Source organism: Eucalyptus grandis, chromosome 8 (genome assembly GCF_016545825.1).
Source record: "Eucalyptus grandis isolate ANBG69807.140 chromosome 8, ASM1654582v1, whole genome shotgun sequence".
Lineage (NCBI taxonomy): Eukaryota > Viridiplantae > Streptophyta > Magnoliopsida > Myrtales > Myrtaceae > Eucalyptus > Eucalyptus grandis.
Genome location: NC_052619.1, coordinates 11896931 through 11965409, shown reverse-complemented (window position 1 = coordinate 11965409; position 68479 = coordinate 11896931). Strand labels below are relative to the sequence as shown.

At 39.8% G+C, this 68479-nt stretch overlaps 8 protein-coding genes, 1 long non-coding RNA gene and 2 other non-coding genes across 12 annotated transcripts in view; 6 read left to right on the top strand and 5 right to left on the bottom strand.

Moving 5' to 3' along the window:
- Positions 1-10750, top strand: part of LOC104456495 — an 11261-nt gene extending 511 nt beyond the window's left edge. Inside the window, exons 1-14 of the mRNA XM_010071301.3 lie at positions 1-51; positions 2121-2230; positions 2716-2778; positions 2863-3052; positions 3212-3319; positions 3402-3532; positions 3716-4280; positions 5158-5223; positions 5376-5452; positions 6300-6581; positions 7798-8134; positions 8270-8422; positions 8871-9407; positions 10301-10750. The exon at positions 1-51 is cut by the window's left edge and continues 511 nt beyond it. Coding sequence (XP_010069603.2) covers positions 1-51; positions 2121-2230; positions 2716-2778; positions 2863-3052; positions 3212-3319; positions 3402-3532; positions 3716-4280; positions 5158-5223; positions 5376-5452; positions 6300-6581; positions 7798-8134; positions 8270-8422; positions 8871-9407; positions 10301-10486 — 2856 coding nt within the window. The 3' untranslated portion in view covers positions 10487-10750. The remainder of the gene's footprint in view (positions 52-2120; positions 2231-2715; positions 2779-2862; positions 3053-3211; positions 3320-3401; positions 3533-3715; positions 4281-5157; positions 5224-5375; positions 5453-6299; positions 6582-7797; positions 8135-8269; positions 8423-8870; positions 9408-10300) is intronic.
- A 1171-nt stretch (positions 10751-11921) lies between these two features.
- Positions 11922-14495, bottom strand: LOC104456494 (ras-related protein RABA5b). The gene is made up of 2 exons (XM_010071300.3): positions 14029-14495; positions 11922-12452 (listed from the first exon to the last, which is right to left on the bottom strand). The coding sequence occupies exons 1-2, from the start codon at positions 14357-14359 to the stop codon at positions 12136-12138; spliced, it is 648 nt and encodes a 215-aa protein (XP_010069602.1). The 5' UTR covers positions 14360-14495; the 3' UTR covers positions 11922-12135.
- Positions 14496-15794: 1299 nt separating this feature from the next.
- On the bottom strand, positions 15795-19940 carry LOC104456493 (asparagine--tRNA ligase, cytoplasmic 2). The gene is made up of 8 exons (XM_010071299.3): positions 19374-19940; positions 18523-18759; positions 17713-18300; positions 17070-17255; positions 16908-16969; positions 16683-16812; positions 16489-16547; positions 15795-16246 (listed from the first exon to the last, which is right to left on the bottom strand). The coding sequence occupies exons 1-8, from the start codon at positions 19857-19859 to the stop codon at positions 16063-16065; spliced, it is 1932 nt and encodes a 643-aa protein (XP_010069601.2). The 5' UTR covers positions 19860-19940; the 3' UTR covers positions 15795-16062.
- On the top strand, positions 16185-17161 carry LOC120286813. The gene is made up of 2 exons (XR_005545518.1): positions 16185-16326; positions 16427-17161. It is a non-coding gene; the product is annotated as an uncharacterized LOC120286813 (long non-coding RNA).
- Positions 19941-26740: 6800 nt separating the features above from the next.
- LOC104456492 (AUGMIN subunit 3) lies at positions 26741-38477 on the top strand. The gene is made up of 18 exons (XM_010071298.3): positions 26741-27146; positions 27331-27367; positions 27481-27584; positions 27742-27937; positions 28144-28210; positions 28965-29068; positions 30175-30259; positions 30577-30631; positions 31111-31242; positions 32454-32523; positions 33250-33307; positions 33402-33457; positions 34721-34873; positions 35349-35460; positions 35571-35712; positions 36794-36869; positions 37104-37199; positions 38092-38477. The coding sequence occupies exons 1-18, from the start codon at positions 26971-26973 to the stop codon at positions 38221-38223; spliced, it is 1851 nt and encodes a 616-aa protein (XP_010069600.1). The 5' UTR covers positions 26741-26970; the 3' UTR covers positions 38224-38477.
- Positions 38478-39073: 596 nt separating this feature from the next.
- LOC120286652 lies at positions 39074-40460 on the bottom strand. The gene is made up of 2 exons (XM_039299006.1): positions 40280-40460; positions 39074-39875 (listed from the first exon to the last, which is right to left on the bottom strand). The coding sequence occupies exons 1-2, from the start codon at positions 40354-40356 to the stop codon at positions 39533-39535; spliced, it is 420 nt and encodes a 139-aa protein (XP_039154940.1). The 5' UTR covers positions 40357-40460; the 3' UTR covers positions 39074-39532.
- Positions 40461-42866: 2406 nt separating this feature from the next.
- On the bottom strand, positions 42867-45152 carry LOC104456490. The gene is made up of 4 exons (XM_010071296.3): positions 44992-45152; positions 44677-44895; positions 43342-43512; positions 42867-43209 (listed from the first exon to the last, which is right to left on the bottom strand). The coding sequence occupies exons 1-4, from the start codon at positions 44995-44997 to the stop codon at positions 43156-43158; spliced, it is 450 nt and encodes a 149-aa protein (XP_010069598.1). The 5' UTR covers positions 44998-45152; the 3' UTR covers positions 42867-43155.
- Positions 45153-55402: 10250 nt separating this feature from the next.
- On the top strand, positions 55403-56752 carry LOC104456488. Its single transcript, XR_001979972.2, has 2 exons — positions 55403-55765; positions 56490-56752. It is a non-coding gene; the product is annotated as an uncharacterized LOC104456488 (transcript).
- A 999-nt stretch (positions 56753-57751) lies between these two features.
- LOC104456487 (uncharacterized protein At5g48480) lies at positions 57752-59407 on the bottom strand. Its single transcript, XM_010071294.2, has 2 exons — positions 59033-59407; positions 57752-58278 (listed from the first exon to the last, which is right to left on the bottom strand). Exons 1-2 carry the CDS (start codon positions 59299-59301, stop codon positions 58062-58064), a joined length of 486 nt encoding a protein of 161 aa, XP_010069596.1. The 5' UTR covers positions 59302-59407; the 3' UTR covers positions 57752-58061.
- Positions 59408-61544: 2137 nt separating this feature from the next.
- On the top strand, positions 61545-61617 carry TRNAK-UUU. The gene has a single exon. It is a non-coding gene; the product is annotated as a tRNA-Lys (tRNA).
- A 603-nt stretch (positions 61618-62220) lies between these two features.
- LOC104456486 (protein PEP-RELATED DEVELOPMENT ARRESTED 1, chloroplastic) lies at positions 62221-67037 on the top strand. Of its 2 annotated transcripts, none has more exons than XM_018859903.2 (10): positions 62221-62630; positions 63562-63717; positions 64042-64110; positions 64188-64358; positions 64802-64945; positions 65102-65251; positions 65334-65399; positions 65665-65724; positions 66107-66162; positions 66596-67037. In XM_018859903.2, exons 1-9 carry the CDS (start codon positions 62253-62255, stop codon positions 66149-66151), a joined length of 1239 nt encoding a protein of 412 aa, XP_018715448.2. In that variant the 5' UTR covers positions 62221-62252; the 3' UTR covers positions 66152-66162; positions 66596-67037. The 2 variants fall into 2 exon arrangements, with proteins under 2 accessions (XP_018715448.2, XP_039154938.1); XM_039299004.1 differs by lacking the exon at positions 66596-67037 and adding an exon at positions 66287-66516.
- The last annotated feature ends 1442 nt before the right edge of the window (positions 67038-68479 follow it).

The window sequence follows — 68479 nt, the reverse complement described above, 5'->3', positions numbered from 1 at the left end:
GAGGTGCAGGAGATCCTCTGCTGCATGGTCCTCTCCGAGTGCGCCTACAAGGTACGGTACGCTCGTTTCCGCGTGGTTGCGATCGGTGCCGCGTGTGGCGCCGTGGCCTTAACTCGTCGGGAGTTGAGTTCGGCTGGCGTGTTCTGCTGCGATTATATTGCCATACCGTTGAAATTGAGGGGAGAGAGTTTGTTTGTGTTAGTGAATCTGGAGAAAATAGAGTGACATTCGCTTGACTTTGGTTTGGAGCTGGTGGCTGACTCCGGGCATGTTTGGAAAGTTATCTGGGGAAGTTGCGGTTAGTTTAGCGCAAGAGAAATGGCGCCATTGCTTGGGAATGAGGCATTCCCGATTTGGAAAGCTTTGTAAACCAAGGGCTGGTTGGAGCTCTTTATTAGTGTTTTGTTAGTGACTACAGTAGTTCAGGGTCTGAGGTAGAGTGTCTTGTTGCTTGGAAGTTGAGGTCCTTTTTTTTTTTTTTTTGTGGTGGTGTGGATGTTAGTGGGGATGTTATTGCGGATTGGATTTCCATTATGTGGAAGGTGGGATGGAACGTGCAAAACTGAGATTATATGTTCTCCCAGAATCTTTTAATAGCTATGCTGGATGGTCTATAATGTTAGCCATTCTAGGCATGATAGAGATTGCGCGTGCGGAGTGTATGAGGTGTCAAGTATTGCTAGGAGTCAGCATTTTGACTGGATTTTGTCTTCAATTTTTGTACAACTGTTTCAGCATTCTTGTTGTGCCACGAGGAGTAAGGGAAAGTGATCGTTATGTTTGGTTTCTTTGTGTGATTGTCATCATCCCAAGATAAGCTGTAGAATGCTTGGAATGATTTGGACTTTGGACTTCAATGGGGGATTATAAACTCGGCAACTAAGAAGCAACTTGGAACTTGCATGCACATCACCTGGAAGAATTAAATTAGGTTCTATTGTTCTTTTGGGGACTAGTCTAAAGCTTTTACTTTGATCAGATTGTCCCTGTAGCACTGTACCCCCCATTCTTAGAGTTGATGTCTTTGTATACTTCCGATCCATCCATGGTGACTTTTTACATATGGATCCATATAATGGAGAGAGTAGTCTTTGAAGGCTTAGTGGACAAACAAAGAATGGGGATATTGAGATGTAAACAGGGATGATCTATTCACAATGGAATAGTTGGGACGGTTTGGAGGGAACCATATGCTTGATCAGAGCCCATTTTTTGGTCTAATTGATGGGCTCTCGTCTGGCATGGTATCTGTCATGACGCAAAAGTGACAAGTTCTTCTTCCCCATATATTTGTAGTCAAGAGTAGGAAGTTGTTGGCTAGTTACTGTAATAATCTTTTAATAGCTGAAAGGGGCTTCTGGCCTGGTGTCATAAGAAGAAAGTACCTAAATTTCTTCCCAAAATATTTGTAGTCAGATGGTGTCTAGACAGTGTAATTATTTTATAGCGGGAAGGTGAACCTTGTTTACCTACAACACTGAAAGAGTGGATGGTGGATTGGGTTGATAGACTTTGTACTTGCTTTCTCAATAGTTGGATGGAGTATTAGGAGTGTGGTCTGAACCGAAGCTGGAGTTTTTGGTTATAGTTCTTGATGATTAGTGTGTAGTTGCAGCAGAATGTAGCAATATTAAAGTTATACATGAGAATTAGTTTTGTTAAGTGTTAAGAAATATATTTTGTATACAACATTGTTGGCCCCTTTCTTGTCATTTTTTGTTCTAACAAGAAACCGCTTGCATTTTGGGAAAAATGATCCTCTCATATGATACACTAGGGGTTTAAATCCGGAAACTCTCCCTAATTACTATTTTACAAGTTTTAATATTCTAGTGTTCCAACCTTGGGTCATTTGGTTGATGTCTTTCATCCATATCCTATTTAATTAATGTGGTGGACCTGATGCGAGAGAGTGTTATGTGCTTGTTATGTGATCGCTTAACCAGAAAGCCAGTTTCACATGACTTGAAAAGTCCATTAGTCTTGAAATAGAAAGTTGAAGCAAGAGCACTATAAGCAAATTCAAGAAAAGCCAGTTATACATAACAATATATGTATATCTATATATTTACTTTGTGTATCTGTATGGAGAGAAAGATGACATAATTTTCTTTTTGCAGAGGCCTTCTACAGAGCTTGTTCGAGCTGTAAACAAATTCAAGGCTGATTTTGGAGGACAGGTCGTTTCTCTGGAGCGTGTTCAACCTTCAGCAGATCATGTTCCTCACAGGTTTTTCTCTTTGAATATTGTATCAATACGGCCATTACCTAACTGCATGCATTGCATTTCTTCTTTCCTTCTGATATGATATGTGAAGTACACTTTCTCTTGATGTCTTATAGAAATGTTTAATATTCCGCGAGAGAATAACAGAGTCTAGATTTTAATGCGTTTTGTGCTTCCATGCAATCATTTTATCCAATCTGACAGTACACATACTGAAGATCACTGCATTGGTGCCCCTGTTAGATGACTTTACAGTGCTTCAGTAATCAAGTGTTGTTGCATATGTGGCTAGCCTACTGCTTCAGGGCTCAACTTTCATCCCCTCAAACTTGCAATCCTGTTCCTGTGAATGAAATTAATTTCAAGATTACTTTTTAATTGGTAAAACTGCTTGTCATTAAAATGGTGCATTTTTTTATGGCTGTTGTCTTTTTAAGCATTCTTGCCTATTAATCTGTCAAGTATCTCCACTCCTCTTCTTCTTGCAGGTACTTATTGGCTGAAGCAGGTGATACATTATTTGCTTCCTTTGCTGGCACAAAGCAGTACAAGTATGTACAATGAACAATATAAGCATGCATTAGCTCCTTATCTGGTTCTAACAGTGTTTTTTCCCTTGAATTGCCATGTTGAAGGGATGTCATGGCTGATGCAAATATCTTGCAAAGTGCTATTTTTCATGATGATGTGGACGATTCTGAAAGTATTGAAGTCACCGAAGCTGTCCAAGTTGATGGTTCGAAGAAAAGTGTGGAAGATTCATCAAATTCTGTTGGGATTAGGGTTAAGCAGCCAAAAGATGTGCCTAAACCAGCAGCTCATCGGGTAAGATGCACATTGAAGTTCTTAATACCTAATTTCTATAGCAGATCTCAGCTAGTCTGTTAATAATATCTATCTTATGCTTTGTTTTATTGCTTAAACTTTCTGCCCAATACCCATCCTGTTTTCACTTATGAGGGTCATAATTGTCTTATCGTATAGGGGTTTATGGCTCGTGCCAAAGGAATACCTGCTTTGGAGTTGTACCGTCTAGCTCAGAAGAAGAAGAAGAGGAAACTTGTTTTATGTGGACATTCACTTGGTGGAGCAGTAAGTACGGTCAGACTTTTAGTTAACTAGATGTGCTTTGCGAGACTAAGATCCAGTTTACTTCCCTCTCCTGTACATTTAGGTAGCAGCATTGGCTACGCTTGCCATTTTGAGGGTTATATCTGCTTGCTCTTCATCAAAGGAAACTGAAAAAGTTCCAGTCAAATGCATAACATTCTCACAGCCCCCCGTTGGAAATGCTGCTTTGAGAGAGTATGTTGCAGAGTTCTTCTGCCGTGATTTAAGTTGATATTGGGTTGTCGCTTTCCCTTCATCTTTCCACATTCTTGCTTTTGTTAATGACCAAGATTTTTTAATGTGCTCTGATTGATATATTGGTAGACACTGTAGTTCATAATGTTTCTTAGAGCCTTTTTTTTTTAATGTTCCTTTCAGCTATGTCAATACAAAAGGGTGGCAGAAGTACTTCAAGAGTTACTGTATACCGGAAGATTTGGTGCCCCGTATTTTATCTCCTGCTTATTTTCATCATTATAATACTCAATTGCCATTGACACCTACTGAAGGTGATGCTGAGGGTTCCCAGAATCTAATGATGAAACGAGAGGGACCGAAAGAGAAATTAAAGAAAGGAAATGACGGTGAACAGTTGGTTCTGGGATTGGGCCCTGTGCAAAAATCTTTCTGGAGACTTTCAAGACTTGTTCCCTTGGAAGGCATGAGAAGACAATTCAACAAGTTCAGTGTAAAGCAAGTTGATTCTTTAGAAACATCTACTAAGAATCCTGCAGTGCCTGAAGATGAAGTAATCGAAGCAGAGTCTCTTGAGATCCAAGAGGGTTCTGATGGTATTTCTTTAAAACCATTCTCTGACATAGATAAGGGGTCACCAGATACGACAATGCCCGGAAAGATGATGGAAAACAATGGCAAGAAAGGTGGGGATAGCAGGACTTGGCGCAGGGTGCCTTATTTACCTTCATATGTACCATTTGGGCAGGTGTGTTCTGGTGCTGAAGTTTTCATCTTTTGCTCTCTGAGATTTAGCTGGAAATCTGAGTGCAAGGGTCCCCGGGGGATTTTTTTAATAATAGTAGAGGTACTAAGAAAGTATACCATAAGTTATTAACTAAGTAATGTGGTAAAGTCTTATTAGGTATTTAAACAAGCCACCTGCTTTTGGCATATGCCTCACTTGTTTAAACACTCACTTAAAGTTTGAAGGCTTTTTAGTACTTCCAACATATATATTATCTGGGTAGATGATACACTCCCTTTAAGTTTGGACACCATTGAGTAATATTAACAACTTTTAGTGGACTTTTAGTACTTCTAGCATATGAGATATTTCGCTAGATGATTGAGTGTTCGTGTTGTCAGCTGTCAGGTTCAATTGATCCTTCTGTGGAAAGTAGTGGCATGAGTTTTAATTTAACAATGGAAAGGATTACATGTGAATCTGGATCAGTGTCTTTGGTCAATGGCAACTAGTTGGTTTAAGGTTTACATGTCAATCTACATCAGTTTCTTTGGTCAATGCCGACTGGTTGGATCCTGTTGGTTAGCTGCCGACATCAAGCATATGTCTGTATGTGGTCATAAGACATTCCTTTAAGCACCAGTAGTGTGTCAGTTTTTAGACCTGGTAGGAGCATTTACGTTGTGGTGGGGACGTCTTGATTGTTCAGTAAGCTTTTCTTGTTTTCTTGACGGAGTAATGGAGAGTGTTAAAAGTAACTTTATTTTTGTGGTTGCTCATCTGTTGGAGAAGCATAGTAGCATTCTTGTTGCTTTGCTTTTTATCTGTCTCATAGGCTTTGCTCATTTCAAGTTCTTTCTGATAATAAAATTATCTGGGAATTTCTGGCTTATAACAGTTGTATCTTCTTCGCGATATATCCGTGGAATCACTGTCAGGAGCGGAGTATTCGAAGCTGACATCGGTACGAGCTTTTATTGCCATGAAATCGCTTCTTATGTTTGGGCAATTAGTGTAGTTGTGATATTTAATGATTGTTCTTTTTTCTTCTCGAGTGTTATAGTGTCTTGTAGGATCTCTGATCTTTTTTGCTTCTTCTGGCAAAGGCATTTTCAGGTTAGATCTGTGATTGCAGAGCTAAGAGAACGGTTTCAATCTCATTCTATGAAGTCTTATCGATCTCGATTTCAGAGGTAATTTGCCAGAGAATCAGAACCTACCCTGCTCATCTTATCAGCCATTGACGTTCTAACAACTTTAGGATCTGTCAGTTTCTATCTTTCTTAAATTTATTATTGTTTTTCCCATTTTTGCAGCTTAAATGCATTTTTGTTTTCTTGCCATAATGTGGCATTATGTCTTTTCATGTTGTTCAACTAGGAGTTCTCTTCCTTACATTGAGCATCTATTCTTTTAAGGTCCTAGATACTTTATTACAATGGTTTAAGGCAAACATGACATTTGAAGTTCTTTTAATTTGGCAAATAAACACAACATATGAAGTTCACCTTATTTTCTTACATTCTTATCCTTTTTGGGTGGAATCTGCTTAACATTTGAACTCATTTAAATCAATTTTTAAAGCTTGGACCATATTTTGAGGCATTTTTGGAGGAGCTTAATACCTAGAAGATGCGTTCTTATTTTGCATATTAAGGACTTGACAAATGTATGCTAAAATGGTTACTGCAATATTCACATTCTCCTAAAATTCAGTGTATCATATTTTTCGATTTCCAGCAACGAAGTATATTTTCTCTTAACATTTTTGAAGAAAGATAGTTATTCACTGTTTTATTCAGGTATAACTCTTTTTGTATTTCCTTTTTGGGGAAATAGTTTTACTGGTCATCCAATTCTGCTATTGTTGTGAGCATATTTCTGGCACTAGTGCCTTTGGGTCTTTTTTGGCTTATCAACACGAATTGTTGGTGACTTAGGTTTGTATTCGGAAAAGGATGAGCAAATGGATCAAGGATTGATGGTTTTACTTTTGCTACCCTCATGTTGTCATTTTTTAAGTGGTCTGTTCCTTGGCAGGATCTATGACCTTTGCATGAGCGATAATGCCTTAGCTTTCCTAGGAAGAGAACAAATGCAGCAATTCCCTCATCTACAGCAATGGCTTGGTCTTGCTGCTGCTGACACTGTAGAGCTGGGGCACATCGTAGAGGCCCCCACCATTCGCTCGGCTACTTCAATTGTTCCTCTGGGTTGGAGTGGTAGTCTTGGAGAAAAGAACAGAGAACCATTTAAAATAGATATCACTGGCTTTGGTTTGCATCTGTGCACCTTCGTACATGCTCAAGTGAATGGTACCTGGTATGGCACATTTCACCTCATATTATATACACTGGACTTTCCATGTCGGACTTTTTTTTCTAGTTCTTTCTATTTTCTAATTTAAATTTATTGAAAGTAAAGACTACCGTGAAATGCAGTGATAGTTCTATCAGCCTCATGTAGAAACATAAGAAGCTCAATGGTGTTTTATCATGAAGTGAAACATGTACCCACTTATGCTGCATGGGATCATTTATAGTGAAGTGTAGGTTGATGTTCCCCTCTACTGGAGATTTGTAACATGCATTTGCCCGATTGCTTCTTTAAAATGCATCTGATGTGAAATGGTGCAGGGCAATTTCTGTTCCACGAGCATTTTAGCGGACCTTCTGGGATGATATGTATATATGGTCGTGGTGTTATTTATTCTAGCATGAGGTTTATATATTCGATCCATTAACTGTTGCATTTATTGGCTTTTGGTACCTGTTATGGATTGAGACTTGAGTGACAGAACATGTGAAGTAAAGACTGATGGCAAACTCACATTACCGATTGCCATTATTTACATTAGTGGTTCTGACAATTTTGTTAAGAATATTTCCTTGGATAGAAACATCTTTTTCCAAGCTGAGTTGTAGCTTCTCCTGGCCGCCTGTGGGATATATTTGGCCAAGTGTCAATTCACTAAATCAGTTGCTTATAGGTGGATGATGGGAATTACGCCTATGTTCAGGAGCTATTTTTCTTGCAACCTGTGTTCCAGTTTGTAAATAGTGGTTTCTTGGAAAATATTCAGACTGATTAATGGTTCTACAATTTTTGTAAAACCCCCTAGTGTAGTCAGCCTAAATATGCTTATGATGTATAACTTCCAGACATGTTAGTGGAAGCCTTCATTTTCTACTAGCGCAGATTTTCTACCGGGAGCCATGACAAGTGGCTTCTGATAGTTTGATGTACGAGGAGAAGATTGAGCATATATCCTGAGCACTATGATTACTTCAATTAGCAGAGGGGATGGGCTCTGAGTGTCTAATGCTTCTTCTTCTTCTTTTAGCAAAAGTTGCTTTTGTTTATAATAATGGTAGTGGACATCTTCCTCACGCAACATTGGTATTTTGTTTTTTATCCCCACTTTTGTTGCGCTCTGTCTCTATTTTTTTTGGTGTTAACATTTGTGTGTTCACTTTGTCATTCTCAATCATTTACCCTCTTTGACAATTGTTCGCTCGACTTAATAAATCTTCTACAGGTGCTCAACAACGGTGGAGAGTTTTCCATCTGCCCCATCATATTCTTCTGGTCATGATGAGCGTGAATTACAAAAGATGCGAGTCTTAGTGGGCGCTCCATTAAAACGACCCCCACAGCATCAGATTGTTGTAGACCCTTTGATGCCCCCATTTTCTTCGATCCGTTCAGAATCTGTTAAAATGAATGTCATGCAAAACTCAGATTCATCAAGGGAAGGGAGTTTCACGTGTCCAGCCGATCCAATTGATTTGTGTATATTCTGTACCAGCGACTTTACAACTGTCTCCAGGGAGGTTCATCTTAGAACTCGGAGAGTCCGACTGCTTGGCCTTGAGGTAGACTTGTTCTCAATAATTCTTAATATCATTGTGGTACTTGTGTCCGTGTCATTCTAATATGTGCAACTTATACCTTTACTCAGTTTCTTAAGCCAAGAATATCACTAAGTGTTGCATATACTTTCGGTGCAGGGTGCCGGTAAAACTTCTCTATTCAAGGCAATAATGGGACATGGCAGAACAATGACAATTGCCAATATCGAGACTCTGCTTCCAGAGCCTGACGTCCAAGAAGCCATTGCTGGTGGCATTTGTTACTCGGACTCTGTGGGAGTTAATCTTCAGGTAACTCTTTTGCTTTCCAGTTTTCCTTTCTTATCACAATTTTTAAGAGCCATTATAACTTTTCATAAAGTTCATGCTGTTGTGTAGACCCACAGATGCAATATAATCAATATTTGTGGATTGATAAGATTGTTTTGATACATTATTTCTATTTGCCATGAGTATCTTCTAATTACCTAACAATTTTGGCATTGAGCATGATTGCCTTCTTTGTTTCTTCTTAGCTTCATGAAACTTTTGCTGTTGACAGAAGCAACGTGTCCCCTCCCTCCTTTCCTCTCTCTGTCCCAAGCCAGCTTCAATGAGAATCTAGCTTCTTTCTGTTTAATTGAACTTGTTTCTTTTGTTAATTGTGTAGTTGAGTATTATTTTTTTTTGGGTAAAGAGTGTAGTTGAGTATTTTTGGCTCACATTCTCCTATATTTTTTATATTTTTTATTTGGTGCAGGAGCTGAAAATGGAGACCTCGCGATTTAGGGATGAATTATGGAAGGGAATCCGTGACCTTAGTCGGAAGACAGATTTAATCGTGCTTGTGCATAATCTCTCCCATCGAGTCCCTCAATCTAACAGTCCAAACGGAATGGAGAAGAGGCCAGCTCTCTTATTCTTGTTAGACGAGGCTAAAGCTCTTGGAATCCCTTGGGTTCTTGCCATAACGAACAAGTTCTCCGTCAGTGCACACCAGCAAAAAACAGCCATTGATACTGTTCTTCATGAGTATCAAGCAATGCCAAGCCACACTGAGGTTGTCAATTCCTGCCCATATGTCATGCCTGGTGCTGCAACCACTTCTCTGTCTTGGAGCGCAGCTACAGGAAGCTCTGATGGGCAAGTGAATACACAAAGGCGAATCTTTAATCCAATTAACCTTGTCAGGTTGCCTTTCCAGAGGAAGGACACTGTTTTTCCAGTTGAGGGAGTGAACTCTCTGTGTCATCTTATCCATAGAGTGCTTCGGAGCCATGAGGAAGCCTCTTTAGAGGTAAACTACCAAAAGATTATTCTCTTCATATTTTGAATTGTATGGTTTTCTGGGAGGAATAGTTGGAGAGTATGCTGACCTGGTTTCCTCGTGTGATTAATCAATTTTTTGTCAGTAAGCATAATTTGGAAATCGTCATGTTAAATTCCAGTTATCTTATCATAATGATGACTATAGATTAGACAAGGTCTGACATATAGGTTTTCTACTGGTTTTGCTTGGTGCAGGTCTTACCCTCACTTCTCTTGCTTAGTGATATACAATCTGTCATGAAAAATAGTTGCAAAGGACTCATTTCTCATATTACTTTGTTCAAAAGATTATGCTTTATCAGCTTATAAATGAAGTTGGTTTATTTTCAGTTTAGTGATCGAGTGTAAAGTATAAATGGAAATTACTCCAGGGTCAACCTTCCGGGTATTGTGCGGACATCTGATCATTTCAGAAGTTCAGTTAACCTCACGTTTATGAATCTGTTGTGGTTTTGCTGTCACAAATAGTACTTGCAAATGGGACACTAGGATTATATTACTTTGTTCTCTTTAGATATATTAGCACGTCGATGCGGTTTGTTTGGTTTCAGAATAGTGATCAAGTGCGAATCAAAGATGGAAATTATGTAGAAAGGGTCAAGCTTCCAGGAATTCTGTGGATGTTTCATCATTTTGGCAGTTCAATGAATACCACTTTCATGGATTGCTGTTCTCGTTTTAATTTCTTTCTAGTTAATTGACTTTTGCATCTGGGTCATGTCCCATGGTACCACTTATATGAAGAGTATATGGTTTTTAAAAAGCATGGCTGCCATCATACCATAGTCTCTTTTCTTCTGTATCACTTTCGAATCCTGGAGCTGCTTCTTACGACACTGTTTCATTTGAATTAAATCACAGGAGCTTGCAAAAGAAAGACTTGCCATAGAATTGGCTCGAGAGGGCGCCATGTCAATTGACATGGGCCGAGATGATCAAAGTAAGTCCTCTTTGTCAGCTGCGACTATTGGTGCTTCTCTTGGAGCTGGTCTCGGTCTTGCGCTGGCCGTGGTCATGGGTGCAACATCTGCCTTGAGGAAGCCATAGGATTGGTATGTCGCAGTGTATTTTCTTATGGTTAGCTGTTTATCTAGATGTGAGGTATAATTTACGTTAGGTGATGAGGTAGGCTAGAGGTACTAGCTGCAATTGGCGGGCCATTGATTCATTCTATTAATGTAAATTATTCACTGCCAAGAAATGTATTTCCTCTTGGTTCGTGCCCAAGTTTTCTAACTTTAACATGTGAAGCTCTCTTCAGCATCGCTCCATTTCTTGTGTTACATTAAGTAGGCAGCAGCATCTTCTCTAGATTTCTGCAGTTTTTATTCTCTAAGGACGTGTCCGGGTCGACTTGTAGGTTTCATCTTTGCTTAAGGGTCAATATCACGAAAAACTTCAAATTAATACACTTGTAAATAAATTTACCTAAAATTAATTTTTTGAGCAGAAAAAATCCTTGAACTAATACATTTGTGACAAATTAACCTTTTGTTGGTTTTCGTTATATTAGATTAATAACACGAAAAACACAAATCGGTATACCTATGACAAACTAATACACTCATCAACTTTTACATGTTATCCAATTTAGCAATTTGACGGTGAAATTTAATGGAAACTAATAAATGATAAATAGGTTAAAGGTGTATTAATTTGGAAATTTTTTGTGGTCGAAAAATTAGTTTTGAATGACACAAATGTACTGACTTGAGGTTTTTGTGGTATCAATCATTTATTTAAGGTGCGTATGATAACATTTATATTTTCAAAAATAATTTATATTTAATTTTTTATTTATTTCTGTTATATGGATAAATTTTTAAGCAAAAGAACGCGTTTAGTAATTATACAAAATTTGTATTCTTGGAATAAAAATGTATTTAGTCGTTGGCCTTGGCCATCGGTGGACAATCAACTAGCAAAAGAGGAGGATGAGAAAAAAAAGAAAGAAAAAAAGAAAGAGCAAAAAAAAAATACAAAATAGTTTGGGTTTGATTCTTGATTTGTTTCTAGAAATAAAGAGGCAATTTTTGTTACTTATTGATCATGTTCCAAAACTATTTTTGAAAACAAATTTGTTCTCGAGAACAAAAACGTACACAAATGGATTTTTGGTCTATTTTCGTTCTGCGGAACAAAAAAAAAACAAAGAATCAAGAAGATTACCAAATGCATCCTTAATCTAAAGCCTCAATCCCTCAAAATGCAAAAATTGGCATGGAGATTCACATAATTTGTTCTTCATAAATTTAAGAAGTAAAACTTTAATTTTTGGTTTTATTTAAAAAGGGAATGAAAACCTGAAGCGAAAATTTGGATTAGATTTGTTGAGATCTAATGGCACCAGAATTTGGAAATAAAATTGGTCGCGTGGATGGATGTAACGAACCGATAAAGGAAATGCCAATGGAAAACGTAAATCGCCTACCGAAAATGGATACCAAAGAGAGAGCGAGGAGATCCCATGCAACAATACATATGCTTGTTATCAATGACCGGGAAAATTCTCTCCTCAATAAAATTGAGTTTCGGTTTTTCAGACAAAAAGGAAGAAAACCGTAAAGTTCATTGGCCACGTATTAGGATACAAATTGATAAAATAAGACAGTGCAAGACACTTCCAAAAATTTGATGAAATAAAACAGTACAAGAGACTCCAAAAAATTGATGGAGCGTACATGAAGGATCGGACATCATCTAGCGCAGCACGAGTAGAAACTCCGACCTGACGAGTCCGCACCGTTTTTGGCGAGGGTCACTCGATTTACGGACAATTCCGCCTTGTATGAATCGGAGTTGAGGACCTTCCTGCTGATATTCTTGTATATCTCGCGGATAACAATCTCGAACGATATCTGAACATTCGTGGAATCGAGGGCGGAGGTCTCCATAAAGAATAGCCCTTCTGCTTCTGCAAGGGCTTTGCCCTCCTCGGTGCTCACCTCTCTGATATTGTTTAAATCACACTTGTTCCCAACAAGCATTCTTGCGACAGCGGTATCACAGTGAGCTGCATCATTGTTTAAAAAAATACAGTCAGCCTTTCTGACTAGAAAACAGGCACAAGAACATGCAGAAGGCGATCGCATTCTTCGCTGCATCATGTTTTGGGGCCACGAGCCCTCTAGAATTTAGGGTCAGAAGGGCAGGGTAGAGGCAATAAAATGCTTGGAGAAACTGGCTAGTCGGTTGCTGCTAATAGGTTTACTAGATCAGAGCATAATTCATCAGAGCAATATTAGGAAGGTAACTTGATCATAGGCAGTCACAATACCAAGGGAAGTAGATTGGATAACTTCTCAAATCACATGTAAGAATCAATATCATCTCAGTTAGCCTGTCTATATCATTCTCTTCAAAGTCATGATTTTTTAAGAATGCTGGGGTACCATAGGCAATATTTGTAGTTAGTTTAACACTAATCAATCACGATACACAAGTTTAGTGCTTCAAAAAAATAAAAAATGACGATACACAAGTTTCATTTTTTCAGATGCAAGTCAAATCAGAGACCAACAACTCTATGCGAGGCGCCTTTCCATGGATGGACGGTATTATTAACACGAGAAAGTTTTAAAAAGTCATGTTCTGAAAGGCTTCAACTGTTTCTAAACTTGGATGCGGAGACAAGACACAAACAGACAAGTAGAAACTTCTGTGAAACGAACTAGGGCATTTTCATGGAGAGATAACGATAATGGAAACACCAGAGTAGAGAAGCTCATGGGCAATCAGGGAAACATCATTCAACATATGCAGATAGGTTTCCACTATCAGTAGGAACTTTAGATCCATAACAACATTAAAATGGGCAGCCCATTAATAGCAAAGCAGTTAAACGATCCTTGAACATAAATGGTCAAATTAACCAAACCCGTCTTGCTTCCAATTGGGATGTGAATTGATATGCACGATGCAATTCAAAGCAACGATTCCAATTGGATGTGGATAGATTGTCGGTCAGATCCATCTTAGCGCACAACAAAACTACTAAATACCATTAACTATAGTGGTATAAAATTCCTTATAGAAAACTTCTCTGTGCTTCAATAAATTACACATGCTAAAATTACTCCCTACGACAAATCTAACCATCGAACATCTTATTCCTTTAGCCTACCCTGCATTCCATTCGCGCTTGACTCGGTGGCAAAGGGAACGAGGGAGTATCGGATTCATATCCCTAGCAGTGGCACTAATTAGTTGCTTCCGAGAATGCCCATCTATATATCCTTATCCATCTTTGCAGAAAAACATAGGTTGGTTTCGAGTCAGATTTTCTGCACTCTATAATGGAAGCAGACGACCAGACTGAAAATAGCATCACGCACACGGACCAAATGAAGAGCAGCGAGCGATCCCTGCATCCGCTTCGATTCAAGTCGCCTCTCAATTTCAACCGAAAGAGACAAAAGAAAAGACATCGACACACAGCTAAGCTTAACCAGACCCTAACCGATCGCCTTCAACCTTTCGCCCGCAGCAACCACGGCAATTCAACACAGCCTCCCAAGCAGCTCAAGCTCGCGAAGCAATCAAGCAAGCAAGCAAGCGTAATGCGCACGCGAGGGGAGAGTAGGGCTTACTATCGAGCTCGTCGAGCCACCGCTTGACGCTCTCGAAGGTGGTGCGGCGGGTGATGTCGTAGACGATGAGGGCGCCGACGGCGCCGCGGTAGTAGGCGGAGGTGACGGCGCGGAAGCGCTCCTGGCCGGCGGTGTCCCAGATCTGGGCCTTCACCTCCTTGCCGTCGATCTCCACGACCTGGGTCTGGAACTCGACCCCGATGGTGGCCTTGGTGTTGATGTCGAACTCGTCGAGCGCGAACCGGGAGAGGAGGTTGGACTTCCCGACGGCGGAGTCGCCGATCAGCACGATCTTGAAGAGGTACTCCTCCCCCCGCTCGTCGTCCTCCATCCGTGCCGGGTCGGGTCGGGTCGTGGCAATGCCGGAGCTGGTTCGGGTTAGGGTTTTTTGCGGTGGAGTAGGAGGAGGAGGAGACTGGTTTTTATACGGAGGGAGGCGAGGGAGTGTGAAATGGGAGGGAGGGAGAAGGACAGGAAGAGAGTTAAAACCTGACGTTGACAAGAAGCGCAGGGGAGACGGTGTGGCGGACACTGGGCGTGATTGGCGGGGTTTTTTGATTGAGGTGGGAATTTTATTCAAAAAAAATTTCTTAAAGTGAGGATTAATTTAATTAATTAATTAACTGGTTAATCTTTGTTTTTTATTTTTTTCCAGGAGAAGGGGTTTCGAATATTTGACTTTTATATTTTTGGGCGGTACCATGTTCGCGTCCTTTTGACTAAAAGAAGGCATTATATGGAGGGACCCGATTAATTATTGATATGACATCGGGTTTGATCAAATGATTGAAAAAAATTCATTTTTCATTGCTAATTTATGAACAGCCACTTTTCCATTTGGGATATATTTTCTAGAAATAGTAAAACTTAACATGAAAGTGTAATTAAATCCTAAAATTAACACCATCAATTTGATTAACAAAAAATGCTAATATGATATTTTTAGATTAATTATTAATTTCCACATGGAATATTTAGTTTAATTTGTATTTTTCACATGGAATTTTTATTATTTTCTATTCATTTTTTTTAAAATTAGATTTCAAAACTTGAAAGGAAAAGCTAAATTTTTTTTAAAAAACTTTAAAAAAAAAAAGTTAGAGTCGTTCCCTTGCCACCACCCATTGATGGAGTGGTCGGTGACCCTATCCCTTTTTTCTTTTACAATTTTTAAATAAATTTTAACTTTTCATTTTTAGTATAAAAATAATAAAAATGCCATGTGGAAAATTAAAATTAATTTTAAAATGTCACCTTAATATTTTTCATTAATCAAATTGATAATGTTAACTTAAAAATTTGATTTTACTAATTTGATAAATTTTAGAACTTAATTGCATTTTTTAAAATTTTTAAAACTCAATTATATTTTCTTGACAAATTTTAACACTTTATATTTCTTTATATTTCGAGATCCATTTTTATAATGTTCTGTCCGCAGACCCGTGAGCCGCGAAGAAGAAGAGCATCGTTTAAAGCATCCGGAAAGTCGTGCAAAGTTGTCTTGTCCCGATTCGGAAATTTCCCTTCTTTTTGTCGTGTGGTCTTCACTTTGGTCTCCAGCCATACAATCGTCAGTCAAAAGCCTTTGCCCTATTCTTCTATATCATCAGTGCAATCGCTTTCCGTATCGGAACGATCCCGTCCGTCGCTTTTTCTCCCATCTAATTTTCCAGCGCACATCCAGCTTTCTGACTCGAACCCAAGAACGGGCTCGACAATGGTAATGTCCATCGAGAATCATCTCCAGGTTTGAAAAGCAGGCGTCAAAGAAACGAATGCACACATACATCTCCTGTCATTTCCCCTTTAAATACTGTACATTTGTGATATCCCGAGTCTCCATTACTTCGAGTTATTCGTAAAAATAAAAAATAAAAAAATTGTTACAGCGAAACATGATCGTCTTGCAATCTGCAATGGTGCGGTTTCCGGCACGGCTATCCTTTTTCTTCTTCCCCTTTTTCCTTCTTTTTCTTTCCGGGTAATAACTGTGTAATGATCAATCCAAATTATTCGTTTTCGTATACATTTTCAGCAGTCGGCTTTGCCAAAACTTCTGGGGAAGGGGATAACATCCCTGACATCCGTGAGGCCGGTGGCAAACAGGACCATCAGGTCGAAACCGACGCTGAATCCCGAATGTTTGACGGTTCCGTGCCTCCGAAGATCCATGTACCACTCGTACTGCTCCTGAGGCACTCCCCTATCTTTCATCCTGAAAATTAAGATAACCCCCCAGCAGTATATCGTGTTATCAACAATTCTTATGTTGGTAAAGGAGCACAGTTCTGCGCAGTAAGAAAACACAATGAGCTATGATAATCTCATGCACTAGCCAGCTTAATCTTTTCCTGGAACTATCCATCTAATTCGATGTTTGATGTTCTCCATTCAGAGAGCATCGTATAGATTGCCTTAGTTTCTTGGCAAAAGAAGACAGCAGATTGGGTAGCTCACCTTTTGCTCAGTAAATCAATTCGTTCCTCACTTTGGCTACCCGTCAGAAGTCTTCCGACCTGCAAACCAGACGCGCAGAACGGATTTAGGACCAGGGCTACTAATTCTTGAATGAGAGCAACTGGGAATCTCTTCTTATATGAATTCGTGCTAACAAGGTTAAAGAAAAGAAGAAAGGAAAAGCAACACCTTACCTTCGGAAGGACCATATCGAAAGCAGCCACTGTCTCTCCATCATCATTTTGGCGTACGTAAAATGGCTTTACTTCTTTTGGATAATTGTAGACGATCACGGGGCTCTTATGAATCTCATCCGCCAAGTAGCTGTCATAACATAAACAGGAGCTACATTCACTGGAAAAGAAAGGTCCTTTCCAAGGTAATCGACAGGTCTATATTACCGCCACTATCTACAGTACCTGAGATGTTCTGCGGTTAGAGCACCACCCTCTTCAATTTTCATTTCCTTATTATCTGCGGCCTAGAAGCAAAACCAGAACATTAGTGAGACTCAGATTTGACAGCGCCCGCTCTACGTGTATTTGCATTTTGACAAATAAGATGATGAGGCGTAGACTAACCTTTTTCAAAGCCTCCACTGCTTCTCTGTAGGTGATCTTGACAGATGGTTTCGACAGTATTGATTGAAGGCGATCTATGCTTGCTTTGTCAATTCGTTTAGCAACAAATTGTAAGTCTTCAGCACAATTATCCATGATCCACTTGCAGGAGAATTTGAAGAAATTTTCGGCACACTTCATGACATCCTAAATAATCACAAGGCATAATGAGATCAAGTGGAGAACAAAGAATGGAGGAGGCCCTCTCACTACCTTCGCCTAATTATCCTCGGACATACGTTAAAGATCCTCAGAGAAGAGATTACACAAAACACAGTTTTAACTTAGTCAATAGGCGAACTCTTATTAAACATAGAACAAAATCCCAGATCTAATTGTCCGAGCCAATAAAAACAGATGTACATTCTGCAATATACTGATGAGAACTTCCAATAACGACAGTAACGGAGACTACACAGAGAAATCAAGATGTCAGAAAAAGCTGGCTGCAGCCTTAGTTTTTCCATGCATACAAATTTCTAGCGAGAAAATATAATGAGTAGCCCTTACAGTGCTTTATTCAACACGGTGGTGCTATTCACAAGACAGCTATGGTTTAATGTGGAGTGACTGGATATTTATGGCAGGAATTTATAAGTTTTACCTCTAACTCGGAAAATGCAATTTCAACCTCAACCATCCACATCTCTGCAGCTTCTTTATGTGATTCTGATCTATCTGCTTGAAATCTGGGTCCAAAAGAGTAAACCTGTCCCAAGGCACAGGCATAACTTTCCAGATGTAACCGACCAGAAGCTGTTAGGTAAGTCTTATTTGGAAAGAAATCTTCAAAGAATTTCATTTCTTCAGCATTCATAGGAGTTCCACGCTTTAATTTTTCTTGCGCTTCTAATTGTGATGCTAGCCCATCTGTTTTCTTTAAATCCTGAAGGGCAGCAACAAGTGCCTCCCTATTGCTGTCGGTTCTCTTGAGTTCTTCAACGAGCTTACTTTTCTCCCTTGCAGCAGCCTTTATGGCTTCAACACTTACACCATCGCTCCCCTTCACGACAGTTTGATCCCTCTTCGAATCTGTTAACCCAGGAAGTACAACTAGATGGAACTTTTGGCTAGATCCTTCATCATCTGTACTTGTGATGATTGGTACTTGCACATTGAGGAAACCATTATCGTGAAAGAATAAGTGGGTAGCAAAAGTGAGGGCATTTCGTATACGCATAACAGATGCCACCTGCATGAGCCGTAAACATTTCCATTAAGTTGTTAGCAAACTTCGGTCGAACAAGCTTTTTCTGTCAGGAAATAACCCGACAGTTGGTTGAGTATCTGAAATTAAACAGGATGATTCTCTTGTTTGCCCCTAAAGTATAGGTAAAATCTCCTCAAAAGAAGCACCAGCATTCTTCAACTGCTGCTCTAAACTACTAATATCAAATCGACAAAGGAAATTTACCGTAGTTGTACGAGGTCGAAACTGCAAGCTGTTTCTCAAAGAATCCAAAGGCAGTCGCTTCTTTGATAATATGTAACTGTCCTGATCTACCATCCCAATGTGAAGAATGTTCTCTGCTTTAAGCTCGACGGTGTGCTTGCCTTGTGTTTCTGGCTTCGTCAATGTGCCTTCGACCAACAAGCATGTCCCAGTAGGGAGGAGCAGACTTGGGGAAGCTAATGAGGAGTCTACCTCTACCTGAAACATTGTATAGCAAGGAAAGTCGCTGTCAGGGCATGTATAATTAGGATTTAGTAGTTGACTTGTACCTAAAAAATAACGAACTACTATTCATATGTAGGAGTTATAGCCAAAAGCTTCCATTTCTACCATTGATCCAATAGCCACCGCTGAACATGACAAATCAACAAAAACCATTTCAACACTGTGATGCTAACTTCAGGCCACTTCCTTAACCAGTACAACCATGTCAAATCTGTCACGACTCACTCACAAGGTCATACGCATTCACGCCTATCCTATCACGTCGAATCCATCTTATTCTGTCACAAGGGTCAGAGAAGGACACCTAAGAGATGAAAAGAAACCTCCTAATTCCTAGTCATCCAGCCTAGAGGCCTCCTGCTGCCTATTCAGGTATGTCTCTGAACCCAAGAATTCATCGAAAGTGACTCGCTGTCATTCATCGCATGGCGTCGGAGTTAGATTATCATAATTCTGGCAGATATGTGATAGATTGCCGTGCAGGGAGAGTGCTGGACAATATAAACCTTCATTTACTGTCTAATTAAACCTGTAATGAATTGAGAGCAATCTCGCGTAAGCTCTCAACTTAAAGAAAGCTCACGTACCAGCAAGGTCGCGACGCAAGAACCGTCGCTAATCTGCAAAAGGGCAATGGATGGTGGCGGCGGGGACGGCACTGGCCCTGGCTTAGCGCCGGCAGCTTCGATCCTCTGCCGTGTAGGATGACCGCCTCCACCGAAGACCTTCATGATCGACCTAAAGATCGGTATCCGAGTCTGGAACAACTCCACGCAGCTGACGTCCTTATGCTCCGCCCCGACAACCTTATCCTGGACCGGCGGCGCAGGCGCCGGGGCAGCCGGCGCTTCCTTCTTCTCCTCCCTGGAGGACTTCACCCAGCCTCCGACCACGAGCTTCTCCCCGACCAGCCCCAGCCCGCCGTCGCTCCGCTCCAGGACCGTCCGCAGCACCACTCGGCTGGAGTACTTGGACGGAGCCGCCGGAGCAACGACGGCAGCAGCAGCCGCAGCTGGAGCTGGAGAGGGGACCCGAGGGGGAGCCTCAGCCGGAGCTGCTTCGCGGGAGGCCATGTTGCAACGTCAAATGAGAAGAGAAAAGCGTCGAGTCGAGATGGCGAAGCGGCGCAGAGCGTGTAGAGCGGGGTTATACGTATGGCGGGAGGATGGGGTGGGGTGATATAGAAGGAAGGAGGCGCTTGGTGGGGGGGATGCTTTGCTTGGGGGAGGGAGCGTGGCATGGTAGGAGAGGATGGAGGGGAAGGAAAGGGATTGTTTCCGAGCTTCGACATCCGGGTGACGACGATGATCGCAGGGAGACGGAAAGATGGCGCGCGAGAGAGAGAGAGAAAGAGGGAGAGACGGTGGTTAAGGTATTCGTATTCTTGAAGGTGTTGGAGATTCGCTGCGTTTCCATTCGAGCGTGGCTTGCTAGGGAGGAAGTAAGTCCAGACGGTGTCCAGACGGTACGGGAAGTGGAGAGCGTGGGAGGGAGGGAAACGTGGGCCCAGTTTATTGGGCCGAAGTTTTCGTTACCGGTTCGAATAATGGAAAAAGAAAGAACCGTTTTCTCTAAGAAAATATTGCCCATGTTTTGTGTTCCGGTGTGGAGAATAATGAAAGAAGGTGAAAAAAAAATTATTTATTTGGGAAAATATAATACTATTTCTTCATTGATTCTCTGTACGAGTATGCTCATATTCATAGTAGAAAGGAAAATAAAAGAAAGAATAAAATATGATTACGTACTATTACATTTTCCTGTTCTATCTTCGAATATCCATAACTGAATCAACTAGAATCATAATCGAGAATAAAATCAACTCTTTCTCTGGCATTGGGGCTTAGTGAAAATAACTGTATGTTGTTCCATTGTCCTAATTCCTCGAGTTATGAAATGATAGTCAACTTCTATATGTTTTGTCCTTTCATAAAAGATGGAATTGGTTACCGATTTAAGTGCAGCATCATTGTCACAAGGTAGCTCGATTGCTCCATCAAGTTGTACTCTAAGATTCGAAAGTAGGTCTCGTATCCACACTATTTCGCAAACCGTCTTTGTCATAGCCCGTTATTTTGATTCGACTAATGATAGAAAAACAGTTGATTGCTTCTTAGTCTTCCACAAAACAAGAAATTTTGCTAATTTAACGCAAACACCTGTAACAGATTTATTGGGCAAGTTGCATAATCAATATCACAATAAGCCATTATCTTCATGTCACAATCATGCAACAATGGAACTCTAAGTCTTGAACATCCCTTCAAATATTTTACAGCATTCAATTTTGCATTTATATGGGACTACTTTGGACTATGCATAAACTAATTGAGTATCTAAACTGCAAAGCATATATCAAAATGGTCAGAGTGAGGTAGATCAACTTCCCAAAACTGATGGATCTTGAAGCAACTAGTCTTTGTTAGACAATGAAGTACCTCTATCATATTCAAATGTTGTGAGCTTGACATTTTATTCAATAAGAATACAGCTGGCTTGTATCCTAATAAACCCATTTCAAATAGAATCTCCAAGACGAATTTCTGTTAATTGAGACATATCCCTTTATTAGATTTAGCTATCTCAATCTCGAGAAAGTACTTGGGAGATCCCAAGTCTTTGATATGGAAATTTGAATGTAGGTATTCTTTAAACTTTGTAATGGCAAAGTTGTTATTTTCCATGATTAGTATGTCATTAACATATATCAACAAGTAAATTGATGAGGTACTTTTGGTCCAAGAGAATAAAGCATAGTCATGTTTGGAGTGCTGAAAACCCGCATTTGTAAGTGCAGTAGTAAATTTCATGTACTAGTGCTAAGAAGCCTGCTTGAGTCCATACAAGGACTTACGTAGATGACATACTCGAGACTCCCCCTGTCTATGTGAAGGCCAAAAGATTCGTTGAGATCACTATGAAGGAAAGCATTATGGACATCCATCCAATGTAATTCCCAATTTTGGAATGCAGCAATAGATAGGAAGGAATGGATGGTTATTTCTTTAGCTACGAGAGAAAAAGTATCATGATAATGGAAACCAACCTGCTGAGTAAATCCTTTAGCAACAAATCTAGCCTTATAATGCTCAACAAAACCATGAAAACACATTGAAGAGCACGTGGATCCAATCTATCCCTAGGCCCCATAGTTGTCGCATAGCATAGACAAACAAAATCTTTCAGGTGTCTTAACTCCGGTGATTTCCCAAAAAGCAACTCAAGTGGACACCTGTCAAGAATTCTAGTTGGCATGCGATTAATCAAATACGCCGTAGTGACCACACAATTTCTCAAAAAAATTCAAGAATTGATGCTTGGTATTTAGGAGCTCGAGCTACTTCTAAAAGATGATGATATGTACACTCTATAACTCCATTTTGTTAAGGAGTGTAGGTGCAAGAAGTTTCATAAAGTATTCCATGAGAAGCAAATAAAGAGTTACATTCTGTGGTGGAAAATTCGTGTCCGTTGTTTGTTCGAATTTTTTGAACAGATGTATTAAATTGATTTTTTAACCAAGGAAAGAAATTTTGCTAGATTGGAGAATGTTTGACTCTTGGATTGCATGAGGAGGACCCAAGTAGCTCGAGTATGATCATCAACAATAGTCAAGAAGAATAGGGACCCATCACGATGAGGGATATGATAGGGACCCCATATATCAACATGAATCAAAGAAAATGCACTCGCAACTTGAGATGTGCTTATAGGAAATGATGAATGAGATTGTTTTGCTAAAAGATAAATTGGGCAATTTGGATAGGGAAAGTGTGCATCATGACCCAAACCTTGACGAGAAATATAATTTTTATTGCTAGTAGTGGCATTACAAGAAATGTTTTTATTTAGCAATGAAAAATTATAGTCCTTTGGAAAGCTAATCCAAAAATAGTCCTTGTGTAACACTACCGAAGCCCATCATTTTGCCAATCAAATGGTCTTGAAATAAATAATTTTCGGAATTGAATTCAACGTGACAATGGTTGTCCTCACATATTTTTGATACATATATGAGATTGATTTGAAATTCAGGTATGTATAGGAGATTCTTGAGAGTAATGTTTCGGCTAAGGTGAACGGTACCAATCTTAGTAACAAAAGTAATAGTACCATTGGGAAGACAAAGAGACACAAAAGGATGTATTTTTGATTGTCATGAAAAAATAAAAATCATCACAAATTATGTGGTCACTGGCACCAAAGTTGATTATCCATGCATAAATTGAAGTATTATTGCTTTCGAAAAGGTATATGAGAATCCTACATTTTTGCCTGCAATCTTTAGCTTATTCAAGGTCTTTGTGACGTTCGATACTGGTCAAGGGTAATTGTCTAATTTGCCCGTCCAGTTCCTTGTGCCATGACTTGATAAGTAGAACAATTTCTCTCTCGTTTTTCTTTATTAGTTGGTTTGCTATGTAATTTCTAACAAGTATCTATAGTATGATAACCGAATTAATTATAATTAGAGTCAAGAATAAAATCAATTTCTTCTCCAACAAATAAGAAGGCATTACAAATTGCCCCCCCGTGTCCAAGTGGGCCCAGGTTGTTTGGGCCCAGGTTGTTTGGTAGCCAGGGAACATTTTGAACTTTGGTAAGTTTGGTCCGACAATAAAAAATGAATAGAAACACGTTTGGTAAATTTTATTCTTTTTTGTTTCTTTTAATTTTTAAATATTTTTTTTTTTTTTGAGACCCTACACGCTCGAGACCCTCGCCTCCGGGCGAGGCCGAGCTTGTGCCATCAGGCCGGCCCGAAAAAAAAAGAAAAAAAAAGAAGAAAAGAAGAAGAGAAGAAGAAGAGAGAGAAAGAAATGTTTCTTTTGGAGCAAGAAACAACAAATTGTTGTTTCGATCTTAAAACAAAAAAAAAAAAAGGCCCGTTCTTTTGAGCATGCACGCCCTTGGTAGCCACATTTTGAACTTCGGAGCGACATTTATTTTTCACACCCGAGACCCTCTCAACGATCACCGCACCGCATGATCAACGACCATCAATCGGCGAACCATCGTGCCCGGCTGGCAAAAGACGTATGTAATATTTTCTCATTTTTTTCTTATTTTAAGTTCGGATAATTTCGAACTCAAAGTCATCATTCGTCACTCTACTTAATATTGCAATTTAGACCATCTTTCTCCTTTTGCATTGAACCCCTTTTTAATATTTCAAAAAAGAAAACCGAAAAATCAATCCAAACTTAACCAACTCTTTGGGTCGGAGTGTGATTCGGTTCAAAACTAATGCACACCCAGCCAATTTGATTTTGTTTGGGTTTTTGAAAATCCGAACCATTGACACCTCGTTACTGATGCAATTCATCTATTGACGTAGAGTTGCTAATATTGTAATATCAATTTACGTGATATCTAGGACGAAAAAAATAATTGAGGAGGATAGAGAACGAGGTAAGAGTAGTTGCCCAACCGTTTAGGAGAGTTTGACTGCCTTTTTGTGAACATAAACAGAGGTTAATTGATGCTCTTATGTTTAGGAAAGAGTCGTTGGACTCACGCTTGCATGAGGGAGAAAGGAGTTGCCCCCATTAATGCCACGATCTAGGAAGCACCAACACATTTTTCGAGAGCATTCGTATCGTGTCGGATACTCCGACATGCGATTAACAAGTATTGAAAAATTCAACACATGATCAACTTTCTTGATGTGCTTCGCACGCTAGTTTGAAATTTCGACACACACGAGATTAATTTTAAAAATTTTCAATAAATGACGGGTTAAAATTTAAATATGCAAAAAAATAATAAAGGGGGAAAGAAATGATTAATTTTCTAATCGAAACAATGAATGATATTAATAAATGATGAATTAAGGTTTTTATTGTAAATTCATTATAGTCTTTTTTATTCTTTATTTGTTTGTGAATTTGAATTGAATTATTTTGATTGAAATAATCATAAAAATGATAATTTATAATGTAAATATAAAATATACATTTAATATACAAAGTATCCCAATGTGTTGAAATTTTTTTTTTTTTAAAATGATAATTTATAATCATAAATGGTGCTACTTAGGCTATGATTGCTATTTGGCTAGAGCAACATTCGCAACTCTAGGTGTCACAATGCTTGCTCAATTGTCATTTTCCCATTGTCCTCTTCGACTCTCCCTTATCGATGGCCTCGGAGGTAAATGATACTTTCCCCTTTCTCTAATGTAACACAATCATCTGATCCGAGTCACCCTAAGAAATCTTCAATTAAAGGTTTATTTAATAACATAAAAACAAATGCGTGATCTTATTTTTTTATTCTCTAGAACAAAAAAAAAATGTTTGATTATTTTTGTGTATGAATTTATTCCTGAGAATAAATTTGGAACAAGATTAAAAGCATAAAAAAAAGTTTCTTTGTTATCGAGAAAAATTCTAGAATCAAGTCAATTTTTTTTTTCTTTCCTTTTCTCTTCTTCCTCCTCTCAGCCGACATGAGGTTGGCCTCGCGCTGGCTTGGCTAGGCCGAGCCTCAAGGCGGCTAAGTGAGGCTAGGCCTCACCAGATCTAGGCAAAGTTAAGCCTCATTAGTGGTTGGGCAAGAGCCTCGCCCTAGCTTGGTGAGGCTCCAGCGAGCTCGCCAGATCTCGCCTAGTCAATTACTAGCCATCATTGTGATGAAGAAAAAGAGGAGAACAAAAAGAAAAAAAAAAGAGAAAAATATAATGAAAGTATTTAAAAATCAAAAGAAATTATAATTCACAAAAAAACTTTAAGAGTTATACTAAACGCATTTCTATTTCAAGAATAAAAAATTTGGACAATAAGCGAATGCCTTTAAATGTTCAGAAATTCGTTCGGTTGATAGAATGTAAAAAAATCATTTCCAAATAGAAATTATAGGAATAGTTTCCGCACTCTAAGGCATTGTTTGGTAACCGTCCAAACAATGCCTGATTCTGATTTTTTGTTCCCATAATTAGTTTGGGAACAAAATCGTTATACTAAACGCATTTTTATTTCAAGAATACAAATTTTGGACAATAAGCAAATGCCTTTAAATGTTCAGAAATTCGTTCGGTTGATAGAATGTAAAAGAATCATTTCCAAATAGAAATTATAGGAATAGTTTCCGCACTCTAAGGCATTTTTTGGTAACCGTCCAAACAGTGTTTGATTCTGATTTTTTGTTCCCAGAATCAGTTTGGGAATAGAATTGTGTTTGGTAAAATTTTTGTTCCTAAAACAATTTTGGACAAGAATTGAGAATAATAAAAAAAAAAAAAATGTGATTCTTGGTTTGGGAATCAAAGAAAGAATCAAAACAGTAAAAGTCTTCTTTTTCCCTTCCGCCATCTCATGATTTGTCCACCACTACCCGCCATTGTCTGCTGCCACCTGTTGCCATCCGCCACCACCTGCCACCGTCCGTCGCCAGTCGCCGTTCGCTAGTCCGGCGAGCTCATCGGAGGCAAGACTAGCCATCGGCAAAAAAGGAAAAAAGAAAAGAAAAGAAAAAAAGAAAAAAAGTATTTAAAAATTAAAAGAAATTGATTTGGAACTAATCAATAAAGACGACACTAAATACAATTCTATTCAAAAATAAAAAATTTTAGACAGTTATTGAGTTCTTTTACTCATAATTAGTTCCTGGGAGCAGAATAAAAAATAATAATTTATGGTCAGAATATGTTCTCGAGAATAGAATCGTTACCAAACACGCTATAAGTTCATGGCTTATGAGCCGGGTTTGTGAAAAAATGACTTGAGTTTGGCGACGGCCGCTTGAGCACCGCGAGGGCGTCGTCAGAAAATAACCGTCGGCGACCAAATTTAACCCAACGCATATGGCTCCAATTTTTTGAATTTTTTTCAGATTCAAAAAATTGCCAAAACGACGAGTTTGCCCAACTCCAGAAAGGGCTGGACCCGATTCCACTCGGGCAAACCCGGCTCGGAGAGGTACAGGGCACCGAACCAGCGCAAATTCGGTGCACCAACCGCCAAGCCGGCCACTCGCCCATCCATTTTCCAAATCGCAGGCCGGCGCCAAAGACGAGGAGGAAAAGGTTTCTCTCTCTCTCTCTATCCGTGTCTGGCCTGCGCATCGTCGTCCTCGAAGAAAAGCGCGCGATCGATATTCGAAAACTCCCGCAGAGGACTCCCCTCTGATGCTGCGGAGGAGGAGGAGAAGAGGAAGAGGAAGAGGAAGAGGAAGAGGAGGAGGATGAGCGGAGCGAGGCTGTGCGCATTGCTCGGGGAGCTGGGCTACGACGGCGCCGACTCCCTCGACCCGGACAGCTTCGAGTGGCCCTTCCAGTACGACGACGCCCGCCCCATCCTCGACTGGATCTGCACCAACCTCCGCCCTTCCAACGTCCTCTCCCTCTCCGATCTCTCCCAGTAATCACCTCTCTCTCTCTCTCTCTCTCTAGAATCTACCTGTCCGAGCCTGTGGAATTTCCAAATCGAGTGGGAAAACCGCTAGGGATCGTTCATTTTTGAGGATTTGATTTGATCCTCTTTCGTCTGTCGTTTCGATGCTTTTGTCTCGCAATTGTTCACTGTTCTGCGCTTGCTTCTTCAGGTACGAGCAATTCGTGGACGAAGGGAAGTTGCTGGAGGTAAGTTTCCCCCCGTGCATTTGCGTCCGGGTGCTGAATTTCTGTTGTTTTTAGTCGGGCTTAGGGGAGGGCGAGTGTCTTGGAATTCGGATGCTTATGATGTGATCTGACAGGGGGAGGATCTGGACTCCGCCTTCGATAGCATCTCAGCTTTCTCCGCGAGGAGAGACAACCAGGAGGCGGTTTTCGGTTCGGAGGAAGGGTTGAAAGATATAAGGTGCACATAGTTAGTTTGTGGCCCTCTCTTCTAGAGCTTTTGTCATTGGTCCTTTGCGTAGCAAGTTTATTGTACTGTTTGGTTGCTAATTATCCAGGCCGGTCTTTTGCTTTGACTCTTGTGCATATTTTGCATTGCTCTGATTGATTTTTGTTAGGGATGCGACGTTGGCATACAAAGCTGAAGCGCTGGAGTTGCAAAGACAGCTCAGATATGTGCAGTCTCAGTATGACATGCTCACTGTACAGGCTTCGTCCTTGATCCAAGGGAGACGAGCTAGAGTTGCTGCAACATCTACTGTAAATGGACAACTTACTACGCTAGACGACAGTCTTTCAGCGAGGAATTTACAGGTAATTGTGTCCACGATGATAATTTATCTGTTAATTGATGGCAATGAGATAACCATGGAATTGAGATTACTATCAAACCTGGCATTGCCCTCTCAAGTTCTCAGCCAAAGAATTCAGAAAAGATGGTTTTATCATGGGTATTTAGTTTCAGGGCTAAACTCGTGGCGTTAAATAACAAGCCTTTTTTTGCTACTTTTGCTATTTAGATGAATGCAGTTCTTGGAAGGATTGCTTCTACTGCTCAAGAGTTGGCCCATTATCATTCTGGAGATGGTAGTACTCCTCTTGTCTTTCCTCATTTTGTTTGTCATGGATAATTTATTCTGTAATACCATTATCTTTTGTTATTCTACAATTGATCTTAAATTATTCTAAGAAATCTTATGTTTCATGGAAATAATGCAGAGTATGATTTAGATGTTGTTTCATTATTTATATTCTTAGGCTAGTCAACTGTCGTTTAATTACATAGTAGAATAGTGTACTGCTGTTTTGCCTATGATCTTGCACATCACCTTTGGTGTAGTTTTACTTCTTTGCTTTTGTTCCGCGTTTCTTTGAAATTCTCAAGCATGCGATTACCTCAATTTCACTGTCATTAATTTGAATTATATAGATATGTGTTATGTCTAAAATCTTCTTTTAGTCACTCTTTAAGTTACTCCATGTTACTTGGCCTCAATTCGTATTATAGCTTAAATATTCTTAACTCTCATGGTTTGAATGAAAACACTTCTCTAGCCATAAATAATGGAATCTCGAGTCTTCAAGATCTCACACCAAAATTGCACTATTATCCAACCACATCAGTACTCTTAATGCATAATGTGAATTGGTTTGCATTCTTTTGATTTTCTGCAAGGCATTTCCTTCCATGTTCCTTGTTGAGATGTTTTCAACTCAGTTCTTTCTAACTTCAAGTAAAATTTGACATCCTGAGTCACTCAGACTTTTGTAGTATAAAATTATTTGGAGTCATCCTGTTAATTTGCAGATTATTCACTAAGTTTTGTAATTTCTGTTGCAGAGGATGGAATCTATCTTGCATATTCTGACTTCCATCCATACTTGCTTGAAGATTCATCCTGTATGAAGGAACTAAATCAATGGTTTTCTAAGCAATTGGACACGGTAAGAATATGTTTCAAAATTGCCATACCCTTGTTCTGGAAGAAATATTGAGGTGTCATTGCAACTAAGAAAACTATGGCACTGCTATCCAGCTATGTGGAATTAGAAATTAATTTTCTGATTGTTAAAGGAGTTTCCATTAGCTTGGTCCACAACCAATCCGTGTACTTGAACCTGACAAGTTATTTGATGCTTGAGAGGCTTATGAAACATGTCATTTGGAAACAGACATTCTCCATAAAGTGCTGGTTGGCGAGGGACTATCAGTCGGATGTTGAACTCTGTAGCTACTTCAATAAATAGACTTTTTTTGCTTATATTTGCTAGTAAAGCCTTTGAATAAGAATTTTTGTTTCTTTTGGTAGTGTAGATGGCTAAGAATGCATGGAATGGAAGTGAGTTTGTGATTGTAAATGAAATTCTGAGTCTTAGCTTTTGAATATGTAAGGACAAATTATACTGCAGTCATTAAAGATTTTTAGAAACCTTTTCCACTGTTATTTATGATGCCTGGAACTATATGAAGTGATGTATACTTAGATTGCAAAGGTTTCATCCAAGACAGTGGATGAAATGCATAGAGGACCTTTCTAGCTAGTTTTCACCTTCTCAGTGTCAGCTGGCTTTCCAATTGCTGAAGTAATTTTTAGTGTTCAAATTAGTCACTTTGAAAAGAAGACGGTGAATGGAAGAAAAAACTGCAATAAGCCTTAAATGCTTTATGTAAGTGGTGCTGGCATAACAACTTCCAAACATGAAATAATCCCACTCTTCTAGTCTTTGATTTAAATATATTCAAATGCTTGTTGAACTTTTTGCTTGGCTGCCACATATCATTGCTACTTTTTGTACGTGAGCTTTGATGGGCATGAGAGGGAGAAGTAGTAGTTTCTGATGGTTTTAACTTTACTTGTCTAAGCATCTGAAAGTACCATCAATTCGTGTCATCATTTTGTCTGTGGCATAGTTTAGTCTTGGATCGTTCATTTTGTGTCCTGCAGAAAAGAACTATATAGTTTTGTGGCTTGCAGCACTCAGATTTTGGCTTGCTTTTCTTTGAAGCATGTCGCTAGGGTTCATCATCTTGTTTTGAATGGATTTTTCAGGGTCCTTTTCGATTAGTTGCCGAGGATGGCAAATCCAAATGTTCATGGGTGAGTCTTGATGATGCTTCAGATGTTTTAGTACGAGGTAATTTCTAAATGTTGTGAAGTGGTTTCCTTGGTAGAATTTCTTTTTTAGGCCATATACTTAGTCTTGAGTTTATCTAAACTTTTTGGTCTTTATTTCAACATAATGATTATTTTGGGCCCAGCTGGATTGCTGGCCCTTCAACTATTGGGCTTGCATGGCACTGCTCACCCCTATGATATTATGGGGTGTGTATATAGTCTGATTTTCAATTAGTAAACTCGACATTTATCTTGTTCAATGTAGTATTTTGCTTTTTATTTTTAGAGTAATGACATGCTGATTTTCCCCCCTTTTTTGCTTTTACAATTCAACAGATTCAGAAAAGCCTCAGCATCAACGGCTATCGGAATTGCAAAGGCTTCGTTCCATGTATGTGATCTGTTCAGTTTGTAAAAAGCCCTCCTTCCCTTTGCAAAACTTCAACAGAAGTAAACAGTAGTGACTCGGTGATGGGACATGTCAGACAGTTCTTAAATCTCTCTTTATATAATAAAGCAAAGTTGCAGGAGGATTTCAGGCTTGAATTGTTGCTCAAATATTTCATGAAATCTCACATATGATATTAAAATTCTATGATAATGATCCATTTTATGGTACGAACAAAATTGTAATTTGAATTTCTCCACCTATATATTAATTTCGTAAAATGATTTGAGTTCATAATTTTTTTTTTTTTTTTTGGTAAATATAATTTTTTTTTTTTTTGGTAAAGTGAGTTCATAAATATTTGGTTTCTCTCATATTTAAAAGTTTTCCACTTTTTTTTTTTTCACATGCATGGATGCAGTCTTTAGCTAGTAATCAGAAAGAGAAAATAAGTCCTACCTTATCGTTTCTTCCTTGCACAGATTTGGCACAAGTGAGAAGCAATGGGTTGAAGCCCAAGTTGAGAATGCTAAGCAGCAAGCTATTCTTGTGGCCCTAAAGGCTCAGGTATCATCAGATGAAGCACACATTCACCTCGATCTTCATTCTCTGAGGTGAGTTATTTAGTTCTTTGACTATGGGTGTTTTCTGGAAAGTTCTTCCTGTATTGGCTGAACTGCTTGAATTCTCGGCTTGTATGCATGGAAACTTTAAACCCCTACACCGAATGTGCCAAAAGGAAACTGTCAATGATGAAGAAGTTCCTCTACATGTCCTTAAGAACTTGAAACCAATAAAGTGGCATATATATTATGAACCTGTTAAGTTTATCTCAAGGAGCAATCCCTCCTGTTGCCAACATAAATTGCTCGGTTAAATGATAAGGTTACCTTAAGCCAAAAAAACAAAAAGAAAAACAGTAAGGTTAACTTTGGCTTATATGGAATGCTCAATATTTGGTATCCAGGGAGAGAATGAATATATAAGCTCTACTCTCTTTGATTTGTGTTTGGAATTCATTAGAAATAAATCATGGGTTCATTGATTTGGCACTTCAAGGAGACAGAAAAAAATTGCAGAGGATGGTCTTTTGTTGTCTCCATAGTTGGTGGTTGCCTATTCGTTACTCAGTTGTATGTGCAGTAACAAGATTTTGTTGCCAAAATGGCTGATGTTGTGTCTAGATCTTGACTTTCACTGTTTGATAACACTGTTTAATTTGTCGAATTCCTCTTTAGAAGTAGGTTGCATGTGGAAAATTTATTTTTCTCTGCATAAAGATTGTTCAATCCATAGTTTTGGGTATTAAGTTAAAATCCACTTAATGTGGTAAGTAAGGGAGGGGATACAAAACAGTTGATTGCAACTAAAATCTTGCCAAATATAATGCTACAACCTATCGACTAGGGTCATTGTTCTATCTCTGGAAAGAACTTAATATTTCAAACAACTTTTTGTTTCTATTTTCAGCACTTAAGATCATCAGCATTTAAGATTTGGTATTTAAAGTTTTAGGTCTTGTTTTCAATTATATCAAACAAGTCCTAAATGAAGGTTGTCTCAGCCTATACTTGTAGGCCTTACAGTGCAGACATTAATGTCATTGTCATAGTGTTGTCAGCAGAGAGTCCTTTGCTTCTTCTAAATTTTCCTGAAAGAAGCCATTTTTCTGTTAAACCATGCCAGGAATGAACAAATTATGATATATAGCCTGTCTCATACTTGAGGCTAGCACCATAAGTTCAGAATTGATTCTGGTTATTCTATTTTGTTTTGAAAGCTTTTCATTTTCATATTTGGTGCTAATAGCTGGCATATTGAGCAGGAGGAAGCATTCTGAGTTGGTGGGAGAAATTTCAAATCTTAGCCACAAAGAAGAAAAGTTGCTCTCTGAGGTATGCACTTCTCTGTGCCGTTTGATATCCTAATTTCTTCAACAAATGTACCCAATCTAATATTTTATATGTCCCTGTTGACTGCTCATTGGCCATATCAAAAGCATGATTGTATCATTTTACTTTGTTGTTGATCTCGATCGTTTTGTGTTTGGGTGTCCGTTGCTACGAAAGTTTAAGCTCAACGGCGTCTTCAATTTAAAAGGCATTTAAAAAGAAAAATTGTTGATTGTCTAGGAATCACAAAACAGTTTATCAGATGAGCTTTGGACAAACTTTATGTAAAAGGACATAACATCTTTATAATGATATGTAAAACACAGACATTATGTCTCCTTATAATGTCTTGTTTGGTTATCTGAGTTTGATCACTTCTTATCTGTCCATTACTTTGTTTCTGAGTGTGAAAATTTTGATAGTTGATATGTCATGAGAAGATCAACACCTTTAAAGGCTCAAGAATATCTAGTGATCTCAGTTACATCGATTGATGGGGTTGAACTGGTGGACTATAATGTGTTCTGTCTGGGAAAGAACATATCCAAGTTATTCGTATCAAGCAATGGTATTTAGGTATGAAATGCTGTAAAAGGAGCACAATAATCGTACTCATGTCACAAACAAACTTACAATTCCAGATTTAGTTGCTTAACAGGGCTGTTTTTTTATTCTTGCAATGCTTTTTTTTGCTTATTTATTTACTGCTTATTCTTTCCTCTTTCCTAGACAATTCCAAGTCTCTGCTGGGAGTTAGCTCAACTCCAAGATACATATATTCTGCAAGGTACTTCATTCATTTTTCCCTCTTGAGAAAAAAAAATCCTGTTTTTGGTTATAAAAAGTATTGACTTTTATGTTCAATTAACCTATTTACTTAGGTGATTACGATTTGAAGGTCATGCGCCAAGAGTACTACATTAATCGGCAGAAGATGGTAAGCTTACCCGACTTTACATCCTGTTATACTGTTTTCAGCGGAAGCATTGCTGCTGTTACTTTCGCTTGGAAATATTGAATGTTCCTAAGTCTTCAAGTTCCTGACTTCTTTAAGTTGAGATTGCACCTGTATTTGAAATTCCCAGCCAAATGATCCTTCTATCTGTCAAGATCATCTAGAAGCACTTGTTTTTTTTTTTTTTCCTTTTTGTGAGTGTTTTGTTTGCCATATCTTAAATGATATTGCTGCTGAGAAATGATTAATTTTGAATCTTTTGGACATGTCTTTTCAACTTGGTTTACTGCCGTCGTACTGTACTAAAAAACCATTTAAAGAACAGGGAAGAGAAGAAACTGATCTTCATTTTTGCAAGTACAAGTACGGATGAGTATTACTCTTCATTTTTTCTCTTTTTCCAGTTCTAGATCTGGATTCAACTTTGGCTCACTAGTCATGATCAATGTTCAAAATTTCTAAGAAAACTTATTTAGTTATCCTTGGTGAGGATTTCTTGTCCTTCTCACCAAAAAGAGAAGTGAAGTCTTGTGGAAAATTTTAGTAGCAGAAGTAAACATTCAGTGTGACGATGACCTCAACCAGGATGACTTTTGAGAGGCTTCTTGTCACTTGTTAAGGTTTTCAAATTTTGTTTGTAGAACTCATTGAACTTCCTATTGTACATGATTATATAGCTTTCCCTCTAGTGCAAACTGCTGAACAAGTCGGCAGAGCTTATACATGTACGTCAGAACGACCTACAGCAGCGAGGGTAAAAATGCGAAATGAACAAATTAGAAGGTGAAACAAGAGGAAAAGGGGAATGAAAAATCTTAGGAATTTTCATGAAAGAAGTTCCTTGTTGATGTTCTGTATCCGGTGATGTCATGTTGCCAGTAGATTTTTTCAGTGCAGTACTGTAGATATGCTTAGTCAAGTTGATTTTGATTTTGATTAATAGGAAACAATGTAGAGTGGACAATTTTGATAGGCTAGTGCCCTGAAGGTTTTGAGACACTGGTTATGAATATTCTTGTAGGTCAGAAGATCAGGGTAGGTAAGCGTTACTACTGCCTACATGTTGTTTCTTTTGTCTGGCTATGAAACCTATCATGCGTTAACCAACTGTCTAAGTGTGACACTGACAATGAGAAAGATAGACTATGCTTAACACTGTTCAACACTCCTGCTGTTAAGCTTATGTGATTTCTTTGTCTCTCTGTGCACGCATAATCATATACACTTTTTTGTTGTCTTTGGCAGTTCATACATCATCTCATTAATCAGCTTGCAAGACATCAATTTCTGAAAATAGCTTGTCAGCTGGAAAAGAAGAACATGCTTGGAGCATATTCACTGCTTAAGGTCATCGAGTCAGAATTGCAGGGGTACTTCTCTTCGACCAAGGGACGAGTGGTATGTCAAGCTGGCAGTTCTTGTTGTACTCTCTCTTTCTTTCTGTGCACATGGTATGATTAGCAGGAGGTTGTCGTAAAATGTAGATTCCAATTGCCATTTGGGTTTGACACTGCTTTTTATGTCAGTCAATGTCTATGCTACCTCAAAAAAGGGTATAGGATAAATAGTTTGAAGTTTTTAGGAGAAATTACTATTGGTAAATTTTTCATTCTAGTTGCTAAAATATACTTATGATGGTATCTGCCCGCTGAGATTATAGTAGCTAGTGCTCCTTAGATTTTTTTGCAGACTTAAGCTTCAGCTTTTCAAGTGATTTGTGGGACGGATTCTGACATTTGGGAAATGTCAGCTCACTAAATTATGCACCGTGTTAGATATAAAGTTCAAAGCTGGGTGGTCTATGCCTAATTTCATTTTGAATCTCTCGGAAATCCCACTCCTAGCTTCTGCTAACTATGTCTGCCTGTTATAGGATCGGTGCATGGCACTTATTCAAGCAGCTTCTGAAGTTCAAGAACAGGGAGCAGTGGATGATCGGGATACTTTTCTACATTGTGTTCGAGACCTACTAAGCATTTACTCAAGTATCCATCTATTCTTATGATCTGGTCCTCTTTTGAAGAAGTATTTGTTACTTTTTTGTGATTGTTGGAGTAATGATATCGAAATCTTTTGTTTGCTCCTTTTATCCTAGATGCACAAGTAGGGCTGTCAACATATGTCTCAGCTCCAGGCATTGTTCAGCAGATATCTGGTCTTCAGTCAGATCTCATGGCCTTAAAGTCTGACCTTGAGAATTCCCTCCCAGAGGAAAGGAATAAATGCATCAATGAGCTGTAAGTTCCAGGATGCTGCAGAGCTATGAATGCATGTCGAAATAGTTTATTCCTTTTCATGTCACCTCGTCTTAGTAATCACAATCAGACTACTACTGGGTTTTGGTTAATCCTCTACTTGGCAACTACATAAATTACAATCGTCCATCTTTTTTATTTGCTTATTTATTGAGTTTCCTTGGTAATTTTTTCCTCCATGAATGTCTGTTACATTAATGGGAAGAAGGTGCTTTTAAGAAATAGAAAGATGCTAGTGATGAAAATGCTGGGTGGAAGTCTTGATATGTACGCTCTACTATAAGGAATGATCTTTGCTTCTACATTTATGCTGGCGTTCCAAATTTGCACGAATAGACATTTTTCAACACCTTTCTTTCACAATTTGGTTTCTTCGTCTGACAAGTGGTGTGAAGCGGAAGTAAAGAAATTGCTAGAAATGCAGACTTGAGGTCTGCCATTTCTTTTCTTATATGATAACACAGCTACCTGAACTCAAGGAATCCCCACAGATGCACACAAACCTGGCCGTTTATTTTCCTCATGGCATAAAGAGAATTATTTGATTGTTTTTTGGTTAACCAGCCCCATAAGGCCATTGTTGTCAAGGTCCTAGCTTGTCACTCTAAATAGAATGTAACTTGATTGATATCGCTATTAGGGGTTTATGAATTTCACTAGTAGTAATTTGTTAGAACAAAAATGTACTTGCCGGAGATGTTTATGTGAATTTTTATGGTTTGAGGTGATTATCATTTCTTCTTACGGGGCACTCTAACGCCAATTTTGTGGTTTGCAATTAGGCTTTGTAGTTTTGTTGCTTACAATATTTGAATAATGTTGTATGACTTTTGAAATGTCAACATAATTAGTCTTTTAAGGATAATGGTTTAGTTTGGAGAGAGACTCTGCTATGCTGATTAATATTGAGCAATTGCCTCTGTGGCCTCCATATATGTTTTTCTTTTTTCACTCGAATGTCTTTACTTACACGTGACGTGTTTATAACACATACGTGATTAATAAACGCAATGATGTTGAGTAAAATCTCAGTTTCGTTTATTGTTTCCTTTATATGTTTCAGGTGCACCCTAATTCAAAATATGCAGCAATTGCTTTTTGCATCTTCAACAACTGCACAACCAATTCTCACACCTCGGGTACGTCTGCCAGAGTCATCTTCTGCCGCAATCCATGATCCCTCTCCCTAGTTCATCATATGTTATCTATTAATATTTGTTGCTTACATCAGTTCATCACTTGTTAATCTTAAGTTGTTTGCAATGGTGGCACATTCCAACTGCATATGGGTGCTAATGTTAAAATCTTAATGCCTGCCGATCTTTTATTGGAGACTGGTTTTGTTACTTATGGGAAGTATGATATTATTTCAGCCACTGATGAAAGAGCTCGATGAGATGGAGAAGATTAATGCAAAACTAGCTGCTGCGGTTGAAGAGGTGACTCTTGAACACTGCAAAAAGATTGAGGTAATATTGATCTTAATTCTAATTTCATTTGAATATCGAATACTCACGATCCTATGTACTTGGTGACAATCTTCATTAGTCTGTTTGTTCTGCTCCTGTGTCTTTTTGTTAGTTTCACATGCTGTGATATGACTTAGAATTAGATTGATCACGACATGTTATATGATCTAATGATACAATTGGCCGAAAATTAACCATATTACGAACTGAATTCAAGACGTCCATTTTACCACCTGGATTAATCTGCAAAAAGGAGCTTTCTCCTACCCTGGTGTGTCCAACCACCAGTGGGGCTACTTTGTACTTGATGTTTATTGAGGGTGGTTCATTCTATTTTTCATGGTCATGAGCAGTGTAACCATGTCCAAGCGTGGATCTTTTCATTTGTGTATTTAAGTATGAACAGTACGTAATGTATCCCCCATTCTTACAAGTCTTCTATTTTGAACAAAAAAGGGAAAATCCTCATTTTGTATCATATATCAATATAAACTACGGGGACACTATCGTTTTTATATCATATAGGAAGAATATTGGGATTAATCACATTGTTATATAACTATATAACGAGAGAAAAAAGTAATGAATTTCATGCAGGAAAAGATTTATAGGAAGAGTTACATTGCTAATTTGCTGCATGAAAGCTCACTAAAACCAATTGTATTGATTAAGACGAGCATCTAGGAGGGGAAGGAATTCTAGTCGGAAGCATAAGTGGAGAGTGCAAGAAAAGTTTTCCTTGCGAGGGGAATTTTCAACATCTTGCATGTCAGAAGTTCGAGTGGTGTTCACTAAGGACACTTTTAGGAATTATTACGTAATAGCAGTGCGAGTGATTATATATAGATTTCCTTTTGAATTTCCAAAATAATGTTCGTTGTACTTGGGGCAGATTGTGAAACATCACACGCAGGAGGTCGAGCTCCAAAGACGGGTCTTCGTGGACTTCTTCTGCAATCCGGAGCGTCTGAGAAGCCAAGTCAGGGAACTGACCGCTCGGGTTAGAGCTCTCCAAGTTTCCTAGTACGCTCCTACTTCTGCTGTATATTTATACCTCTCTTTCTGAAAGGGAGACTTGGCTTTCTTTATTTTTTGGTGGAAGTTTCGCGGTGAATATCAAGTGCAGAACGTTCAGGTCACATGGCAAATGAGATAATTTGTTGTGTTCACGGACGTGGAGGTGTATAGATGTTCACATGTTAACCTTCGAATACATTTGCTGTATTCCTCAAATTCCTGTCGCACGTTAAGGCCTCTAAATCCATTCCTTCAATCTAATCTACAAGTTGCTCTCGGAAAACAGCTAGCTTTCCAAAAATTCGCTTCAATAGCTGGGGATGATGAGTCTCAGGTGGATGATCTGCAGATCTAAAATTTCTTGAAAACCTGCTCTGTTTTCCAGTCCGATTTCGGGTCTACCCGAAAATCTTTTTTTCTTATATTCCTTTTTTTAAACTTCATTTTTGAAAGAAAAATAATAAGAGCCAAAAAAAGGTGTAAAGTGAGATTAATGACTACAAGTTAGTAAAGAAACGAGTCAGGATTGTGAAGCTCGAACTTGTGGAGCTCGAATGAGCGAGAGCGAGAGCAAGCAGCCAGCCAACGAGCGAGGAGGGTAGGTATGAGGGTGAGTCACTATACTTAAAGCATAAAGTGTTTTGAGTAAGGTCGAAGAAAATAAAGAAAAAAAGAATGAAAAGATAGAGAAAAAGATGTCAATAGATGAAACCAATTCTAAATTTGATCCAGTAGGTCTTGGTTTCCACGGTGGTTCCGGAACCGAACCGGTTTCTGATCGCACCATCTGATCCGATTGCACAGTCCTACTGATTGCTGATATATCCTACGACACCGAAGGAATAGAACCCCGCTCGTACCAAGTCCAGGTCATACACTTAGCATTCATTCTCTCACAATCTTGTCAAGCCCACAACATGTGAGGAGTAAAGTACTACAATTAACTGGAAAACGCTGGACTTTGCTCTTCCAGCCGAATGACAAAATATCATTCTTCCTCGAGATCGCCGCGCTCATGGCGGCAAAATCGATCTTTGGGACTCTGATGCAGACACTTCTATGCAGGTTTATTCCCGAGTAAACTGCACGTCTTTATACCAACAGCCTCTGTTCCGAGCTAGAACATGGCTTTACATAAAGGGTTCGCCCAAACCCCAGGACTTTTTTAATGCGACGAGCATGGAAAGATTAGAACTGCAAAAGAATGATGAAAAGACTATTTACAAAAAACCTGAGAGGGCTCTGAAACCACCCCTCTCAAGCCTCAACTCGAACTCGTGCATTTAGCCTTTGCCGAGAACTCACGGGAATGTCCGTCACATGAAGGTCGTGGTGGTGGAGCTCCTCCCGAATCTCGACAGCAGATGCGGGCTACCGAACGAGCAGTGTCGGCGCCCGAACTTGGTCTCGGTTGCGGTAGCAGGAGGCTGTTCGGAGTTCGTCGAGGATGATTTGGTGGCTTGATTTTCTCTGTGGAGATGGCACCGGAAGGAGCCTGCGTGGCTCGTCGGGGAGCAGATGCATGTTCTGCCGCTCGACGGAGCAGCAGCCGGTTTACCATGCTCTTTCGATGCATTCGTCTTGGCGTTTCGCTTGCGCTCCGTGATCGCCTTGATCAACTCCTCGCCGTGGTCGAGCGGGCTCTTCATCTCTCTCGCCCTGTACGAAGGTGGAAGATCAACTTAAAGAAGATATCCGCAGTCATATTTCACTCACTATGGTTGGATCATTCGAATCCGACACGTCCTAGGAGAGAGGATTTTGCGAGATCATGCAAATGGTTGGATCATTCGAGTCGATCACGAGACCTAAAAAAAAAAAAAAGGAATGACGACCCAGTTCAATTCAAGCACAAGGAATTTAGAAAGACGAATGTTTCCGTCTTTTTGCAGAAATGACGGGATAGTGCAACTATATGGATGGTCAGCAAAGAAAAAAACAAAAGAAAAGATGCATGCAATCGCGATTTTACGAGAGCCAAGAAGGTGCGAAATCGTAATCGATGAAGAACTCGTCTTCTTCCGCATTTGCCCAGAAGACGATCCGGGAGTGAATGCACGTACCGGATCGACGGCAGCGGCTTCGAGGAGGAGAAGCAGCCGTCGTCTTCTGAGTCGTGCGTCTGAGTCTCAGCAGGCATGACTCGCTTCCACCAGAGAGAGAGAGAGAGAGAGAGGATGGAAGAAATTGATATTCAAAAAAGATTAAACTGCTAAAAAGTTGGAGCAGAAGATGAGATCAAATCTACGAAGTAGGATCTGGGCGTCGACACGGATAAGAGCTACGACGGATCTTTTCTCAAGGTAGGGGAAAAATCCAAAATCTCTTTCTCTCGTACGAGGTGGAGCCAATGGGCGATCACCACGACCGGGCAATGCACGACGATGTGTCGCCACACGTGTATCTTGTTCGGATCGCCTTCTCAGCGTAGGCCGACGCCGTCGTTCGCACGCGCCCGAGGAACTGATACGTTAGCCACTAATAAAAAAGTTGTTTTGTCCCATTACTTGACGCGAAAAAGATTCATAATTATTACAATTTGTAAAGTCGAATTCCATGACGTTCGTATCGCACGTCAAGCACCCGTGACGAGGGTGCGCGGGGAATTTGTACATATCATGTGTAGCTGTCGGCACCGGAACAATGCCAAAGTTCCTGATCAGGAGATTGTCGAGCGCCGGACTCGGCGGGAAGTAAAATTTGGTTGGTGTTGAGAGGCTTTAGCTGGCAAATGGTTACCGGTAGCGAAAGCTAAAGGAAATTACTGGGTCACGAGGTGTAAGTGACGGTGAACGAGGTTTAGTTTAGTCGACATGAGAGTTAAGATTGATGTGATTTGTAATGGATTAGAAACAAGTTGGTTATCCAAGCCGTGGAGCCAGAAACCTCAAGAACAGTAGTGAAGATCAGTACAAATGTAATACCAACACAATCCTCAGATCGTTTAGGCCCTAGCTGTAGTGGCCGGGCCGGGAGATATGGGTAGTTGTTGGAACCGCAAGGCCACATTGTTTTTACTTTTTTACTTTTGATCGCATTGTTGGAGTAGTGGGTTTATTTACTAAGTGCTTGTAAAATACATGTACTGAATTTTATGGGGAGAATTATTTAAAAAGTCCTAAACATATTATAATTGTGCTAATTCAGTTCTAATTTTTTTTTTTGCCAAAACCTCTTGCAATTACGCTAATTCAATCTATTCGACCAAATTGTGCGGGCCAGCATCGACCTGAACACCGGCCGTCCAACAAACATGACATGACAATTTTTCAATAATATTTTATATTTATTTGAATTTTTTTTTTTTTTTTTTTTTCCTATTCTTCTTCTTTGGCTTCTCCCTTTAGTGTCTTGCGAGACTCTTTGCCAGAGCCTTGCTAGCCACTGGGGGTAGGGAAACAAAAGAGGAAGAAGAAAAAAAAAAAGACAAGAAAGAAAAAATTCAAAAAATATATAAAATATTATTATAAAATTATCACGTTAGTGTTCATTGGATGGCAGCGCCGACTAGCGTCCACATTAATGCTAGCCAGCCAAATTTAGCATAACAGACTAAATTGGCACAATTATAAAAAGTTTAGAATTGAATTGACAAGAAAAAAATTTAAAACTAGATTGGTAAAGAGATTGCTTTGGTGTTAAATCAAGCGTGAAACTCTTGTAATCTATTTGACCTAGATTTAGTATTTTTTTTAGTAATTCTCCCGAATTTTATGAGTTGATAGAATGCGATTGCTTCCTTTTAATGTTGTTGTTGACCCTCTGGTAGCAATAAATATTAGAAGTTGTGCGGATAAAGGATGGCCTATCAATCAATAGACAACAATTGTTCGCTTTTAACTTCCCGTGTATCTTTACGTGGACGCGCGCAATTGCCTTAGGTTTTGTACTTTTAGTTTTCTCATCAAAACTAGTTTATTGTTCAAGAATAAGCAAAAGCCCCTCATATTCATCGATCCATTCTTTGAATGGTGCTTTGCCGACAATTTCGGTAAAAACAATGATGTATCTCTATTTTGAATAAGCTTTAATGGCATAAGAAGTTTGATGGGTGTTCATAGTGGAATATACGTGGATGATCATGGAGAAACCTAGGACAAATTCCCCTTAAAAATTTATCGATTGATGTCTTTTCTAGACTAAATTAAAATTTATATATCCTTATCAAGTGTACGATGCTCATAATAGCGTGAATAGGAAACGCATATTTCGAAATGACATCTGTAATTATTAAGTCTTCTCCGTTCTCATTAGTGATTTGACATAAAATGCCAATTTCAAACATATAAGCAAAGATATATTTCTTCTAATAGTCTGTTCATGTGCACCCGATCAAAAAGTCTCTTCTATAAAGCGAGGGACAGATTAGACTAAAGATGTTATCATGTTTTAGAGAATATTATTTTTCCTAAAACGATGTAATCATGTTTTAGGGAAGACTATCGTTATCTGATGAAAAAAAAGGAAGGGATCTTCCCCTTTTTCTCTTTTGCTCCATTTGCTTTTTGCCCAAGTCGATGTTTTCCACCCCACTGCATTCGCCTCAAAAGGACTAAAGATCCCTCTTTTCGCTAGTCCTTTAATAAGTCAAATTCTTAACCCACGTCTCATTTCGAAAAAAGCAGCAGATAATCGACAACCACAAAAAGCGACCGAAATTTGCTAGAAGATCAAAGATACCCAATTGACAAAATCAATCATACTCTCTCACATAGCAATGAGATGACAAACCAACATATCACATCACCTCCCTCAACCAGCAGCTTTCTCATCCCAATGCTCACAAATTGGGAATTCAAATACAGCATAACACAAATATTTTGTCCCTATGTACTCTTAGCTCATCTATATCATCATCATCATCCTCATCCTCATCATCATAATCATATATAAGATTATATGTACTCGGTCCTGTAAGACCCTTCTCTCTTTCCCAGCTTCATGAAGCACAAGTGGGCACCAAGCAGCATGACCAGAAGCTCCACCCTCTCTTCTGCAAACCAAAACAATAATCAGCGAAATGTCCAAAAGGAGAGAACTTTAAATCATTTTCATCAAAATATTTGGTACCCTCTTTTTGCATAACTAAAATAAAGGAGGAGAAAAGATGGTAAAGAGTAGATACCTTCTTGGGCTCGGTATAAAGGAGCTCAGGTGAGATTTTGTACAGGTCTTCGTCCACAGGTTTTGGGGTTGGCCTGGATACAAAAGGAGGGCTCATCGGCTCCTGAAAGTCGCTGGCCCAACTTTTCTCCTTCCCTTCTTTGGCATCATGACTCGGGTCACTGACTTTTGCCTGCAATTATCACCATCCACCACACCATTTAGACAACATTATCTTGTCCCCCTGATTATGATTATCATAATTGACTTTTTCTCTAAAAAGAAACTCTATGTGTTCATCTAGTTAACAATGCCCTAGTTCCAACGAATAGACTTAGTTTAGTCTCAGCCAAAGCCGTAGTAAAGAAATTACAAAACCTGCGATTATTATATATCGATTTATTATATATAACTCTATTCATCACTTCATCAATAAAAAGGAGCATGGTACAGTATCTACGCAAAATTACGACATTTCTCGTGTTTATAGAAGATTATGTTGGTAATCTTAAAAATGACAAGATCATCGCGAATTCAAAAAAACTAATCTTATACCAAAGAGTTTATAATTACGTTACGAAATGATACGAACTGAGGCATGAACACTAACATAAACATGCCTATCTCAAAGTAACTTTTAGTGTTTCAAACCTTAGCCTACGTAATAAATTCTCGAATCGGCCGAGTGAACTTCCAGCTGACTGATTTGAGCGTGACAAGTACGTGGAGTAATTTAAGGGAAAGGAAAAAACCCTGGCAATGCTTCCCGATAAAACCGTCTTTTTTATTCTGATCTTTCCCAAGACGTGATTCAGAAACCCTAGTTGGTCGAGCTAACCCAAGCCTGGCCTGGACCGTTCCTTTTTTTCTTTTCTTATAGCCTTTTTTCGCTTTCCCCAAAAAGCGTGCGTTTCCACAGTAGTTTTTAATAATTGAAGCTGTTCATACGGGGAAAAACAAAAGATAAAAAAGAGGGCTTGCGTGAGCGCATGATTATGCACGCTGCAGCAACGACCGCAAGCGCCAGAATTCACGAAATAAAAAGAACGGGAAAAAGAAGAAGAAAGAGAAGAAAAAGCAAAGCGAAAGGAGAAAAGGGTTTTGTCCAGAAAAAGATGATGAATCATCCACAAGAAAGAGTATATCCCAAGAAAAACCATTGGATTATGACTCACTATGCAACACACAGAATCTTAGCAGACATTATAGTCTCTCACGTGAGCTTATTTTAACTAAATATCGTACCATTTTACTTACAGACAGTGATGCACATCGGAGCGGTTATCGGTAAACCAGAAAATTCACGTTATAATACGAGGAAAAAAGAAAAAAGGACGGCGGTCGTTCGTGACTTTACCCGTCGATGACGGCGGCGGCGGGGGACGACGATCATGGCGGGGGTGACGACGTCGTTCTGGTAGAGGTCGCCGGCGACGTACAGGTCGCGGTCGACGGAGTAGGTGTAGCGGAGCAGCCCGGCCTGCCGCGCGGACGCCTCGTCGAAGCACTGGGTGAAGGGGAGGCCGTCGTAGCAGTCCCAGCTCCCGAACGCCGGTATGTGAAACCTGTTGTAGTCCTGTACACACACATACACACGCCAACATACAGCATAAACATCGGCAATGCACACGGCTCAAGAACTTGGCAAGACGGAGAGAAGGAAAGTGCTTACGTCCATCGGAGGCGGAAGAAGTTGCAGAGGGCAGTCTTTTGGAAGGGACGCGAGCACGGCGAAGGTGAGCCAGACGAGAGAACTCAAGATCGGGTGTTCTTTTTCGCTCGTTGCTTTATGGAAGCAGGTGGGCACGGGAGGCTCTTTAAAAAGGCAAGAGCTCCCAGGAAGAGAGAGATAGAGAGAGAGAGAGAGAGGGGGAGGAGCAGTAAGTTTGAAGCAGTGAGGTCAACAAAGGGTAAAATCCCTTTAACTTTACTGAATTTTCATGCTCTCAAAGCTTTTCAGGCCGTTGCAATTTTGGGCACGCTTTCACTAAAGTTTGATCATTTCTTTTGGGACAGAATATCGGTGTGGTGTCCATATGGAATCTAATTAATTGCCCTTGTATTGCCACGTCATCGGTTTGCGTGTAGGTGGGTCGACTCTTCTATTAAGGTGAATCAATTGTGATTTATATAAAAAATTTATCTTTAAAGTACTTATTACTGATGGTGTGTTGAAAAATAGAGTACTTTACCCATTTGACTATTTGACAAGTAGTGCAAGTCACTCTTCCGCAAAACTCTCTTTCTTTGCCTCAATTTACAAAGCGTTGAAAGGCTTTTGAGGTGCACGAAAGCCGGCTCAAACAGTATAGAAGAATAAACGGAAAAAAATGGAATTTTGAGATGTTTAAATTATCTCATCCCACTTTAAGGGATCTCCAGAAAGTCGAAACAGTAAATTGAACTTAGAATTAACAAGGATTTCAATTTTGGATTAGAGTTTATTATAAAAGCGTAAAGATATCTACTTTTGAAAAAATTTAGAGCACACACCGCCAATGTAAATGATAATTTACACAAGCAGCTTGTGCATATTCTTTTAACATGAAAGTTACGTTAGCTAGTGGCCACGAGAGTTATTAGCAGGTTCTTTCCAGAGTAGGTTCAAAAACAAGTCCGGAGAATTCCTAATCAATGCGGGGAGGGAGAGGAGAGAGAAGCAGGTACAAAAAACAGGGAGGTGAGTAGCAGCTTTGAGGTAGGGGCCAAAAGGAATGGGGGATGCGGGGAGCAGTAAAGACAGAGAGAATGGAGACGGTGTGGTAAAAATCAAAGCGAGAAAGCGAACCGAACCCACCGATAACGAAGGTTCACAGAAGCAGACACAACGACAGGCTGGTGTAATTAAGTCATGAGTGATCCTTCATTCCCCCCCACAAATCCTACACCAGATCGATATAGAGAGAGAGAGAGAGATCGTGTGTGTGGAGAGGTTGCTTTCTCTTTCTCTTTTCGATGCCTTCTCTTCCATTATTCTAATATTCCACATCAGTCCTGGGACTGGTCCCTACCCCTGCGATCTTTCTCTCAACTTTTCTTTTTCCTTATCAGGGGAGAGGCCCAGAGGGTCTTTGCTTTTGCCCTAGTTTGTCGCTGACGATCCTGAAAACCTGAAGTGGATGGGGTCTGCTCGTGTTGGTGTATATTCCCATGCATCATCAAGAAAGCAACCCAAGAATAAAGCCGCTTCTCTCTTTCTCTGTGGAGTTAAAGGGTGTTTCTCCATTTCTCGAAGCAACCCCTTCTCTTGCGGAGCACTCTTCATTTCGATGAGCATGCCCTCGCACTGGTCTAGATTAGTGACTTCTTTAGGTAATGTCAAGGACTAGTGCATGTGAACAGGCCGGAATTCTCTCTCGTGGAGTGACCCGTTAATCTTTTTGATAGGGCAGAATACGAGCTAGGTATGCGACTAGATGGTTTAAACTATGAAGTTCTTTACATTCAGAGCTTCTTAAATCAAAATGCACTATATGCCTATCCAGCATACGTGTTCTTCGTTATCCAAGAAGCTAACGGTTAGGGTCATTTGCTATATCACTTTAAAATAGGTAAGGTTAATAAATGTTCCAAAGGACAATGTTAAATATCTGTAGACACATAATTTTGAATAAGGTTTGATCAAATTTGACATAAAAATGTTACTTCATCAAAAGTTCGATTGAATGGTACTGTCACGTCGTGCTCATCGGGATCCATCCCAATGGACCAAAGGTTGGATGATTGGCCGATCAAAAGTCGGTGACCTGAGGGACCTTGAATAGTGAATTGAGGACCCGAGCATGTCGTGAATTTTCCAAAAAAAGATTCAAAAAGTAGTTATCTTACTAAAAAAATCGTTTTCAACTTTTAAAACCTAATAGTATATGATGCTAAAATGACAAAAGTACCCCTGGATAAGTCAGCTAAATAATAACATGACTTACTCAATTTCAAAATTAAGCACGCATCATCAAATAAGATGCCTTACAGTGACTTGCACTTGCATACACATCATAATTTAGGACATAATGCATATTTTCATCTCATTCATAATATTTTCAAAACACTAACTCATACAGCACATGAAGTCATGCCAAAGCTTGGAATGTCAAGAAGATTTTCCTAATTATGTCATTGAACAATAAAAAATGCATCAGCATTCTAGGAAATTATTCGATAATTCCACTCGATAGATTTCATTGAAAATATAGTGTTGGAAGGGCATTGTGGAATGTTAATCCCTCTCCATAGTAACCAAACACCCATACCATAATTTCTAATGTTTTTGCAAAATAACCAATGCCTTCACATGTGCACCTATATGTCCAATTATCTTGTCAGTGATAATTTCATTGAAATAAGTTTTATTTCAAAATACCGAGTCTTTTCAAAACTTTCAAAACCCTTTTTCCCTCATCGTTGCTTTTTCCTATGGAAAAACCCCATCCCCAAAGAGGATGGACAGTGACGTTGCAATTACCAACTAGATAGGTCGTCCAAAATGAAGTCGATATTTCTCGTATCATCCATGGATCGATGCTTCCAAAACGAGCTGTTCTTTACAAAACATGCTTATGATTTTGTCATCGATGAGCATTTTCTAATAACCCCTTAAAAGAAACAGTACAGTCACGAATACATCCATTGCTGTACTATTAAGTGCAATCCCAGAATCAGGATAAGGAAAGCTGTGAGCATTCTCCTCTAGGTTCCGCTCGAACACGCTATCCGTTCTTAAATCCACTAGCCTTATATCAAACACATGACCGACACCATCATCTGCCTCGCCATTAATGCCCTCTCTGCTCTCCTCTCTCTGTCTCTCTCGCCACCACTTGTTTAACCCCACACGCCTAAGCCAGATGGGGGGGAGTAGCTTGGTGCTCCGTGCCATGGCGCAATGTTCCTCGGTCACTGTTCTCTCGTCAACCGAAGCGAAGACGAAAGCACAGAGAGAGAGAGAGAGAGCTCGGGAGACGCGATTTAAATTCGATTTGGTACGGCCGAAGTCAGAAGTCAGACGGACGCTGAGGTCAACAATTTTCTTCCACCCTTCTTTTTTTTTTCTAAGATTTTTATCTTTTTGGCAGTCGTCATTTATTTATTTATCTGTTCAAGTGCTAATCGGTTTTTCCTGCTGCGTTTTTACTGTTGGCACACGCTGCAGTCCTCTCTTGCAGCGACAAGGTCAGAGAATGACTTGTCCCTTTCTCATTTACCACGACATTCTCTTTTTCTTTTCTCTTTTTTATTATCATCCTTCTAATTTTTTATACAATCACTTCATACCGCCAAAAACAAAAATTCTAAACACACCAATATTTTCAACTTTTCTGTATCATTAAAAACCCGTAAATTAATCCATTATGATGCAAACATCGTTATGCAAAATCCCGAATTTATATTATTGTGATAAATATACTTCAGATAAAGTTGAGATAAATGGTATATATAGGTTTAAATTTCTTTGTAATATAAAAAAAAGTTAAAAATATTTAAAAACATTTGTGACATACTAAGCAACCTCAAGATTTTTGGCCACGCAAAAAAAGTTATGGATATTTATGTTAGATGAGTATAGTTTTGGGGTTTTTAATGGTATTTGTCCTTCATGTTTTCTGACAATAAGAATATTAAATAGTAAAATAATTGATCATGCTTGCTTGATTGAATTTCATCGTTTTTTAAAATTTTAATGATAATATAATCTAATACCCACCGTTGCTGGTAATGAGGAGACGTGCAAAGGGTGTCCCTGTTGAGCTCAGTGCAAAGTGCGTTTTTAGTTAGTTAATTTAATGAGTCGGTTAATTTCGTTATTGGCATACGAGGATGTCAGCATGTTTCACGCACCGAAAAAGAAGATAACATATGACAATCCTCTTCTAAATTGTATGTTAAAGATGCCTCGAAAGGGGCGGCCCCTCAATTAGATGGAAAGATTAATGTTTCTATCTTTTTTACTCCGTTAATCGCAGATGAAAAGCGCACTGCAAATATGTAATTAAATTTAGTCAAGTTGAGCTCGAGCAGTACATACTGATCTCGAGTGTTGAGTACGCGAGCCTGATGGAGCTTTGAGCCCTGGATTTCACGGTGGTCCCAAATATTTTCGGTTACTTGGATTCGACCTTAAGTCCAAAAAATGAAAAGGAGAGTGAAGGAAAGAAGAAAGGATGCAGAGAATGTGAAGAACTCCAAGGGAGAGGCCTCTCTTTTTGGAGTTTCAGATAGCCAGATAAGGGAGATGGGGAGGGTCGTGCTTTTCCTCTTTATTCCACTTCATTTGTACACTTGCGGTGCCTTTGGGAAAAGATTCAGTCCTGAGGCCTGACTCAACATGAAATTCAAACATCGATTCCACCATGGCCCCGACTCAATTGAAGCTCGCAACAAAAGTGGAGATGAGAATATGCAAGTGCTGCTATAGCTTTTGTCCTCGCACAAGGATATCAAACTTCTCAGTTTTTTCTTGGAGTCGGCTGTGTTGCTGTGCTTTTTGTATAGCTGCTTGGTTCTCTAGCTATATTACTTCTTACCTTTTACCAAAAAAAAAAAAAAAAAAAAAAACTTCTCAGTTTTTTGTTCCTCAATATGCCACCCTGGGCAAAGTATTGATTCCATCAGCACCATCCCTGCAAAAGAAAACAAAAGAAGATTCCTATTAATGCTTTTTTTTTTTCCCTTCTTTTTAGCTTTGATCCATTAGTGCCTTCCTCACTAGCAAAGATTAAGGAAAGTAGGGAGCGGACACGAACACGTCAAATAAATTATAAGTGGAGCTCCTTTTTATCTTTCTTTCTTTACAAGAAAATCGTATTAGGTCGGTGGATGTTGTTCTCAGATTGAACATACACCGCGAAGGATGTAAGCACAAGGTCAGAAAACTGCTGAACAAGACCGAGGGTACCTACATACTCCCCGTTGCTTTTGGTTTCTTTTTCTCTGTCCGTTCGGTGATTTTCTTTTTATTTCGAAATACTTTTAGTTGGATATTTTTTGGTTGATGTGCAAGTCTGTTGACTTCTTCTGGGGAATTTATGGTTTTTTTCTTTTTCCAGTTTGAATTTTAGGAGCGTACTCTGCTGGTGCAGATGCAGAGCGAACTATTCGTCAAAAAGGGATTCGGACGGGGTTGGGAGCTACCCCATGTGCTTTAGAATGTTGGATTCAATTTAATGAATTAGCAAAATATCAACCATCCATTGGGTGTTACCCCAGCCAATGCGCGTGGAGTAGCTCAGGACCGGCAAACATACCTATACCTCTGCCCTTGCTTCGCCATCTAAACCAAGGTTTTCTAAGGACCGGGGAATCAAACCTGTCACCTTCAATTTGCAAAGCAAATCTTAGACAACCGGACTTAGAAGCCAATTGGTCTTACATCATGTACTAGGTAAAAGACAAGTCAAAACTTGAATTGTCCGCATGATAAAAGCAGTCCACAAAAATTATAATTTCCATGTTACAATCATATGGTTGAAACTTTGAGCAACTCAAAATCACCATACATTTTGCTCAAATCACTCTCCTCATTCATTTTTTGTATTTTCCTCACCATTGCCTCTCATATACTTATTGTTGTCCAAACGTCAAAGTTTGAACAATAGTCAGCTCTGAACAGGGACTGATTGCATAATGTTTTGAACTAATATGGCGAACTAAACATCAGTAATTTGTTCGACGAAAGGAAGGGTCAACATAATCGACGACTTGATTAAAGATTTAACCAAGTTTTATTATCGAGGGCATTTTGATTACCAGAAATGCCAATCAAAATAGAATTTTAACCAAGACGAAAGAGATGTCAATTTAGACAATTCATTCATGTGAATTCGCTTATTCATCGGCAAGCCAACCTCGCGGATTAGCTATAATTGAAAAAGAACGAGAGGACAGCTAGCAGATCCTCTTCATGGGCCTAAGAATGAGCCTTTTATGGGCCAATCCAGTGAAAATGTCCCATGAAAAGCCCATTCATTTTCTTCAAACGAGAAGTCTGTGGCCCTGGCCCGAGCACCGGTAATTTCAAAGACACTGGTCTCGGCTCTAGTCTGCATTTTGTACTTTACCGTTAATCCAAACTACTCGCAAAACAAGCACCAAGAAGTAGTTTTCAACCTGAAATTCCAGCTGGATTTTTTCTTTAAGCCCATGACTACCTTTCAAAGATTCAAATGGACATTTCTATCCTTCTTAGTTCTTGCACATTTATAGAAAAATTTGTTATTTTCTTTGTGCACACTCCCAAAAGTGTGCTTTGTTCTCCAACGAAATATGTAGATATATTTAGGACATTTTGTATACGTCCTTTGATTAGTTATGATTGATTGTGATTAATACTTTACTACTTTATATAGTTATTTCGTAAAACCTATTTATAGGATCATATACTATTTATTGGGTGATGTAGTGACTATTCCATTCTACTTTTCATCTCAATTCTCAACATGCAGATATTTGCTTCCTCGATTATATATTTCCATGTGCTATATCTTAATATTAAATCATGCCTTCATCGAACGATTTAAGCTTTCAAAATAAAATCTCGTAGAATCCCAAAGAGATGATTAGTAGTTTTGACTCATTAAAAAAAGGTGGTTAACGTTGGTAAATCCTGTACACCACTGCCTATTTGACAAGCCGATCACCCCTACCCCGTTGAAACCAGCACGACACCTAAGAAGCTCATGCCGTATTTCACAAATTTACCAAAATTTTCAAGATCAATAATAAACCCAGTAGTGCTTCCGACCCTTCTTTCGGATGCCAGTTTTCTGGAATCTTTTCCAAAAGTTGTTCTTCGGTATTTTAGATGAGAGGAGACGGGTTTTATGGCGGCTCTGAACAGGAAATATTCAGGTAGATAATAAATAGTTACAAACATTTATTTTGAATTTCAAACCAAATTGTATATACAAACCGTGCCGGAATTCAATCAACAACAAGACTTGAAAATACAATCATTTCCACAGCAATACATGTGTACAAATTGTGTCAAAAATTTAATCGATGACAAAGCTTGAGAACATGTAAAGATGTAACGTCAGAATTGAATTGAGGACAAAACATTGAGATAAAGATACATGTTGGAATTTAATCGATGGTGCGAATCAAAAAGTTATAACTAAGGAAAAATAAAGTGCAAGAAAGTAAAGATAATAAAAAAAAAATTACATTTTGATTATTGAGAGGTCCTCTTCCTATTGATAGAACTTGATATTTATAAACCTTATATCATAACCGTATGGGAGTACTTTCTTTGTGGTTGAATTGCAGTTGAACATTTCCAAAAATAATGGTCCCATATTCCCACGTTGTCAACTCTCTTCAAAATAGCATCCTTATCTCCAATGAGTGGTTAATTTCCCATATTGTCAATTCCCTTCAAAATTGCAACCTCGATCTCCATTTTCACCTAACTATTCTTCACGTTCTCCTTAATGGATTTACATGTGCCTGAGCCTTAGATGCAAACTTCTAAATCAATCATTTGCTCCTTAGTTTAACACACTATCGACAATTTTGGTAAAATAATCTGCCATCATTTGTCACTAGTTGACATGTGCTAACAAAATTTCATCCAAGTCATCAACTGTATATAATATCAACCAATCTTCAATCCATTTAATCAGTTTCCTCCACAGATGACCAGACATACCCGGATGGTATATTCTCCACTCTTTTCCTTTTTCTTCGCTAATTTTGATATTGCATATAAAGTTGTCGAGTCCACTTCTTTTTTTTCCGAACGATCATTGCATATCGATAATAATTAAAAATCAAACACTTTTGGGTGTCAACATATGCCCCCTTTTAAAAGAATTGAATGATTTGTTAAATCATTCAATTATTTTAAATTAAGAAACCCAAGAGTTATCATGTGCCTCCTTGTCATTGGCAAATCGGCATAATTGATATCACCAGCCTCATAAGTCCATGAAATGCAGGATTATCATGATTTGCCTACACTTGAATTGAATGACTCAATATTCTTGGCCCGTTCATAACTTCATGGAAGGTATTGATGATAATTGGCTTGATCACATTGACAAGATACTTTATCATGTGGTTTGTCAACTCATTCTTATGCTCCTTGAAGAACCGTCACATGGCAGCCAACATTACAAGGGTTGGCTCTAATTGTCTTCTTTGACATTGGTGCATTATCTTGGGATGTCGATATCTCTAACCTGCTCTTGCTCCGCCACCGATAATGCAGCCGACGATTCAAAGTGTCCCGTCTTGTCATTACCACCAAGTTGTGAATTGTCACCACCACCATCATCAAGATCAAGTTGATTTCCTCTTTTCACCATTGTATCTCCTCAGATCAACCACAATGGTCCCATTGGGCATGCCATTTGTTTCGCAAGAATTTAATCAACGAAAAAAATATCTTTTCCAAATGTTGTTCTTCAATTTTTTGATGACTCTATGGCGACTCCAAACAGGGAATATCTAGGCAGACAAGAAATAGTTGCAAACATTTATTTTGAACTTCGAACCAAATTATACATACAAACTGTGTTGGAATTCAATCAAAATACAACCATTTTCACAGCAATATATGTGCATGAACTGTGTCGGAATTTAATCAACAACAAAACTCGAGAATGTGTAAAGATGTAACATCAGAATTTAATCAACAGCATAACACTCATGATAGAGCGCCAGAATTGAATTGATGACGAAACATCAGGATAAAGATACGCATTAAAATTTAATCAACAATGTGAACCCGAAAGTTATAACTAAGGAAAAATAAAGTGCATGAAAATAAAGATAATAGAAGATTATATTTTGATTGTTGACCTTTTATCATAACTGTATGGGAGTAGTTTCTTTGTGGTTGAATTGAAGTTGGACGCTTCTGAAATAATAGTCTCATATTCCCACGTTGTCAACTCTCTTCAAACTAGTAGTCTTATCACCAAGAAGTTGTTCATTTTCCACGTTGTCGATTTCCTTCAAAATAATAACCTTATCTTCAAAGAGTTGTTAATTTCCCACATTGTCAATTCCTTTCAAAATAGCAATGTCAATATCCATTTTCACCTAACTATTCTCCATGATCTCCTTAATGGATTTATATGTGCTTGAGCCTTAGATGCAAACCTTTGAAAGGATCATCTACTCATTAGTTAACAAACTATGGACAGCTTTGGTGAATAATCTATCATCATTTGCCACTTATTGACATATGCTAATACTTTCATTTAAGTAATCAACTGCCTATAATATCAACCAATCGTCAGTCCATTTAATTGGTTTCTTCCACGAATGACCATACATGACTCCGGATAGTATATTCTCTATTATTTTTCCTTTTCTTCGCTAATTTCGACATTGCATACGAAATTGTCGAGTTCACTTTTGTTGTTTTTGAACAATCGCTGCATATCAATAATAACTAAAAATCAGACATTTTTGAGTGTCAACACGAGTAATAATAGTATGTATCTGCAGATGTAGGTAGTGAGATTCTACCGCTAATTTCAAAGTCTGAAAAGGACGGGTAAGTTTCAAAACGACCAAAGGAAATTGACTATCATCCAATCTAACAACTCATCAATTATTCCTGAGCTTCAAGATTGTCACTACCACATAACACTAGTAGTCCACTAGACCATCGCATGTGCAGCAAATCAACGTGATCAATTTTTCACGAGCAGTGCTCAAGAAATCAGATGAACGGATGAATGAATGAAGGCCTGTAACCATGTTAGGGCAACGGATCTCCATTATCAAAGAACAAACACAAGACATAAAGAAGCCAATAAACCGAGAACCACTTTCTCTATTTCGCAAGCCGACGCTACCAACCTAAAAAGACAAACCGGAATCCGAACTCGTATGACCGGCCTCGTCGAAGCTTCAAGAATTGCCGCTTCACCTCTTCGATGAGTCGCGGTTTTCCCCATAAACAATCCCCACCAGAGCTGTCGGCCATCGAAGTCGTACAGGACGAAGCAAAACTTAGAAACCACTTGCCCCCCCGTGAACCCTGAATGCCTCCAAATTGTCCTTCACGGGTCGTTGTCCTTTTCGTCTGCTGCGCAATGATGCACCCACCTTTTGCTCTCTACATAACCACGGTTGTAGACATGCCAATCACAAGTTCACAAGCGCCCTGCAAAACCACTCCTAAAGGATGGCTGCCTGTAGGTTGATGTTGGTGTTGGTGGCGGTGGCGGTAGTGGCCGTCGCGTTGGCGGGAGGTTCGGAGGCGATAACGCTGTGCAAGATGAGCGATGATCAGCTCACGGCTTGCAAGCCGGCGGTGACGAAGCCGGACCCGGCGGAGCCGACGAAGGAGTGCTGCGAAGGGCTCTCGGGGGCGGACCTGAGCTGCCTCTGCTCGTACAAGAACTCGGCCATATTGCCGGCTCTGGGGATCGATCCCGATCTCGCGATGGGGTTGCCTGCTAAGTGCGGTCTCACTCCTCCCGCCAATTGCTAAGGTATCAACTCTCCTCCTCCCGCTGATGACGGAAGATTTCAGACTCTTTTTCACGATTACATGCAAATAAGAACATGTCATAGCACTTTAGCAATTGCTAATGAGCAAATAAGCATAATATATTACTACCCGTGAGCAGCGCAGTTGGTTGAAATCTCTCGTTCCAGCGTATGGAAGTCGAGGTTTGAAACCTTGCGTTGCTAGCGATTAAAGCAGGGGCCCCTACGGTGAGTTGCTGGACCAGTTTCCACGAGATATAATTGCTGTTGGTTATCTATCGTGGAGGCCCATGAGACCCCAAATCGGCGTAAGCCGACAAGGGCATGCTCCGGTGGACCCTCGGTCACCTCAAAAAAAAAAAAACACATAACATATTAACCCATCTTTCGTACGTGATGCCTCGGATAGGAATTTTTAAAGAAGAGAATTTAATAGGCGAGGCCTTTCGATAGTCATTTGGGCTTTGAAAACGTAAAGCAGTAAGACCCAGACTATAAAGAGTTTTGGGTCTTGTGCTGTCTAGGCCCAGGTATTAAAATCCGGAGCAGACCTCTTTGAATTTTCAGTTTGGAACGCGAGATCCTCGTGCTAGTGTTGGGCAATGCATGAGTTTTTGCTATTCCAGGGCTAAATGCTAATCCGACACTAACTTTCATGGCCTTGATAGGGTTAAATCCTCTAATCCAACACGCAGGGAGGACCATAATCAATTTGCTATTTTGCAGGTTACGCAAGGGAGTCTCGGGGGAGCCTCAATGAGCTATAAATCTCGAGATGGATTGCATAAAGCTCGTGTGGCTCATCATTTTCCGACGCTCTTAGTGGATGCTGCTTCCGCTTTTATCTGTATTCTTATTGTCTGTGTGCTTGCAACTGGGTTGTCCTGTTCGTTAGAAGATTGATATCATTATCATCTTTGCGCTCCCGCACTTCTTATTGAATCGACAGAGTTCGGGTCTCGAGTTAATGGAAAACTTTCTTTAGAATATATATATATATATACATCCTGAGTAACACGCACCGAAGCACAAGTGAATAGATAGCCGAACAGGTTAGAATCGTCGTCCCACCACGCCCCACTGCCGACTCCCCTGTAAATAAATAAATAAATAAATAAGAACGCAGAGTGGTCATCGCCCCACTGCCGACTCCCCCTGCAAATCGCGTGACCGGAAGAGATGGGTCAAAACCGGGGGGAGGGGCAGAGCCTGCCGCGCGAGAGGCGTCACGAGGTTCCCGCCTCTCCTCTCGGAGGCCCATTTCTTGACCCAAATAGAAAAAGCACGACGTCCGATGTCGTTTCGTAACTCCCCCGGTGGGGGCCCCCCCATTCGTCCAATCCCATCCTCAGTACGAAGATTTCATCGAATCTTCGCCACCTTCTAACACGGCGACGCGTGTCGGCTAATACCCCGTATAAGTTTAGCGTCCCGTCCTTTTTGTAAACATTTCTAGCTCAACCATCCGTACCAACCGCGTCTACTTCCCTCGCTTGACACCTTTTTGGCCCGCGAACACTGCCCGAGGCTTCTCGCACAGAGAGAGTTTGGGGTTTTTCTCTATAATTCGCCCAAGCTTCGAATCCCTATTAAATATTTCCACCCCACCCTTACTAAAGAATTGTCCTAGCCGCTTCTTATCACATAAAAGCTTCTGCAAAAATCCAACATCGAGGCACTGGCCATAAAAAACTACATTACTAGTGTCCCCATCTGAGCCTCGCGTTATTATTATCCGTAGAAACGTCTGTATCCGCGTTGCAAAAACCAGGAAGCAGAGTCCACGCCATCAAAGAGTGTCATAAATACCCTCCCTCTCCCTTCGACAATTTATTGCTTCCCCCGCGATGCATGTAACGTATCGACAAGCGTTCCTTTAGATAGTAAAAATAATTTCACAAAGAAGCGTGCTCATCCGGTCAATAGAATGGCAGGTGTGCGTTTTCGAAAGGTCAGAGAAGAGAGAGAGAGAGGAGGAGAGGGACGAATTTCAAAATGAGCAACGGGTAAAATACCATCATGGCCGTATCAACATGTTCATTGCCCTATTCATGACGACACCCAATCCCCCAATTCCCTACCAGGCCAGAGAAAGAAGCTCTTGGTTCTAGAAATTTTTTTAAAAAAGGAGGGTCCCACGCCCCCCAAAGACGAGACGGTTAGAGACGGAAAAGCAACAACCATATAACGGAGACGGCTACGCATAAAACTGAAAAGAATTAAAAAGTCCTGCACGAGTTCCTCCTTCCCAAGCCGTTAAACGACAAAACTTCGCTAATACGACGCCTTGCCTCTTCTTCATTCCGCCTCGGCGCACTTTTTGGCTGGGGAGCAGATGAGCCAGGTGAAGCCGTACGGGTCCTTGACCTTGCCGACGCGACCGCCGCAGCACGCGCCGTCGCCTTCGACCAGCTCGCCTTCCGCCGTGGCTCCGGCGGCCACGGCCTTCGCGACGGCGGCTTCCACGTCCTCGGTCTCCAGGCAGAGCATGCATCCGGTGCCGGCGGTCTTCACACTGCGAGCAAAGATGACGACAATAAAATAATGAATTATCTCGAAGTCCAAAATGTCGAGAAAAAGAAAAAAGAAAGATAAGCGCAGAACACGGAACGGAGATTTTACGGGACCCCATTACCCCAGCGAAGATAAGGCACGCGAAAAGGACCGCTCAGAAAAATATAGATCGAAGACTGAGAATACTAAAGGTCAAGCTAAAAAACAAAGCACATGAAAAGACCCGTCTACGACTACGAGGGGAGGAAACAGCGACTCTCGTTGAGACTAGGTGAACATCTAGCAGCAGATATCGAGCACGAGCGGACGGATCGAGCCATTTCCGTTCCAGATTTACGCGTATATAACACGGCGACGCCACTGAGCACGGCAAGCGGATAACGACATGAGAAAGCCGAAGACGAACGAAACGTCATATCCGCCAGTTTAGCGGAGAACACGTACATACGGCGCAGAGGCTCGAGCATTAGGCCAACATAAGGCGGAGCTAAAGCAAGGTCTACATATTCCGCTATAAAATGACAAGAAGCTCAAGGTCCAAAAGGTTCCCTAATTAACCGAAACGTTCCGACACGGAAGCGACAAGGTAATTAACAAGACAGAACGTAACAGTAAAAACAACCATCCGAAGAAACGTAGCAAAGAAGCCAAAAAGCCTCGTAAACATGGAGGTAGAGCAGGTTCTCGAAGCAGGATCTACGGAAAGAGAAGCACTCAAAGCTATGTCCTCTACGGAGAGAGAGCGCAAGACTTACGGAGCAGCAGACTCGTCCGTACAGTCCGAGACGAGGATGGTGGTGCCGGCGAGCTCGAGCTGAGCGGAGAGGACGAGGGGGAGTTCCTGGTCGGCCTTGCGCTTGGGGTGGAGGGTGCGGCCGAGCTCCTCGGCGCCGAACGCGGACTTGTAGAACTCGATGGCGTCGCCGGCCTTGGGGGCCTCCACCACCAGCTGCGGCTTCACCGCCGTGAACGCGACGACGGCCTTCTCGGCCGCTCCGCCGTTCAGGACCTCAACCTGCGCCATCGGAGAGGAGAGAGAGAGAGAGAGAGAGAGGGCTGGAAAACCCTAGGAGAGAGAAAGCAAAGACTTTAAAGAGAGAGAGAGAGAGAGTGAAACAGACAGACAGAGGGAAATGGATAAATGAAGTTGGTACGAGTATAGCGTCGGTATTTATAGAAGCGCGGGGAAGCCGAACCGTTTGGTGCCTTTCCCAGCGTGAGGGGTAGAGTCGGGAATGAGACGTTCAAATATTCTGGAATGACCTTGGTTTTCTCGCTTAATTACGGAATTGTCCAGCCTTTCTCGGTTGACGCGTGTGCTGTGGGGGGAGGCTCATAAGAAACGTGCTGTCCGCCCGCCCGCGTTAGCGGGATTTTACACAAAATAAACATATCCATTATAATCAGTACAGTACTGATTAGATTACTGATCATGGGTGCTTGAATAATAAATATATCCTTTATTTTTCGAAACGAGCATAAAGAAAATACTGCTAGGAGAAGCTTCTGGGATCTATATTTAGGGCGATCCGCAATTTAACAAAATCGAAGGTACTAAAATTAGATAAGTTGCGGTGCTCCATTTCTTTCTCTACCATGGCATCTATGCATCAGTTTGCTTCGTGGGCATTTGCTTCATCCTTCATCGGGTAAGCTTTTTGAAGTGTCTTGTAATCAACAATAAGTAGTATTAGCCAAAATTTGCATGATTACACTTTCTATAGAACTTCAGTCCGATTTGCCATCGAGAATGCTTATTAGTGGCTTTTTGTGGCGTGACAGGTTCCGAATATGACATGATTTTTCCTCAATCTAGCGCCCCTTTTCTTGATAAGGAATTCTATTACCATCGGGTGGTCAACTAAAATTATCACAATTGCCATCAAAGTCTCTGTAGCATTGGAGATCACATTTAAGTTGCCCAAATTTAGCTACCGTTTAAGAAGATTTCCGTTGGTGAAACGAGAAGCCTTTAATACATTAGCTATTGTGATGTTTTTTTTTTTCCATTAAACATCTACCGTCTATATTGCGCGGATTAGTCAACGCAAATCCATTAATGTCGAGTCTGTGCTAGATATATTTCGATGGAATGCATTTAATCGAGATGCCAAGTAATCAGAGGACTTATTAATTTTCTCGATAATTTTGGTGGATACAAATGCTTTAGAGTGGCTACCATTTTATGTTTCTTTTGGTCAATATGTATGATTGACCTGATAGAATTTTTGTTTTGACCCTAATTATTGACATATTGGGAAATTCTGCCGTGAAGACGGCGTAATACATCACAACGTAAGGTGGAAAAATGTCTAAGAAAAAGGGAGATACAACACGGGCAAGACTTCCTTTTTATTTTTTCCAATTTTTGCTGAAGATAAACTAGGCCCCAACCTTCCGCTAAAGTCTGCTCGGGTGCGTGTATATCCGATTAGTAAGTATTTTTTGGGATAAAGGCATAATTGCTCCCAAACATTTTCAAATTGTTCAATTGATGCTTGGACTTTCTTTATGAACAATTGAGTTGTTAAAGTAAACAGACAGAGTTGACTTTTTGGTTAGAATTAAAACGAAAATGCCCACATGGGTTGACATATTAACACCACGTCAATTATACACTAAATAAACAATGATAATTTACATAATGTTGACCCGATAAAGCATTGTAATTTTTTTACAAAAACCCAAACCCTAAGGGAGAGGAAAAGGGGAAAGAACAAAGATATCACAAGGGGGCGGCGTTGGTTCTGCCCACGGGTCGATGAGAGCCACCAAGCCTTGGCTGCCCTTGTTGGGGGTCATGCAACCTCGACCAGAGCTGAATTTGGCCTAAGGTTGCACGGCTTGAGTCAAATTTCCTTCTCCTTCTTGTTTGTTTTCCAAATTTCCGATATTCTAATGTTCAATATATTCATTTGTCTTTTTAATATTATTCATCTTTTATTTTATATTCTTTTTGAAATATCATTTAAAATACCGCGTTATCATTTAACAGCAATAATCATCGTTATGTGAACGTTTCCATCCAATTTTGATGGAAAATAAAAGTTTCCCAACCGTTGAAAAAGTTGAAAGGCCTCGAATCCCTAAATCCCAAATATTTTTAAACGATGCCTAACCTAGTAAGACTTTGTGCGTCGGATACCCAATCTAATTCTACCATCTATCAAGTCTAGTCGATAGGGACTCGATGCCATAATTATGAGGAGGTGCTTTGACAAATATCTAACAAATTTACCATAAATATATTATGAATTAATGACCAAAGCCGTCTTAGCTCAGCTGGTAGAGCGCATGGCTTTTAACCATGTGGTCGTGGGTTCGATTCCCACAGACGGCGTGTTAGTTTTCTTACTTCAAAATTTTTCCCTTTTTAAGAAAAACTTTTTTACTTAATTTCCCATTTTATTTTATCCTTTTTTAAGAAAATACTTTTCATTACTTAATTTCTTTTCTGCATTTTATTTTATTTTTTATTTTCTAAAAGATACTTTTTCATCACTCGAAAACCTCATTTCAATTTTTTTTCCTTTTTTAAAGAAAATACTTTTAATTACTTAATTTCTAACCTTCATTTTATTTTTTCTTTTCCTTTTATTTTTCATCACTCAAAAACCTCATTTCAAATTTTTCCTTTTTTTAAGAAAATACTTTTCATTTTATTTTATTTTTCTTTTCTTCATTTATCACTTTTTCAATTTTTTTCCTTTTTTAAGAAAATACTTTTCCTTTTCTTCATTTATTTTTCCCTTTTTTTTGGTCAGAATCTTTTCCCCTTTTCTAAGACTATACTTTTTCATCACTCAAGAACCTCATTTCCAATTTTTTTTTTTCCTTTTTTCAAGAAAATACTTATCGTTGCTTAATTTCTTTTCTTCATTTTTTTCTCTTTTCCTTTTATAAGAAAATACATTTTTCATCACTGAAAAACCCAGCCAAACCCCCCCACGCTCCAAATCGAGAGAAGCTCCAGAAATGGCGCTACCGAGCAGCACTCCTCTCCTTCCCGCTTCCCCTCACCCGTCTCCCTCGCCGAAGCCGACCCTTCTCCCTCCTCGCCTCTCCTCGGTTCGCCTGCAACCGCGGCTCTCTCTCTCCCGTCGCCGCCGCTGCCGCCGCTTTCTCGAGCGGCCGGCCGAGAGGAGGAGGAGCGGCCGGCGGCTCTGGTGCTGCTGCTTGTCGTCCGGCAGCTCCTACGAAGTCGGAGGGGCGTACCCGGACGAGGAGCTCGACCCGCAGGACCGGTTGGGGGCGACCCAAGAAGGGAATCAGAAGGTGGACAGCGCCCAGTATGAGGCTCTCCTCAAGGGAGGCGAGCAAGTCACCTCCGTCCTCCAAGAAATGATCACCCTCGTAAGTTCGGTTCCGATTCACGGGCGAGAATTGCGGTGAATTGGCTGGTTGAGGCATTTGGCCGAACGCATAGATGATGTGCTGGTTCCGGTTTGTTCTGTTTGTCTGATTTTGTATTTTTTTTAATAATGCAATTTTGCGCATGGTTCAGTTATTGGAGGCGTCTAGCTTTCGATAATGAAGTTGAAGGGTCCCCGCATCGCCCATTTTTCATTGGCTTCCTTGCGTTTGAATTTGCTGCAGACAGCTTCTTGTAATAGAACAGGAACAAAGTTCGCAAACCAATTAGTGAGTAGATGTTGAGCTAGTGACATCGGTCCTGGTTATATTTCAACGGACATTGCTAACTGGGTTGTGAGAATTCACTTCTATAGTTCATTGGGATGCTTATGCTTATGCAGATTAAGGACCCGATTTCTGGTTGGGGCGTTTGGGGATGGTGGGGAGAGGAGTGAGATAAGAAAGTTTGCTTGAATTTTTATTTGAACCAAAAACATGTTCTTATGTTTGACTTGGAAACTTTGTCAAGCATGTGGTGGCGAGAGCAGCTGTGACAATTCGGGGGCTTGTGGGTCTGTCTGCCAATGCAAATCTTATTGCTCTTTTTCAATTTGTTCTTCCTTTTGCAGATTTTGTTGGTAATATGTATCTTCTCCAACATTTAATATGTCTGTGGTGATACTCTTTTTTCTTCTCATGGTCACTCGTGGACCAAAAGGGCCTGCTGGGAACAGCTGCCCTCAGCGTTCAGGTGTTTGATAAAGTTTCTGTGCTATTCTCGACATATATTGCGCCTTGGAGGTTCATGTACAGTTTCTTGTGCCATATTTCAATCCAATAATTGTGGCTCTTCCGTATTTGAATATTGTCCTTATTAAAGATTAGGGTGCTTTGCTTGAATCTGGTCTCTGATGTCTGCTGGTGGGTGCAGTTGGAAGATATGAAGATGGATGAAGCATCTGAGAAGGTTGCAGTAGAATTGGCTGCACAAGGAGTCATTGGAAAAAGAGTTGATGAGATGGAACCGGGGTTTATGATGGCCTTGGACTACATGATCCAACTTGCCGAAAGGGACCAGGATGATGAGGTACTACTTGAGCATCTGAGCATCAGAATAATACGCATTTAACTGTGTTGAGATACGTCTTCTACTGTTTCCTGAATTGAGTATTTGTGTGCCAAATATTGTTTTAATTGTTAAAGTTGCCTAGTCCTAGTTGTTTGGTAGTCCAATATCTGAGGAGCCTTCTATTTATATCAACACGTAAAGGGGGAATTTATGGTCTCTTACTGGCATTTCTCTCCTTTGAATGATTCTGATGATGGCACAATCTCTTATAGCCTGTAATAGTACTATGGAATCAACTGTCAAGAAGCAAAACACTGACTGATTCTAATTGGCTTTCTTCAGCGTAAGTCTCTGTTAGAGGTGATCAAGGAGACTGTGCTAGCTCATCTAACAAAGAAATGCCCCCCACATGTAAGGACGTTCTTTAACTGGAGAGTATTTGTTGTTCTGCAAATGTCAAAGCCTGATATTTCTGCTTTTGTCTCTAGGTTCAAGTGATTGGCTTGCTTTGTAGAACACCGCAGAAGGATAGCAGGCATGAACTTTTGCGCAGGGTGGCTGCTGGGGGCGGGGCGTTTAAAGGTGAAAATGGCACCAAAGTTCATATTCCAGGAGCAAATCTTAATGAGATTGCAAATCAGGCTGATGATTTGCTGGAGGTAAATAGCAGAAGTAGACAAAGCCTTCTGTACTTTTTTCAATTTTCGCTATTTCTGGGATCTTCCATCTTCTGATGTCTTAATTCATCCATTATTGTTGGTATTGTTCTGTTGTACAATGCCCTGCATACATAATCCTTCCATGGACACTCAAGGTGGCTGGGAAATACTTTTTTCTCTTCTTCTAATTCCGTGAAACGCTTCATTCCAATTAATGCCGGGTCAGTGGTGGATATCATGTTGTCTTGCTGTTAAGGCAGAAGGCACAAAGCCAAGCCTTTCAAACTTTCTTTGGAATTTGTAATTCTCACATCAGATCTGCGTGGAACTTATCGACTTGCTATGTTTTGAGATCATTCTTGTACAACTACTTTACATGAATATGCTTTGCTTATTGTTATCTTGTGCCTATTCATGAATAACTTCTCTGCCAATATTCACAGACAATGGAAACTCGGGATATTGTTCCTGACAGAAAATTACTTGCAAGGCTTGTGTTGATAAGAGAAGAGGCAAGGAATATGATGGGTGGAGGAATACTGGATGAAAGAAATGATCGTGGGTTTAGTACTCTCCCTGAATCAGAGGTCTGTTTATTGATACATTTAGTGGTACTCTAAAGTACATCATGGCCACTTGCTCTGCATACATTATACTTTTGTACTTTTATCATGTAACTGCTCCTGTTTTTCTTCTTGTCCCGCATGGTGGCTCTGGCATGACTCTAGATTTTTTTGTTGCAGGTGAATTTCTTAACCAAGATTGTAGCATTGAAACCAGGAAAAACTGTACAGGAGATGATAAAGAATGTAATGGAAGGAAAAGATGAAGGTGCAGATAATAGCCCGGAAGAAATAAGCGGTGAAAAAGTTTCAGGTGGCATCACCGGAAGGGTGAGGTTCATTCTTTGTATTTTGAAGAGGAACGTTTGGCTACTGACATCCGGCTCTGAAGCATAAATTCTGATATTTCCAGGCAAGTCTTTCTGGACGCAGACCACTTCCTGTACGGCCTGGCATGTTTCTAGAGACTGTCACTAAGGTACTAGTTAATTCTTGAGTACTTGTTCATCATATTATAAAGCAAATTAAATCAAGCTTACTATATAATTCTAGAAAGACTGGTGGGCTAGACAAGCTCGAGAAACATCTCTATATTTACAGATACAATTTTATGAAAATTTCTCAAAAGCTTGAGGGAAGGCACTGAAGACACTAAGCTTGTTGCAGAAGCATCTTCACAAAGCTAGACCATGCTGGATCAATGTCCATTCTGTCACTGACCTGAGCGTTTCCTTTGATTGCAGGTGTTAGGCGGTATATATTCCGGCAATGTGTCTGGCATCACAGCCCAGCACTTAGAATGGGTAATATTTTAGTGTGTTGATATCCTTTTCACTGATCAGAAAGAAAAGAAATCCTCCTCCTCCTCTTCTCTCTACCTCTCTCAATTGTGATGGATTCTCAGAAATTGCTTTTGTAGCTTGATCAACTTAGCGGTCCTTTTTAACTCCTTTATCTTTCTTTCTTGAAAAATTTTGTAAAGCTTGTGTCAGTTGTCTCTCATGTGTTCTCAAAACCCAACCAGTATAGGAAGAGACGATAAATTAACACTGCTAAATGGGGTTGTCAGACTCTTGAGCGGCCATAATTTACTTACGATTCACTTCCTAATTTGGCTTTCGAAATAATTTTTCTCGTCTTTGTGTACTTCCTGCTAATGCCAGTTGCCTCTTTTCTCTCATCTAGGTCCATCAGAAGACACTTCAAGTTCTTCAGGAAATAGCATTTTAGAGAGCCTCAAGGTACGTAGCTGATTCTCTGTTTCAATCATTTTTGTTCGTCTCAATGTAGTCTAAATTGTGTAGAAGTATTAGTAGCGCCTTCGTATGCTGTGCTAATAATTCCTGGCTGGGTGTTGTTTTGTAGCTTTTTTGATCTTTACTCTGGACAACTTGCCCATGAAATGTTGTCCCTAATGGGGCAGAGATACTCAATTACACCTTATCTTTACCTTTTCTGCTAACAAGGACATGAATTGCTGCCTTTAGCTGGGCAGAGTACTGATTACTCAGCGATGTGCTTTCCGTGTCTTGTCATAGTGAGCTTAAGATGCCAGAAATCTCTATCCAATCGCTCATAACATGATTGCACCAGTTCTCATAAAGTATTGTCCATGTGCTAGCATGTTTTTTAGACTTTGCGATCTAGTTTTGATTTATTTCTTATAAATTGCAGCACAATGGTTTAATTAAATGGCCAAATTGGCTCGAGTTTTGGAAGAGCAAATGAACAAATCAACATCAGAGCATTGGGACTGTAGCATCTCAAATCAGAAGAAGCGGTTTAAACTCACAATTTGCTGTGGCGCTCATCTCTTTCCCCCCATGCTTTATATGTTCACGGCCACAGATGTCATCGATTATTGAAGCACACCCTCCATTGCTATAATCAGCCAGTTACCCTTGAGGGGCTTGACCTTCCGATAAAGTTTCTTGCTAGTGCTTTCAAGCCAAGTTTGTTTCCACCATAATGTCAACGGTTTCGCTTAAAACATGATAATCATCTCTTTTCTCTTCTCATGTGCATTCCACTCGAAAATCACATCAAACGAGATCTGTACTGTTAAGATCACTAACCAGTTCCTACTGGGACAAATTCAATCAATTTTTGTTTTCAACCGATGTGGTACAACATGTGGCAAATTTCGGGTTAGGTTTTTCTGTGGGAATATAACTCGAATGATCGCAACGTTCGAGGGTTTCACCGAACCGGTTCGTGGACAGTTGTGTGTGAATTTCTTAGAGTGAAAGGAAGGGAAAAATGTCGGCTGAAATCTGGATTGAAACCAACTTAAGGCAGAGGGCATTTGCTTTGTCTCTTTGGTGTTTGTCAAAAAGATATTCGCAGGTTGTTTCCGGGGATTAGACGGCAAGGTCTGAAATTGACTCCTAAATATATATATTTTTTCCGAGTCATGTTGACTTCTTAATCGCAGGCTGCGCTTTTGAAACGACAATCTCATTATGAAGGCACGTTCCTGAGATTATTTTAAGACCCCGGATATTGACATTGATTCCTTAATTAGAAGCTTCTAATAAATTAATTAGAACTAATACGCCGTTCTATTAACCCCCAGAAAACCATGCCAGTTAAATTAGGAAGCCATCATGGACCATGATTTGATATGTCATGGAAAAGCCGGTCAGAGCTACTTGATGTTAATCAGCTGCAATTATTTACAGTGAAATTTGGTCAAATTATTTATGAAGGATGGCTTACTAGAGATTAAAAAGATTATTTATTTGGCAAAAGTTCACCCTGACATGTCACTTGGGTCATTCTCTTTTTTATTTTTTTTTTTCTCATTTTAATTGGATAGACAAGTGCCACGAAAATAATCACGAGAATATATAGTTATAAGTCTTTCCCTATGTTTGGAAATGACTTATAATCATTACTTGAACATTAAAGAAGCTTCGATGAGAGAACCTGCTCTCACAATCGCTTTTTGTTTAAGACGTAACCTTTGAAAAAATGGGACTCAATTAATCGCAACACTTTTGCTTAAAATGAGATCCTTTTAAATGCAAGCGCTCAGCTCATGAAAAAGAAATCTCAGACCCCTACGAAAATTATTACAAAAGAGAAAAATAGAAAAAAATGAATGGTATTATACAAGTTCTTAAGTACAATTCATGGTTTTTTGTATAAATTTTTAGAGTATACATCAAAATATCAAATTTCAACATGGTATCAAAGTTAGAGATCTCTAGTGAGATGTTCATGAATCTGCACGAAAAACATCGCTTTCACGCCGTAGATAATTAGCCTATTAAAGATTCCGTTCTATACAAGGACGTACTAAAAATCTGTTTATGCCCCCAACTGCTAGGAAGGCCATTGGAGCCCGAGTTCAATCAAGAATATATAAAGCGAGGGACGTCGGCAAGCACGCCTCGAGGCAACGAAAAGTCGGTTCGGGCGTCTCCATTCGACGACACCCGTGGCTGAGTCAGAGGACGAAAAACTGGTGGTGGTCCTAAAGCCAGAGAGAGAGAGAGAGAGAGAGAGAGAGAGGAAATCAATAGAGAAAGAAAGGGAGGGGTCGGGTCGCGACTC

Bases quoted from the DNA above. Each gene is read 5' to 3' on its own strand.
- LOC104456490 (XM_010071296.3), bottom strand. The intron at 43,513-44,676 runs GTAAAGTCACGA...TGATAATTGCAG, and splicing joins GCCGCCGCCGTCATCGACGG to GCAAAAGTCAGTGACCCGAG. The intron at 43,210-43,341 runs GTATCTACTCTT...TTTGGTTTGCAG, and splicing joins TTTATACCGAGCCCAAGAAG to AAGAGAGGGTGGAGCTTCTG.
- LOC104456492 (XM_010071298.3), top strand. From the start codon at position 26,971: ATGAGCGGAGCGAGGCTGTGCGCATTGCTCGGGGAGCTGGGCTACGAC. The intron at 30,632-31,110 runs GTATGTGATCTG...TTCCTTGCACAG, and splicing joins TTGCAAAGGCTTCGTTCCAT to ATTTGGCACAAGTGAGAAGC. The intron at 33,458-34,720 runs GTAAGCTTACCC...TGTCTTTGGCAG, and splicing joins ACATTAATCGGCAGAAGATG to TTCATACATCATCTCATTAA.
- LOC120286652 (XM_039299006.1), bottom strand. From the start codon at position 40,356: ATGCCTGCTGAGACTCAGACGCACGACTCAGAAGACGACGGCTGCTTC. The intron at 39,876-40,279 runs GTACGTGCATTC...ACCTTCGTACAG, and splicing joins AAGCCGCTGCCGTCGATCCG to GGCGAGAGAGATGAAGAGCC.
- LOC104456486 (XM_018859903.2), top strand. From the start codon at position 62,253: ATGGCGCTACCGAGCAGCACTCCTCTCCTTCCCGCTTCCCCTCACCCG. The intron at 64,359-64,801 runs GTAAATAGCAGA...CAATATTCACAG, and splicing joins AGGCTGATGATTTGCTGGAG to ACAATGGAAACTCGGGATAT. The intron at 65,725-66,106 runs GTAATATTTTAG...TCTCTCATCTAG, and splicing joins CAGCCCAGCACTTAGAATGG to GTCCATCAGAAGACACTTCA.
- LOC104456493 (XM_010071299.3), bottom strand. From the start codon at position 19,859: ATGGCCTCCCGCGAAGCAGCTCCGGCTGAGGCTCCCCCTCGGGTCCCC. The intron at 16,548-16,682 runs GTAAGGTGTTGC...TCTGGTTTGCAG, and splicing joins TCGATATGGTCCTTCCGAAG to GTCGGAAGACTTCTGACGGG. The intron at 16,247-16,488 runs GTGAGCTACCCA...CTTAATTTTCAG, and splicing joins ATTGATTTACTGAGCAAAAG to GATGAAAGATAGGGGAGTGC.
- LOC104456494 (XM_010071300.3), bottom strand. From the start codon at position 14,359: ATGGAGGACGACGAGCGGGGGGAGGAGTACCTCTTCAAGATCGTGCTG. The intron at 12,453-14,028 runs GTAAGCCCTACT...ACAATGATGCAG, and splicing joins GTGGCTCGACGAGCTCGATA to CTCACTGTGATACCGCTGTC.
- LOC104456487 (XM_010071294.2), bottom strand. From the start codon at position 59,301: ATGGCGCAGGTTGAGGTCCTGAACGGCGGAGCGGCCGAGAAGGCCGTC. The intron at 58,279-59,032 runs GTAAGTCTTGCG...CTTTGCTCGCAG, and splicing joins ACGGACGAGTCTGCTGCTCC to TGTGAAGACCGCCGGCACCG.